At 38.3% G+C, this 72,089-nt stretch overlaps 3 protein-coding genes across 4 annotated transcripts; all 3 read right to left on the bottom strand.

The window, feature by feature from the left end:
* Positions 1 to 28,027: 28,027 nt before the first annotated feature.
* Positions 28,028 to 32,594, bottom strand: LOC115626843. 2 transcript variants are annotated; one of them, XM_030522331.1, is made up of 11 exons: positions 32,329 to 32,594; positions 32,193 to 32,246; positions 32,055 to 32,114; positions 31,915 to 31,980; positions 31,780 to 31,833; positions 31,640 to 31,705; positions 31,505 to 31,558; positions 31,401 to 31,436; positions 28,744 to 28,794; positions 28,405 to 28,509; positions 28,028 to 28,298 (listed from the first exon to the last, which is right to left on the bottom strand). In XM_030522331.1, the coding sequence occupies exons 1-11, from the start codon at positions 32,456 to 32,458 to the stop codon at positions 28,075 to 28,077; spliced, it is 900 nt and encodes a 299-aa protein (XP_030378191.1). In that variant the 5' UTR covers positions 32,459 to 32,594; the 3' UTR covers positions 28,028 to 28,074. The 2 variants fall into 2 exon arrangements, with proteins under 2 accessions (XP_030378191.1, XP_030378190.1); XM_030522330.1 differs by lacking the exons at positions 31,401 to 31,436; positions 31,505 to 31,558; positions 31,640 to 31,705; ... (3 more) ...; positions 32,193 to 32,246; positions 32,329 to 32,594 and adding an exon at positions 28,916 to 29,634.
* A 21,570-nt stretch (positions 32,595 to 54,164) lies between these two features.
* Positions 54,165 to 55,920, bottom strand: LOC115626895. Its single transcript, XM_030522405.1, has 4 exons — positions 55,293 to 55,920; positions 54,955 to 55,227; positions 54,706 to 54,891; positions 54,165 to 54,639 (listed from the first exon to the last, which is right to left on the bottom strand). The coding sequence occupies exons 1-4, from the start codon at positions 55,800 to 55,802 to the stop codon at positions 54,283 to 54,285; spliced, it is 1,326 nt and encodes a 441-aa protein (XP_030378265.1). The 5' UTR covers positions 55,803 to 55,920; the 3' UTR covers positions 54,165 to 54,282.
* A 733-nt stretch (positions 55,921 to 56,653) lies between these two features.
* LOC115626937 lies at positions 56,654 to 57,248 on the bottom strand. The gene is made up of 2 exons (XM_030522452.1): positions 57,001 to 57,248; positions 56,654 to 56,944 (listed from the first exon to the last, which is right to left on the bottom strand). Exons 1-2 carry the CDS (start codon positions 57,202 to 57,204, stop codon positions 56,759 to 56,761), a joined length of 390 nt encoding a protein of 129 aa, XP_030378312.1. The 5' UTR covers positions 57,205 to 57,248; the 3' UTR covers positions 56,654 to 56,758.
* Between the last annotated feature and the right edge of the window lie 14,841 nt (positions 57,249 to 72,089).

Here is a 72,089-nt window from a genome sequence, read left to right as displayed (position 1 = left end):
ATCTAACTATCTATCTATCTATCTATCTATCTATCTATCTATCTATCTATCTATCTATCTATCTATCTATCTATCTATCTATCTATCTATCTATCTATCTATCTATCTATCTATCTATCTATCTATCTATCTATCAATCTATCTATCAATCTATCTATCTATCTATCTATCTATCTATCTATCTATCTATCTATCTATCTATCTATCTATCTATCTATCTATCTATCTATCTATCTATCTATCTATCTATCTATCTATCTATCTATCTATCTATCTATCTATCTATCTATCTATCTATCTATCTATCTATCTATCTCTATCTAGTCTATTGCTATCTATCTATCTATCTATCTATCTATCTATCTATCTATCTATCTATCTATCTATCTATCTATCTATCTATCTATCTATCTATCTATCTATCTATCTATCTATCTATCTATCTATCATCTATCTATCTATCTATCTATCTATCTATCTATCTATCTATCTATCTATCTATCTATCTATCTATCTATCTATCTATCTATCTATCTATCTATCTACTATCTATCTATATCTATCTATCTATCTTCTATCTATCTATCTATCTATCTATCTATCTATCTATCTATCTATCTATCTATCTATCTATCTATCTATCTATCTATCTATCTATCTATCTATCTATCTATCTATCTATCTATCTAACTATCTATCTATCTATCTAAATGTAAATATTTTAATGTACAGCATTTCATATGCTTGAAGGAGGATCCTTGGTACTATGCTCAATCATTGGATTGAAAGCTCAACAATGAGCTCACTTAAAAACAAATGTGTATGCGTGAAATTCATTTATGCGTAAATAAATTGCACTTCCTTATTTCGCAGAAGGTTTGTGCAATTTTACGTCTGCTTGACCATTTGAGGGATGTTGTTAGTTTTATTATTATTAAGTTTGTCTGTGCGTCTGTGTGTCTGTCTGTTTGTGTGTATATGTGCACGTTTACAAATTGCGCAGATTTCCCTTTCATAACTCAAACAGTTTTTCACACAAAATTCAATTTCGTATCCATCAACACCGCAGTGATAAATTACTTTTCCAATTGCAATGTATACGCATGGAAAAAATACCCGAAAAGCGGCACAACAACACAACAACAACAACATCAACAATAATGCCAAAAACAAAAACAAAAAAGCGTGCTTCACAAAAACATGATGAAGATGGTGGCGGAGTGAGGCAAAATGAAAATGAAACGAACGCAACATTTGCAACATTTTTCAATTAATATTTTGGTTTGCAAACTGTCCTTCTTCTTTTGGCGTTCGGCAGCATGCCAATGAAATCAAAAACGAAATCTGTCAATGATGCTAACAGTGAAAACAAGGAAAGCCACCCAGACAACGGGCTTGTCAGCAATGGTGGCCAAACAGATATAAGCACACGGTTGATTCTGGGGGCCAAGGCCAACGTCACCGAGAATGAAGGATAGGATAATAGGCGAATGGGTAGAAAAACATTGCAGACGGATTTGTGTAAGCCGAGGCTACAGTAAGCGCAAGAGGCGAATTCTGGGGTAAAAATATATGGAATTTGTCAACTATGTGCGTGCATATGCTCCAGTTGATCAAGCTTGTATCCTTATTAAGGTATAACCCAGTACCACTTGTTACAAAAAAAGACAAATAGCAGAGTTTTTGAAATCTTACTTGATTCAATACTTTTTATATTTTAGTTTTAATAGCACTAGCAATAATAAAATAAGATTTGGTATATCTTTTATCGACATCCTTTTCAACATTTTATGACAACTGAAAGCAACACACAAATATGAACTTTTTTTTTAAAAAATTCCGCAATCGAATGACATCACAAAGGAGTCAAACAGGGACCACTACTTTGTGTTCAAACGTCCAACCAAGCGTCGAAGTGCAGAATGAAAGCACCCAGCTGAGCCAAAAACCAAAAAAGGGATCTTTCATTCTATGATTCGACGGGAAATATTTATTTATTTTTTTTATTCCATTATTTTTATTATTCATTACCGTGACCGTATTATTTTTTATCATGGAAAAAAGCGCTATCAGGACGCTTGAACTATAAAGTTTATTATGATAAGTTGGGTACGTAGTCTATACCTGTGCAATCATGTATTGTGCGTATATTTGTTGTAACTGGACATATAAATTCAATCTTTTTTTTTAAATCTATATCCGCCCATTGTGCGTGAGTTCAAAAATAGCTGGCTTCAGCTGCTGCAACTAATTGACACACTAGCCAATGCGAATTCGAGCCCAACTCACGCACGCACACACATGTCCACAACGTAAAAAATAGAGAGAAAGAGAGACAGAGAGTCAAAGTCAGCGAAAGCTACAGAGAGTGAGTGGTGGAAGCGAGAGTGGAATCAAATGAACTCGCATTCATGACCAAATTACCATGGTAGCGAAATTTAAAACTCGCCCGCACAGGCGCCCAGAAAGTTGTTGATGGTCGACGGCCCAGGGGGGCTCATTGGCGGACGGACTGATGGATCTGGCTGCTGTAAATGAATGTTGTGTGTTGCATGCCGGCTGACGCTAATTTGAAATACCAGTGTGCAAAGTGCACTTGGCTGCAGGAGCATTGGGCAAGGGAAGTTTGCAATAAACGCCGGACAATGGGCGGCAGGCGCCCGTGTCACATAACAGACACACCAACACATTGTAGCCATGTGCGTGCCTGTGGCAGGACCTGGCTGACAGTGCATTAGCGCTGCACGTTCCACGTTGCATTTCATAGCTGGTATGTGGCCATTGGTTTTGGTTTAAAGCTCTTAGCAAACACAAGCGATAAAAAATAAAAGAGTGCGGCAGAGCGGAGGAGGGGAAGGCAACGAGTAAAGCTTCAACCGGACCATCGATAACGTTGTCACTGTGTTGGTATCACCCTCTGTTTGCGTATTGCTTATAAATTGCACGTGCTTCGCAACGTTATGGCCGCCAGCCTTTTCATTGCCTACTTTTCAGCGCATTACATAGCGTCTGCTGTTTGTGGGCCTGTTCCATACATATGCTGCTCTTTATACCCTTCACTTTAAGCAGATGGGTATTATTGACATGGCTGTTTGAAAACCAAAGAAGTAAGAATCGTAATCCTCATCAATATGCTATCCATCGAAATTCACAAAATTTCTTCGTTCTGTGTATAATTTGCTATAATCCTGCATTTTTATTTCTCAATTGAAGCATATAATTTCGACCTACCTAACCTAATCCATTTTTGATGAGAATTAACGCTCAGATCAGCTTTATAATGAAAATAAAAACCAAGCTGAAAAATATTCGTTAATTAATTTCTGAGAAGAAAATTGTAGGGTAATCGAATACGAGTATATGTTAACGTCGACATAGCTTGTTTTTTTTTTACGAATTTTAACGTGGTGTATATTTGCCTTGTCTATGACGAGCACTTGCCATCAATATTGTTTGCATTTTAAAGATCTCCATGGATTTTATTGTGGGACACAGGCTGCTCTGCTTATTTTGGGCTTTGTTGGGACAACAACAATGGCAACAGCATCGGAATCGGCATTGGCATCAGCTATATCTGTAGCAGCCGCAGCGTATTGTGTTTATTTCTGTTTATATTCGCATTAAGTGTACGTGTTTCAATGTGCCAATTGACAACTTTAACTTGACGACAAGAGCGACAGCAGTAACGACAACAACAACTAAAACAACAACAACGACCACAGATAGCAATGAATTGGTATTTGTTGTTAATACCAAGATATGAATGAGTATAAATGGAATTGAGTGATTGATTGCAAGATGAAACGAAAATATGCATTGCATGAAATAATTTATGAATTTCTGATATGCGTATTCCATTAAACAGGGCAAAAAAATAACTGAACCATCGAATGAATGTAAAATTATATTTTTTTTCGCACAGTAATTCATTTATAACTCGAACATGGCGTAAATTTGGCAATAAAATTGCACTGAACTGGCAATTGGAGGACTTTCATCCTGCAAATTGATTTCATTTCTCACTAACGTTCAGTTTATTAACGATGCACAAAAGAAGATAATTTTTGCCAGTGGCTGCTATGGAAGACTTTTAAATATTACATATTTGATTTAATTTATATATTAATCAACAATGTCGATTATTACTCAAAATACAATAATACATTTAAATAATTTAAAACAATAACTTGAACATCACCTAAAAAGCATTTCCTGAAAATAATAACTGTTTTGGAAAAAACATTGTTTTTTGGACTGATGTCAAGAAAAAACTAATAACAATAGCAAATCTATTTTGGTTGAAGTACGTTGCAAAAAGGTATAAAAAAAAGTTGGGGATGGCTAAAATCTGTCGATAAAATGTTTTAATATTTTTTTGTTAATGTAAATGTCATTCAGAATTATTTTTTATCAGGTTTTGTTGATGGTCTATGGTTACTATAAAAAAAAACTTTAGGCTTTTAAACTGTAGCTTACCCTCAAGTTCTGGTTGCAAGCTCCTTCTTAGATCGACTCGTCTCGTCTTGCTTGTCAACAATATAGACAGTTCATGGATACAAAAACTAAAAGATTTCATAATATCTTCCGGAATAGAGCGTAAGAAATCATCAGTGAATTGCTCGACTAATATATTTTATTACTGTATTCGGGTCAATAGTAATATTATGTTTTAGAACAGTAGGGAGAACTATTTGACTAGTCATGGCTCTGGAGCATAAGGCTCCGAAAAAAGAAAAAAACCTATCTGAACACCTTCAGTGAAACGGATAACCTAACCCAACCTAACAGAATAGAGAAATTAATGCCGGCCTTACCTGTATATGTTCAACTTCTCGAGGCTCGAATTTAGTAAAAGTGTGCAATGTGTATGGGAGATGGGAAACCCTGTGGGGTTGGCCATCGCATTCGCTTCCATTCGCATTAGTCGTCAGCACTTGGAGAGCCCGAAAACTTTTTTCACGTTCTGTTTTCGCGCTGGTAATGAATCAAAACAATTTTCATATTTTTCTTAATTAATCTTCTTTCTTTTTACACTTAGCTGCCCTGCTGAAGCAGTCAAACTTGTGTTTGGGGCCTGTTGAGGTCCGCGGCATTTCCCGCTCACCCGTTTTTTTTTTTGTTTTTTGTTTTTTTTTTCTTGTTTGCCGTTTACTTTCCGTGCTTGTTTTTGTGCAAACGTTGCGCAAAAAGTTGAGCGAAAGTGCCGAAGCGCTAAAAAGGGGCTAATGTAATGGGCTGGCTGCTTAACTCAGGGCGTGGCAGTAAAGTATATTAGCTAAAAAGAAATGTTACTTAGACGCTACCACACAGCCAACGTGCCTGCAGAGCCGGATGGCAGATGAAGATGAAGATGAATGTATGGCTTGGCCAAAGTTGAGATGCCGGCAGGTGGTATGGGAGCAGAATTAGGGTGGGGGGAGGGTGGAGCGAGAGCTGAAAATGGCGGCAGCGCTAAAATTGAAGCATTGCTTGGACAGCGAATATCGTCGCCAAGGGGTTGCTGACGGCACCTGTCCCAGTTACAGTTCCAGTCCCGGACCTCATCTCTCACAGCCCTTTGCCAGCTTAGCGCGCGTCATCAGGTGAAGTGCAAGAGTGTGTCTCGATTGTGAGTGGGTGAGGGGACAGGGAAGAAGGGGCAGGGGGAAATGAGGCTGTAGTAATGAAGATAACATTTCCTGTTGTCAGCAATTGTAAAGTTGAACAATGCCAAGCAAGCAGCCCAGCAGCAGCCCCTTAGGTTTGAGGCCACTGCCGGCGTGGTGTAGAAAATCTATTTAATACACACTGCTATATATACGAGTATATAAATGTATATATGTATGGACGGTTTTTTTTTTGCGTTTGCCAAGACTTACGCAACTTAAGAATTGGCGTTAGACAGAACTAAGAAAAAGAGAGGAAGTTTTGCTGCTGTCTGGCCGCCTTTATAGGACTTGATATTTATATATAGACGAGAATATCCGGCAGTCTTTCAGGTTCATTATCAAAGTATAAATGAGCGCATAATAAAAATGATGTAAAAGCAAAGTTTGTAAAAACAGTTTGCCTGACTTTTGCGTTGGCCAGACAAATGGGAAGCGTCCCGAGCCTGGGGCGTAGGGAAAGAAATCTTAAATACTGTTCATAGTGAGCATTAAATGCCAAAATAAACTAATTTGTCCAGAAGGCAGGACATTTTATGGAATGCATTTATTATGACTGACAGCTTTGCAAATTGTTGTTAACTAATATTTTAAGAATCTGAGGTGGAGATGAGCACCTGAGAGATCGTTTATTCCTGCGATTTTTAAATATTAGGCCGGCTAAGTCCTTATTCACATAAAAAAACAACATAAATTGAGAATTAAATAAAAATTAAGAAATAAAGTAAAAACAATTATATATTTATCAACTGATGATTACTTTATAAAAATGCATAGATTGTCTGACTTTATGGGGGAAAGTTTATATGCCAATTCGACAAGCTGTAAAAAAAGCTGGGCAGCTTTGAATTTGAGCATTGTATGTGGAAAAGATTGAAATGCATTATCAGTTGTACATCAACAAAAAAAGGGAACTAATTTCTTGTTATTCTCCTAGCAAAAGGGCTGAAGAGTCTACATACATCTGCGAAAATATATGATGAAAGCTTAGATCACGCAGATCAAAAAGGTAGAATTACTTTAAACGGACTCAGTCCTAGATCTTTTAACAAGATGTCCCAGCAGGTCTGCTTAAGTCTCATATGGCAACGAAACATTTAGGGAAGTTTCATCGCAGATGTGCTGGCCACCCTCATCCCTCCTGAAAAAGAAGTAACGTGTTTGGGCGGGGCTGACCAGTCCTTCTCTGAACATCAACATGATACAGAAGATCGTCACAGGATAGAATAAGGTTCACATAATCGGCATACATGAACATGCAGAATTAGGGAAAGATAGAAGGGAGGTCATATGGTAACAGAGTTAATAATATTATTCTGGGATACGCCAGATGTTACATAAAAAAGTTTAAAAATATAGGTTTAAAAATAGGAAATATATAGTTCTCTACACCCTACTCTGTTTCATTTTTGATACAAAAGCTGATTGTAGATGACATATGATATAATAAACTAACATTATTGGTCGGTGGGTTTTTGAAAAAGAAGCTTCGGTGCATGGTTTCAACGCCTTGGGAGGATTAGTGGTTAAAACAGATCGCTGACAAACAGATATCATTATTGGGATTCTTCTAATCGTGCTGATCAGCTTAACATTATTTTTCATGAGTGTTACAATTTTTGGTTTCTTGAATATGTGCTCAGACTGATAACGACGAATGTACTTGTATAGCCATCTCCTAATTAACTCCTCATTTCCTTTTTCGTTTACGAGTAATGTAAGCAGACGTCACTTAAATTACTGTTGAAAAAGGCTTTTCACATACCTTAATATGTGTTTAATTAATTAAAGTGATTATAATTTGCTCGAAATTATATTCAACAGCAATTAGTAATGCGGCAACCGATATGTTGGGCACTAAGCCGCTATGCTGCTAAAATGCATTAGCGATTGTCGCGCGTGGATATTAATTGTATTTGTATGGAATGATTTATTTTGTTTGTATCATGCAAACAACTGTACAGCATTTTTGTGAGCTTGAATGATACGAATGTCAATAAGATGATTAAAAATATTGGCTGATGGTAATAAATATATATTTATTTGCAATTAAATGAGCAATGTGCTTGTTAAGTGTTTGAATAATTAAGTATATGTAAGTGTGTCCTGTCTGTTTAAGGGTGTGATAGAAAGTCTGAATGTATGTAACAGGCGGAAGGTGATGTGATGGAGGTATATACTTGTATATTATATAGGTATATACTTGTATATACAAGTACTTATATGCTCAGCATTATAAGATGAATAAACTTAGAAATGACCGCCTGTCCCTCCGTCTATATGAACATTGAAAACTTAAAGCCACAATAGCTAGAAAACTCAAGCTTGGCATATAGACTTGTCTTATCCAAACGTGTATTTCAGGGTTTGCAAGAGTAGGGCTGGGCTACTCTTTTTTCTGTTTTATGGCGTTGCATGTCCAATGAGACAGTCAATGCGTTACTGAGACAATTACTGGTATAATAATTCCATTTCAATATGCAAAGCTTGTTGTTTCTGAAGCCCTGCGGCAGGTTGACTTAGTTAAGCTTAGTTAATGATCTCCTATGCTTTTGCCCAAGGCCACAGGTCTATTCTGGACCTTGTTTTAACTCAACTTGTCGAGTGCTCTGCCAACTATTTGTACTCGTAAATTGTTTACATCAACTTCATGTTGGCGCGGATCTGCGCGACAAGTGGACTTCAAGTGAATTATTTAGCGCATTGTGTGCAATGCTATGTGGGGAATGGAGGTCGGTGTAGCGGGCACCGCAATTTCTTTGTCTTTGACTTTGTGCCGTTTGTCGGGCGCATTTTTGTTGTTGTTTTCCTTTTTTTCATGTTGTATTTTTAATTTGCGCACCAACACATCTGATACCCCACGAACCTCTGCCCAGCCCACAAACCGGCAAATGACAAAGTGGCGCTGCCCGTGCTGGTCGAAAAGTGGAAGAAAAGAGTGGGACTGGCCCTGGGAGGCAGGACGTGGTACGCACACACAATGCCGGCGTTGTGGTCGTCGTCGTCGTCTTCTTCGTCGCAGTGCACAGCAAAGTCATTTATACTGCAATTAATCATGATTACGAGCGTGTATAACAAACGCCCAGCCATGGGCCGGCTACCACCCTCCCTTCCCCCACCCCGAGCCATTGGGCGAGTATCCGCCATTTACCCGTTTGTCCGCCACTTTTTTCGGTGCTTACTTTCTTTACTGCTTATTTACTTGGCTGCCATTTGGCGCGCGCTTCCATTCACTTAGCCACTCTTTATTTTCACTTAGTTCCCCCCTTTTTTTACCCGAAGTCGCTTCGTGCACCAGTTGCATGCTACGCTTGCGTCTGTGTGCTATATATCTGTATGAGTGTGTGTACGCGTCTGATTGAGTGTTGAAAAGTGGTCGTAGCTGGGCAGCAATACTCGTATAAGCAACTTATTTTTAATGTTATGCCATTTTGTTGCTGTCGTGTTGCTTAAATTAGTTACTTTGTCCGCTAACTTGTGCTTTAACTCGACACCACATTTACCTACAGATATCCACCTCCATGTCCATCTACCTCGCATATTTCGTTCTGGCACTTTCTGGTTGGCAGCACGGCGAATGAGTAATATGAAAATATCATAGCATACTTATGTGGGCAAGCATTGAGATGCCTGCACGTACATAAATAGTAAAACATGAGACTCAAACAGGCGACAGAATGTCCTTTTTGTAGCCAAATGAGGCAATGAAGGCAAAGGCAAAAACAGCAAAAACAAAAAACAATAACAACAAAAACAAAGGGCAACAATTAATCACAACGCAGCCTGCATATTTAATTACAGGAACGTGACACACACACATTCGCTAACGGCAAAGGGCGAGCGAAAAGGAGAGACCGGGCGGGAAAGAGAGCACGAAAGAGAGAGCCATGACTTGACTGAGATAAGATGGTGTGAAGTAAAAGTCAATACACACGCACACACACACACACACACACACACAAATACAAACACAACTCTATGCATAAATTCATGAGTAGAAGCAACACCGAAAACAGATTCCGCAAAAATGAATGAATGAATGAATGAATGAATGAGTGAATGAATAATATAGAAATAAATAAATAAATCAGGTTCATTGTACTTCGAATTGCCAGCAACGACAGCAGCAACAACATCAATAATAACGACTACGACAACATCTTGTGGTTGCTGTTGTTGTGGCTGCTGTTTTTGTTGCTCGTTGTGTGCTCTTCCCTGCTCTGCTCTGCGTACGGCGTGCGTGTCGCATATGAAAAAGTGTTCCAGGCTCTAGGTTGGCTTTCGAGCTTGGGCGATTGCGAGTGCGAGTGCGCACGTGTGTGTGCGCTCTAATTAGATTACATGCAAATTAAATGCAACAAAAAGCAGCGAACATATGGCGCACACAGCCCAGACATATAGTCGTATATATGTTCCCGCTAGTAGGCATCTGTGGCCCACAACTGTTTGCATTGGTACTGAATAATGTTTATAACTTACATGGCTATGCATATTTACCTGATTCTCCGTTTTTTTTGTTATTTGTTTCTTATGGGTTTTGCTGTTCTTGGTGGACAACGCCACAGCGCACACTCACAATATTATTGGTCAATTGTGTTCACATCACAGGCAAAAAAAAAAACAAACAAACAAACAAAGTATTTTGAAACATGCTTCAAAAAAATATTGGTTGTACTTTAGTGTTGTTAGTTGCAGGCAGCCTGTTGCTCCGGACTTTGCTTGATCTAATGTTCTATATATTATGGTTGCATTGCGTTTCTAGTTTATTGGCGAGCACACTAAACTGCCTTGGGACGCGGCAGCTAAACGACTGAACCTTGCATGTTGCAACATTAGAGACGCAGACTCGCCAGCGAGTCGTCTGGTGTTTGGTGCTTGCCGCTTGCCACTTGTTACTTGCCGTTGCCTACGTTCAATTTTTATATTCGTACATGTACATACATCCGTACTTGTGTTTGCGGCCAGAAGGCGCAACAGGCGGTGGCATGGTCGCAGTCGCAGTCGCGTCATTCTCAGCGCCAGCAGTAGCAGCAGCAGCAACGCATCACTATACGGGTATGTGTGTGTGTGTGTGTGTGTGCATGAAGCAGTAGCAATAAAAACAAAAACTCTTAAAGAAAAATATATATAGATATTGCGAAAAAGCACGAAGACAGTGCGGAAAAGAGCGCGAACACAGACACACCCAAGGGGCTCCACACAGCCCTACACATGAATGGGTAGGGATTGTTTGGGAAACAGAAGGACGGGACAAGCTTTTGCGAAAAAAAGCTAAGGCTACATTTCCATATTGATATAGATATGGGCATATGTATTGTAAATATCGTAACACTGCACTAATGCCATACTATTGGGGCTGCATAACACCGACGCCGACGCCAGCAGCGCTAGCAACGGAATGCTCGTCCGCCACTCAGCCTAACCGCCTGCCTGCCCGTTGCCACCAATCATGTATGCAACAGGCAACAGGCAGCAGGCTGCAGAAGACAGGAGACAGGAGACAGGAGAGGCAAGTGTTGGCACCTAAAAACACCTAAGCTCACACTCACACTTACACACACAGACACCGCATGACACATCCGTTTCCGCAACAGGCGCGTTTCCTGCGTCTGTATATATCGGTGTGCGGGTGTGCCACTGACGACATGTCGTACCAACAGTCTCCACTGCGTAGGGGCAACACCCACACACCCATACTTACACACACACACACACACACACACACACACACACACACACACACACACACACACACACACACACAAACATGCATACTGCCGCTGTAGGCAGACTTGCGTGCCTGCGTTTGTTGTGCCACTGTTGTGGCCATAGTCGTCTTTGCCGCCGTCGTCGTCGTCGTCGTCCTCATCAGGCACATTCTCCAGCGCCAGTTCCGCACCAGGCTCCAGTACTGTTCTCTGTGTTGTTGTTGCTAATGTGGGTGTCCTCACACTGCCTCACACTTGCTTTGCGGCTCTGGCGCGCCCTTGGTATTGCGCCTACACAAGGGGAATGTGTCCAGCAGAGACTCAACGTCGACGCATCTACAGTAACACAAAAGCCAATTTATTTTTGAGATTGGAAATAAAATAGCCATATACTCGTACAGGTTAAAAGATATACAAAGAACTAGCATAATTAAATTAATTTTAATGAAAATTGTCAATTTGTCTGTTTATTTGTGCTTTGATAAGAGAAATGAGTTGTCCCTTTAACCCATGGAACTAAATTATTTCGGATTTCAACAAAGCTCTAGAATCGGTTGATTTTTCAATGCTTCGATATATTTATATTTTTTCATATCTATCAGTTTATTACTTTTGTTGTTGATTAAATCGACTTGGCTAATTTTTATATTTTATAAAGAAACTTTTCTTGTAAATAAATTTTGTATAAATAAGAGAACTTAGCATAGTTTTTAAAAAAAGATCTGATCAACCCTGGTAGCTGTCAAAGTGACTAGTCGACTTTTTATTGTGCGCTCCGTGAAAAATTGTAATAAATTCCTCTTTTTCAATTATTTCGCGTATAGTGCGTTAAAAAAAAAACCACCCGGAAACCTAGTTTCACCTTGGCTTTTTGGCAATCGTTTAGTATCCTTATTTTCTTGGATTCCAATCAACAATTAATCTGCTGTATGGGGCTGCTCTGCTGACGTATACACGTCATCGGAGCAGAGACAGCCCAGAATTTTTCTTCTTTGCTTGTTTTGCAAGTCATCTTATCTCACGTAAATGAATGCTGATGAAGACTCGGCCGCTCTCGGAGCAGCTGAGGAAGTAGTCAATAAGCTGCCGAAGTACGTGGAGATGAGAAAAATTTCTGGTAAATCACCTTCGGAGCTGAGAGCAAAAATAACCAAGGACTTGCATATGTCAATGGGAAAACCATACTTAAAGCCGTCAATCTCAACCAGTAACTGGATTGCCTCAACCACTTGTACATCGACTACAAGTACCCTAACATTTTCTGTGGTGAACTCTCAATCAACGTATACTACAGTAGCGACATCAAATGGCAGTTTGTGCTCCACACCCGCCGTTGTGAGTACACCGGCTTCAATCACAAACTTAGTTGCAAATCCAACTCTGGACAAATTTTGCTCGTTTCAAATGCCAGTACCCGGTATTAATAGGAAGCGGAAAGGAGCCGTCGAGTCACTAAAATCGGCTCAAAAAAATAAGCCAACTCCTGTCAATACAACCCAGGGACAACGAACTGCGTCCTCCTCTCCGCCAGCGCTTCAAAATAATAGATTTGCAGCCCTTTCGGAAGAAGCTGATTCCATTATGGAAATGGAAGAGCCAGATTCCGAAGATCCATCGAGCCAGCAAAATGAAGCCAGCCGTTTCCAGCAGGGAAGTAGTATTCCTAAGCCTCCTGCTATATGTGTGCCACAAGTCAACAAATTGGATAAGCTGGAGGTGGCGCTCAATTCTGCTGTCTCCCCTAACGATTACGACATACGCACATCGAAATCTGGGATCTCGCGTATTTATACGAAGAATTCGAATGCGTTTCGTGCAATAATCAAATTATTGTCCAATCAAAATTGTCAATTCTGGCACCACCAGTTGAAGGAGAACAAACCCTGCAGATTGGTGCTCAGAGATATTCATCCCAATGTACCCAGGCAATTAATAGAGCGCACCTTTACCGACAAGGGCTTTACAGTTTTGAATATATATTGCCCCAGAAAACCGGACTGGCGTAACATTCAAATTAATGAGGAGGATGGTGAGGACATAAATAATGTTAAAACAAGACAAAATATGTTTTACGTTAACCTCCAGAACGCACCCAACGTTGCTGAGGCACTAAAAATAACTCAAATTGGTAGACACAGGGTTACAATATCAAAGGCCAAACAGAGTAAAGTGCTGGTACAATGCTTCAGATGCCAAGATTTCGGGCACACGAGGAACTATTGCCTTAAAAAGCCGGTTTGCGGTAAATGCTCGGGGGACCATGATACTGGCTCAAAATCATGTAACCTGAATGATAATGGGGAATTTATATGCGCTAATTGCGGCGAAGACCACATGTCGAGCTTCAGAGGCTGCAAGGTAAGAATTGATCTAGCCAAAAAACTTAAGCCAGCTGTGAGGTTGCCGAAAGATGGACTAGTTATCGGTAGCAATAGGAGTTACCCAAATAACCAAGGCACTAAAGTACAGTTTATCTCAAACTCTACTGTTAAGAGTGGCTTCTCTTATGCTGATGCAGCTAGGCCAATTGGAGAAAAACGTACCAGCGCGCCAACAAACCAAAACTCGCCCCGATCACACAGTTCCGCCGAAGATTGGCATCTAAACAACAAATTTAGTATGCTGGAAAAGGCGATTTTAGATCTAAACGCAAGAATGGATCAAATGTATAAGCTCATACAGGAAAATATGGATTCCAATAGAGCCTTCCGTGACTTGGTACAAAAACTAATATCCAAATGTTAAATCCGCTGTTAAAAATCGGATTATGGAACGCACGGGGCCTGGTCAAAAACAATGATGAACTCAGGCTTTTCCTAAGTTCAAACTCGATCGATATCATGTTAATAACCGAAACGCATATGCGTCCTGGCTTGAACGCATATTTGCCAGGATACGACCAGTACTACGCTAATCATCCTAGTGGCACCGCTAAAAGTGGTTCTGCAGTCATCATTAGATCAAGTATCGCTCATTCACAGAATGAGCCAATTCTAAAAACAAGCATCCAAGCGGCCAGCGTAACTATACCGACGAATGGTGGAAGCATCAAAGTCTCCTCCCTATATCTTCCTCCCAATGAAGCTTGGTGCAGGGCCGACTTTGATCTATTGCTTGCAACCTTAGGAGATAAGTTTATTGTAGGCGGTGATTTTAATGCAAAACACCAATGGTGGGGTAATTCCAGATCTTGCAGGCGAGGAAGGTGTTTGCAAGAGGCCATAGCTAGTACTACTTGCCAAGTTCTTGCTACTGGAGAGCCAACTTTCTACTCTTACAACACACGACTTAACCCCTCTGCACTAGACTTCTTTATTGTCAACAGGATTGCCCTAAACAGACTCACCGTTGAAACAAAATATGAGCTCGCATCGGATCACCTTCCAGTAGTAGCGACGCTACATCATGCACCGCAATATAATCCCAAGAGGGAATATATTCTACCACCTGGCTCCCGTATTGATGTTTTTAAAGCCGATCTCGAAAGAAGAATTAACCTGAACGTCGAAATTAACAGCCCAGAGGATATCGAAGACGCGATATCAATCCTCATGAAGAACATTTCACTGGCTGCGTCTTCTGCTGCACCGAAAACTTTACGCTTGCCAACCCAACATAGTCAAGCTAGTCTACCACCAACGGCTGCTGCGCTCTTAAGCCTGAAAAGAAGAGTCAGGAAAGAATATGCAAGAACTGGAGATACTCGCATTCATCAAATCTACAAAAGACTGTCCAATCGACTGCAAAAAGAGCTTGCTAAAATCAGACAAGGCAGAATTGATGACATATTGGAAAGTGCTGGTCCAGATGCATCATTTAATTACTCGCTCTGGAAGCTTACGAGGCGATTTAAGAGGCTGGTCATCCCTAAGACTCCAATTAAGGATCCTACAGGTGGATGGAGCTACTCCAGTCAGCAGAAAGCTGAAATCTTTGCAAACAGCCTAGAGGAAAGATTTAAGCCTTTTGACTTTACAACAGCAGATAGGCGAAGGGTAGTCGAGCTTAGGCTGGAGATGCCATTCCAAATGGCCTTGCCTGCAAGCCCAGTTACACTTCAAGAAGTGGTACAGCAGATAAAAAATCTAAAGGTAAAAAAAGCGCCTGGAGAAGACCTTTTAGACAACAGGACGCTGAAACTGCTCCCCACAAGGGCTCTGCTGTATATTGTCTTGCTCATGAATAACATACTCAGGCTGAGGCACTTTCCAAACTGCTGGAAAATGGCGCTAATTACGATGATTCCAAAGCCAGAGAAACAGCATACTGAAGTAGATGGATATAGGCCGATTAGTCTGCTACCTGCCCTCGGGAAGATGATGGAACGCGTGATTCTGGACCGGATTCTCCAGCTCGAAGCCGTGACGCGCAGAATTCCAAAATGGCAATTTGGTTTTCGAAGAAGTCACGGAACACCGGAACAGCTCCACCGTGTGGTCAACTTCGCCCTGGAAGCCATGGAGCAAAAGATGTACTCAGTGGCTGTGTTTATGGATATTAAACAAGCTTTTGATAGAGTGTGGCATGATGGTCTCCTCTGCAAATTGAAAGGCATGCTAACTCCTCAATTGTTTCAACTCATCGAAAGCTTTCTAAGGGACAGAAGCTTCAGAGTTGCTGTTGATGGAGTGAAATCCACGAGGCGCTCAATTTGTGCAGGGGTGCCCCAAGGCAGTGTTCTCGGTCCTACCCTGTATACATTATTTACTGCTGATATGCCTGCACCGCAAGAGATCATTGGAGTAGACGAGGATGACGCACTAATAGCTACTTACGCAGACGACACTGCGGTGCTTACCAGAAGCAGAGATATCGATGTAGCTTCGGAAGCCTTACAGCAGTATGTAAGTAGTTTCGAGAAGTGGGCTCTGAATTGGAACATTGGTATCAACGCCAGCAAGTGTGCGAATGTCACATTTACAACAAGGCCGTCGTCATGCGGAGATATCACAATGTTGGGGTCCACGCTCAGTCATACAAATTCGCACAAATATCTTGGTGTAATTCTGGACAGAAGACTCAACTTCAGCAAGCATACAACAATGGTGAAGCGATCGGTCATGGCGAAAGCCGGAAAGATGGCATGGCTGCTTGCACCATGCAACAAGCTGTCCCTGCACAGTAAGGTGACAGTATACAAGTCCATATTAAGTCCAATATGGAAGTATGCGCTACCAATTTATGGCATTGCCGCTGCTTCAAACCTAAACAAAATAAGAGTTGCGCAAGCTAAAATACTTAGAAAAATATGCAACGCTCCCTGGTATATGCGCACTAGGGACATCGAAAGAGACTTATGTGTCCCCAAGGTTGGCGATGTCATTCAAATGCACGCAAGCAATTACGAGAAGCGACTCGGCAGTCACCCCAACGCACTAGCGAGGCGGCTCCTGTCCAAACCTAAGAAGAGAAGACTGAAGAAGTGCCATCCAAAGGATCTCCCCACAAGAGCCCTTGTATAAAATACATAGTATATATCATAAAATATAATCATTTTTCATGTAAAACATTGTAAATATTGTATATATGTACATAGATATAAGAGCGTCCTATAGATGCTTACTATAGACAACTTTTGTATTCCCTAACTTTCAACTAGCTTAAGCTGCCATATTGGTAGTAGAAAACTAGTTTAATAAATTGTATATATGTAAAAACTTCAAAAAAAAAAAAAAAAAAAAAAAAAAAAAAAAAAAAAAAAAAAAGATCTGTGCAAACACTTTCTAGGCAGTCTTAAATATTATAGCTTTCATGTGTTTAAAAAAAAACCCTCTTTTCTGTACATATTTGTAGGTATATTTAAAAGCTCTTATTCAGTGGTTATTTTTTCTTAAATGACAGAATTTTTGCATTCAAATAGACAGCGACCCACGGTGCTTGCCCCTGCTGCGCTTTGCAGTGTTGAAAAGCGGATTATTAATTGCAATTGGAATTGAATCTTAAAATAATTTGCAATGGTACAAGCATAAGTGATTTATCCCATTCAAATGCTACATAATTCGTATGACATGGGAAATATATTTGCGTATCTATTCCCGGTTACAGTTGACTTGAAGAGCATTCTTCGAAATTTATAAGCTTTTGCACACTGGCACAGCATGAGGAACAACCCCAACTGTTGCATGTTCGCCTGTTGCCTGCTCAGCCTGTTGCTGTGGCGTCGACTGCGGCGCCTACAAAGCGTTGGGCGAAGTCGCCTCCATCGGCACATACACATACAAATGTAAGGGCAACCACAACCACACCCATGGCCACCCACTGGATGACTTCTCAACTGTTGCTCACACCTTAGCAACAGGTTCCGTGGAAGTAGAAACAGAGTTGTAGGCGCCAGAGTCAACGCAGTCGTCGGCGTCGGCTGCGCTGCCAAAATTCAAGCTCGCGGGGCGCTGTCATGCGCACAGGAGCCAAGCCACAGAACTCCGTGGTCCGCTGACTATGCAGAGAGGTGCTGAAGACGGGCGCCCCTATGAACAGTTCCCCAGTTGCACGACGCCCCCGACATCGGCTCCGACAGCCGAATGTACTTCGGTGCACCTATCAGAGCCCACGGCCTTTGGAGGGGAAATGCGTCTATTGGTGTGTCGCGCGGGGCCTCGACCACTGCCTGGCACTGCCTCTCGCGCTGCCCCCCTTTCGCCCCAATTTGCTGGCCCTGTTGGCATCAGCACCTCGCCCATGTGCATGTGCATGTCCCTATCACCGTTGCTGTTGCTGTTGCTGTCGCCGTCCCTGGCAGTGGCAGTGGCAGTGGCAATGGGGCTCGGGGGGCAAATGTAATTACCGTCGTGTCGTGGCGTGCGGTCGTGCGAGCGAGCGCCCGCCTCGGATGGTGATGGTCCATGTTGTACTTGTTGCACGCTGGGGCAGCACCAACATCCTCTGGGCTTGGCTAACTGCCATTTCTCCTGCTGCAATTGCCACCGCCCGCCGGCGGTGTAGCTCGTCACAGTTGGCCAACTTTTGCCAGCAATCTAGAAGTGTTTAGCAGGTTTTTAAACTGTTACACATTTTAATTATCTCGCTTAGTTTTCGAATTAGTAATTAAACGGAGTCTACTTACAATCCAGAAATGAGGCCACTTACAACACCATTTTGCTATATGTGCCTCAAAATAGGCGCAATTCCCATTTCAAAATGTCATGATCCTGGCTCATAATAACAACGACTGTAACGGGCTAGTAAAAATGTCCTTCTTTGCTTATTGACGATCAGATACAACTATTTTTCTGTCATTTATTATTATTTATTTTATTGAAATAACATCGGTGTATTGCAAGTTCTAGTTTATTTTCTTTTATTCTTTTCAAAAGAATCGCTTTCTTTTTCTATTTTTCTTTTATTTGCTTTCATCATCTTTAATCAAAAGCACTCTTGATGGAATATGTATAAAAATATTGATTTTGTGAAAATATGTGCTTTTGACTACAGCTGTATAATATTATATTATATTATATTATAATATAAATCATAGTTTTTGTATATGTATCGGCAGAAATATTTGTTGAATTACCAAAAATAAATAAATATACTTTAATGGATTACATGTAAAAAAATAACTAACTTTGGTACGAAAAATAAATTAAAATACATTTACTTTTGTTTTGCCCAAGGATATTCAAAACAAATGGAAAGCAGAACTATTGGGCATACGGGTAATTTTAAAAAAAAGAAGAATACTGATATATTTTATGATCTCGACGTTAACTATTAAAATTGTGTTTTAATCATAATATTAGAAGTCCCATGTAAAGAATAATTGTTGGTATATTTCCTTTTATGACTTACATGAACTCCATAAAAAGCATCCTGCTGGGATCCCAAAGTTCGGCTACCATCATAATCTTCCATACTTAGCTATTATTTTCTATTAATCTTCTCTAAATGCACAACAATCGTATCGCACCATTCTTCTCAGGCTATGTGTTCACTCTATCTATCTATCTATCTATCTATCTATAAAAACTTTTCAGATCTTTTACGGCTGCTAATTTTCCCCCACCCGGATTAAGATATTGCTTTCTCTCTTTTTGCCTCAGATCACAAGAATCGAAAGAGGGAATGTTACAGGTACGCATTAAATAAATATCCAGCTCTTTTCTAAATATGATATGTTACAGATACTCGTAAAGGGTTAAGTAATCTATTTAGTTATAAAGATTAAGTCGTCTCTACTTACCATTATTTTAGTTTCTTTGGTCTAATAACATCGCTAACCGCATTTGGCTGTGAATCGGAGCATGGCTGGCCAAATGGAAAATGAAATTCAATGTGTTGGAGGCTTTCTTATCTTTTACGTCGCATTGATTTTAATACATACATATGTCGACAGATATTTGTTGATTAAATGAAATAAAAACTGTATTTGTTGTATTATTTATTGAAATGTTGCTTCGTTTCAATTCAGTAATTATGTTGTTAAAGAATATTTTGCTGTGTTTGTACGACATGTATATTACATGCATTATGATTAGTGTAATGGTCACCTGCATTAAAATTTAATCTGTCTTACTTACTTAAAACTAGCACTTGCGATAAAAAGGCCTAATATTTGTCCCAAAGCTTCAGGCTCCTATCAGCTGTATTACTCTGAAAGCTGTAATTAGTACAACTCTGGGTTTTGGTTGGAATGTAAAGCGCATCCAACTTTACGCACTTCAGTAGTTCCCTGGAATTAGAAAACCGATCTCTTTTGTTCTTTAACATTTGGGTGGCCAAGCTCTACAAATTCGCCACGTCAGTCAGCTACGTCTAACAGGTATTTTGGGTGTCATTCACTGGCCCAAAAGCAAGCGGAGTCGCAATTTCAAATCTAAATATTTTGTCCACGTTAACCTGGACCTTCATCGAGACCTTCATAAGATTAAGACGTTTGGCAGATCCCCAATCTTTAGAGTCTGTATAATTTTTTTATTGTATCTTTTGTGCCCAAGATCAGTGCCAAAAAGCTTAAACCGAAATGAAACCCTCAAAAAGGCATGTGTATACTTGTATGTAATAATAGAAAAGGAAAACAAAACCAACAAAAAAACAATTAAAAAAGCTAAAGTCGGGTGTCCCGACTTTGAAATACTCTGTACATATGTTTAGAATAATTATAGAAATTAAAAAAGGAAGAGAATTAAAAAAAAAAATGTTTGATCGATTACACACATAACGCATCTTTGTGCAAAGTTTGGTGTCTCTACCTCTTATAGTCTCTGAGATCCAGGTGTTCATACGGAAGGACTGACAGACGGACAGACAGACAGGGCTAGATCGACTCGTCTCGTCATGCTGATCAAGAATATTTATACTTTGTGGGGTCTGCCACGCCTCCTTCTGCCTGTTACATTTTCAGCTCCCGCAAACACAATACAAGTATACTCTTGTACATTTTATGTACAGAAAATAAAAAATGTATATATATATATGTAAGTAAATGTATGTGCATTGAATTAAACTACACCTACAACAACGACAACACCTTTGCTGGAGGGCCCTTCATCGCTGGAGTCTGTACGTAAGTCTGTATTTCTCATTGCTATCGCTTGTGTTTCTTATCTCGTTTGTAAGCCGAAATTAAATTAAGATAATGTGATACATACATACATTCCAATTTTAGTGCAGAGCTTCTGCCCGGCAATTGTCTCATGTCAATTCAATTTCTTCTTATACTGACTTTTTCTCTTATACTAATGTGCCTTTGAGAGAACATATGACAATAACTTAAAATGCGGAGGTCAATGAACCCGCATAGAAGGCGCTGATCTGCAGCGCTGGCCTGCGTCAATATCGCTCATGCGAGCTTTCAGTTAAGTTTTGTTTTTTTTTTTCATTTAATTGCTGCTGCCGATTCGGGTAGCTACTTTTGAATCAACGTTACTTTAATGCATACTACATAATGAATACGATGAAAATAAATAATATTAAGCGTATATGATGCGCACACACTTTCTAATCTCAACATAAATTTTTTTATTTTTTATTATTTGTTTTGAACTAAACTTATTTCTTTTTAATTATATTCTAGTGAATAATATAATTACCTACTCGTTTTAAATATTTTCTATACTTATACTGAACAAGTTTTCTTCAATGAATTTATAAAAGACTATCATGTTTGCACTTTCATTTGAATTATCATGCTACTAGAAATATAATTTCTCGCAAATGTTTATCTTTATAATAACTCATGCCTATTATTCAATTTTGTTTAAAATGAATTGGTAGAGTTTTATTTTTCTGGTGACATGGGGACATACAAGTAGCTAGAACATTTACTATAGGGGAACTCCATAAACAATATTCTCATTGGAGCTCCATGGTTGGCTGGGTATAGATCGCGAGTATCGAATACCATCATCAGATCTCGCAAACACACTAGATATATACAACTATTCTGATGCAAGAAGCCATCTCCTATATCGTCAGTTTTCCTCTCCCGTTATTTGGGCTTTGATTTGGTTTAGTTGTTTTGTTGGATTTAGTTTCAGCAGGGACTCTATTATAATTTAATTTATGTACATAGAGTCTTCAGGACACAGCAAACCCACCCCACCCCGAAAGAGCTAGGGAATCAAAGGGTCCCGACCTCCGCTGTGACACTGTCGGCTCAAGCTATCTGGTATTCTAGACATCTAGCCAGTATACCGGAATGCATTTTGGTTTCCATAAATTTTTGGCACCCTCTCTGGCACCGAGACGACCAGATAGCTCTTTACATCAATGTATAGTTTATTACATAAGATAATAGTTAAATGCTCGTAGAATACATTTTATAAAGTTGTAAGTATCTACCTATTTCAAATTTAATGTTCTGTGCAGGCATATTTAAAATTCAAAATACTTTGGGTAGCCTTTGACTGCTGTTTGAAAATAACAGAGAAACTCGTGCATTCATTGCTGAATACATGTTAAAATTCACTTTAATATATATCCGACTATTTTCGATTTTTCCCATGTTCCAAAGACAAATGCGCTCATTATAATTAGTTGGGTAGGCTCAAAAATAATTTATTTTATTTCAAACTAGCAGGTCTTGCCCGTCTTTGCTGGGCTAAGTAAAATGTGCTTATAATTATAAGTTTATTTACTATATATGATATTCTTCTTCGACGCTCTCTAAAGTTTTTTAAAGAGTTCATTTTCCAAATAGCAAATATAGTACAATAAGTACTATGTATGGTTATACGTACATACATACATATGTACATACATACATATGTACATACATACATATGTACATACATACATATGTACATACATACATATGTACATACATACATATGTACATACATACATATGTACATACATATATTCGTTACGCACCGGACGGACTGCCAGTCCTGACTTAACTGTGTGCTTCCTCAGCACGTTGTACGCACGGTCGAGTTATCCCCGAAAAGCCCGACGCGGGACATTTAATTTTGATTTATAAATCGGGACGTCCCGCCAAAATAGGCGGCAACGCTGATATGTACATACATTTAAATTTTTCATGCAGGCGTTATCCGCCTATATACATACCTACATATATAAGTATGTATTACATTTTTTAATTCAACACTAATTTGTGTCTTCAATTCCAAATATGATTGTTGTGAATGTAAAAGGTTTGTTTCTGCTTTTGTAAATCGCATGAATACAGTCACAAAATAGGCTTAACGGCAAATGACTCTTAGATTTGTTCAGAATACATTTGTAGCGTTGTTAGCTAACACTAAAACGGCAAGTCGCTGTAAAGATGCGATCAGCTGAGATGCTAGAGATGGGCATGTGTCGGATGCTCTATGTGCTAGAGCATCAAAACTATCGATAGTTGAATCCGTCGATACAATCAATAACTCAATCGAAGTTTGAATGCAATTAACAGAAAATTAAAATAATAATAATAATTATAATTTATTGAGAACAAATCATATACAAACATACATATGTACATCTGCCCGCAACGCGGTTTCTGCTTTACTATCGCTTACGCAGTCGTTGCCTAGCGACGGTAACTGTAAACTTTTGACATATTGCCTTTGAAATTAACAGGCGTAAATGGTCAATCAATGACTTGAAGTTGTTGTTGTTTTTCGTTTTAAAAATTTGATTTAAAACCATAGAACATTATTTATTACAATCAAACAACAGTGCTCGATTGTCCAGTGTATGCATACATACGAATGTACATACATGCTATATATGTACGTACACAGGCATACATATGTACATATGCATGCATGTTTCACTTCACTTTTTCATACATAGACACGAACTGTTGCTTGTTCTGTGTGTGAGTGATGATGTCCCCAACTATTTGATATTTGCGTTCTTTGTAATTTGTTGTTGCTGCATAAAGTTACTAATGAAAACCCTAATGCCAAATGTACTAAGCAAAGAAAAAATTACTTTTAAAAATGTTAAATTATTATTAATTAACATTTCTTGCTCTGTCAGTGCAAGACGAATGAACATACATACATACATAGATGTGTACATATTTATGTGTGTACATTCATACATTAGTGTCTCACATTTTGCTTTGGCTATTGCAATCGTTTGCACGCAACTACACGAACAGCTGTTTGTATGTGTGTGTGTGTGTGTGTGTGTGTGTGTGTGTGTGTGTGTGTGTGTTGTGTATACTTAGTTGTCCCCAACTGTTTGATATTTTGTATTGTTTGTTCTGCCTGCATTTGTAGAATGCATATTTTGAAAATCCTTGAACGTAAAGTTGTAGATTTAGTTACGTAGATTACAGTCCCCAAATTTGGAAAAAATTTATAACACAAACATTTCATTTGAAAAGGTGAATAAATATTAAAACCCCAATAATTCAAGCTCCACCACAAATTTCGAAAATCCGAGTATGCACTTTCGTTTGTATTCTTTTATACTTGTATCATCAAATTTAAAGTTGATTGGTGGAAAACTGAAGATTTTTCAAACAAACTTTGGAGCTCGTTTTCTCCCCTTTGGAGCTCAAATTTTCCAAAATTCCTTCTTAGTGCGCACCTACACTATGATAGGATACTTGACCCCAAATTACAGCTTTCTAGCTCTTGCCGTTTGGGCTGTGCGTTGATCGCCAATCAGTCAGTCAGTCAGTCAGGACAAACTGTTTTATATATATAGATAATTTAAGTACGTTATTAAGATTGTCATTAATACTTATAGTTATATTCTAATAATAATGATGATTCACACACATTTTTTGTAAGAAGTTTTAAGTCCACATATTATATGCTTACCTAAATAATACACGAACAATATACGCATAACTATTCGCATTCGTATTTCGTCCTCTTTAAGCCAGGGATTAAAATCATTACAAGTGTTTTTACAAAAATTACAAAATAATGATTAATTTTGAGGTTTACTTTTTAACTTCTGCGATAATCATTATTTTTGAGCAAACAAAAAAATAAAACTCTTAAATGTTTACCCACATTTGAATCTTCTGAAGAAAATTCAATCAGATTCTTTTTTTCTTTGCTGCTAGCGTAATATACGAGTAAGCCAATCATACAATATTAGCGCCTCTTGCAAGTGAATTCTAAGTATGCCAATCAGTTGTTTCGCCACAAGCAGTTAACTATATTTTTAATATAATTTTGATACAACTTTGGCTTACCGTGCAATTTAGATGCTGTCCACGACTGAAACTCCACTTGAGCTACTTTGTTGCAAACTTTAACTCTCATTTAAGATTACATGCTCGTAAAAACGCTGTTAAAAACACCTGAAAGGAAAATTCGTTGACAAATGGCCCAAGTAAGCCGGGCGACTCCAAAAAATCTAAAAAGAATTTCTCCAAATACTTGATTCAAGTCTTCTGAAAGGAACAATATCTGTTATTCAAATTCCCTGGCTCTTACTATATTTGTCTTCGTTGCTAACGATTCAATAGGCACGATAAGAAATGGCTCTGGACAGACCGCACTAGACCTGTTTTAAGACAATGATGTATTGAAAGAGTAAAGCGCCTGAAGGAAATATTCGAGTCGATCATGGACGAGTCACCAGCATTACACATCCTTCTGAAATAAACAATAATCCAATATAACACCAATCGACTCTTCAGCATCATCAATAATAAACACCAAATACCTGATTTTCAGGCACCTAAAAAGTATTAACAAATCACCTTTAAACTGTTGTTAACAGACTGAACCAGATATTAAATTTGTTTTATAAGACATATATGGTGTTTTAACTGAGCAGCATCACGAGTACAACATTTTGTTATTCCTATAGTGTTCATTGATCCTTGCAAATCATTTTAGCGGGGCACATTCCACTTCCTTACGTCTTCCAATTCGGAGTCAATGCTGACCAAACACTGTCTGTCGTAAGTGAACTAATTGAGCTGATGAAGCTCATTACATGTCCCTTTTTGTCCTTTGAGAAAATGAAAAGGTCTAGAATGCAATGCAAGTTAGCAAAGATATTGCTGTGATGGAAGCCGCACTCCATATTAGATTATGAACGCACTTAATGCACGGCCCTATTGATGATGTCCGTGCAAAAGCAAAACAATATCTGCAACAATATTAGTTATAGTTGAATGCTGTGAAGGTGAATGAGAAAGAAGCCAAGCACCACCGCACTGTAGTTCATATTCCCAAAAACAATGGTGCTGTAAAGCTAAGTAGATGGATGAATAAAATGGTACCAGAAATATATGCTGTAGCTGAAGAGACGGCTATTCGATTATATTATCATCATCAAATTCAAAAGCCTCACACTTTATATATATATATATATATATATATATATATATATGTGCGGATGTATATTTTGAGGACCCTAAAATTTTGGGGTTTTGACCACAGCGTCACATCATGCACGCCCCAAAAATTGCGTGCTCCAACGCTTGAAGGTTTTGGAGCTTTCAGACATTATCTATGGCCATCTATATACTATAAGTTTATTTTGAGGACACATTACCAAACACATGTTTTCAGGACACCGTCCTCGAAATATTAGAATTATAAAGTACGAAATATATGTATATAAAATATTTTTTATATAAAGTATATATCGGGGACAGTGGTGTAGAGTTGCAACCTCATAAACAGTTCTTATATCCAACGTATAATTTTGGGGACAGCCGAATATTGGAAATGAAAGGTCCCTTACATTGAGTCTGGATATATATATATTGAAATATAATAAAGTTTGAATTTCAACGGTTATATATATTTCTTTATTCTCACCGTATATTTTGAGGACTGTTGAATATTGGAATTGTAAGGTCCCTTAAAGAGAGTCTGGATAATTATATATACTGATATTAAGTTAAGTTTGAATATCAACGGTTTTATATATTAACTATGCCCAGCGTATATTTTGAGGACACAGGAATATTGGAACTGAAATGTCCCCCAAATTATGCCTGGGTATATACATATATTCATTAATATAAAATCAAGTTTGAATTTTAACGGTTACATACATTTCATTATACTCAATATATACAAGTATATTGGAAATGAAATATGTCCCCTAAATGTATACATATATATGTATGTATATGTATATTGAAATAAAACCAGGTTTGAATTTTAATGATTATATATTCATTATGCTTAACGTATATTTTTCGGAGCCTAGAATAATAATATGAAACGAACCTTAAATGATATACTTATACTCTCGAGTTTAATATATACCTTTAGGACATAGAAAATAATTAAATAAAATTTTCTTGATATATGTATGTATTTAGCTAATTCAATGGGATTGATGGATTTGAATTTTAACGTTTGATTTCAACATGCTCGGTGTACTTTATAAGGACATCACTCAATAAAAAAAAGGTCCTTAAAATTTAAATGGAACTTAAGCAATTATTTTTATGGTTTTATATGTTTATTAGTCCTTCAAATTTATAAATATTTTGAAGCTACCCTTATGACAACAATATGTTTCTGAAATCATGTATGGATATATTTGAAAATAATTAAGTGATTATCCCCAACATAAGCCAAATTTTTAAACAATTTTTTCAAATTGTTTTGTTGTGCATTTGTGAAAATGTAATATATTTGAACACAAAACTTGGAATACATGACAAAGTAATTGATTAATTAATGAGGATCCAGCAGGAGTCTTAGTTCTTTGTTTGTACTCTAAAAATGTAATTTCTTAATAAGCTTATAAAATAAAGAAAAACTTTTCATTCATTTTGGTTTGCTTAACATCTAAAAGTATCAATCAAAATTTGGTAGCATTTTCGTAATGCAATTCATTTTTATAAAATTATATAAAATTCTCATTCATTTTTGTTTGTTAAGCATCTATAAGTATCAAACTTTAAAGTGTACAAAAATTTTGTAGTAGCATTTCCGTAATGCAATTATTTTCATAAAATTTTTATTTAAACATCTAAAAGTATCAAGTTTTATAGTGCAAACAAATTTGTATAGTACCATTACCGTAATGCAATTCTTTTTTATAAAATTATTAATATTGTTTTTTTTTATCGGAGACTTCCGTTGACAATTAACGGTTGATTGTTTACTGAAGGCTCCAGTAAGAAAAAAATATTAATAATTTTATAAAAAAGAATTACATTACGGTAATGCTACTAGTTTAAACTCTAAAAAAATGATTTTCTTTCATAAACTTTTAAAATAAAGAATACATTTTCATTCATTTTTGTTTGTTAAACATATAAAAGTATCAAGTTATAAAGTGTAAACTAATTTTTGTTTTAGCATTTCCGTAATGCAATTCTTTTTATAAAATTATTTTGATTTTTTTCTTGACTCAGCCTTTCGCTGATTGTCAATCCATGACTTAAGCTGTGCTGGAGTACGACGCTTTAAATATTGAGATGCAGCAATAACCCTATTGCACTCTGCCAAACTAGGTAATCTTTTCAACGATTTGAAATTGCCGAAAGCCTCTTCCATCTCTTTTCGCTCAGGTGGCGACCAACGAATGCGTTGTGTCTTTCCAAAAGGAGATGCTATATACAAAATTAAATCAGATTAGTAAAATTAATAATAAAAATACAATTCATGCATTCAAAATTTGGTTTATATTTGTATAATGTTATAGTTTTTTGTTCTTACTACTGCGGCGTTTTCGATTTGGCTGCGACTCAACTATTTCCTCTTTTGACTTTTCAGACTCATTTTCGTCGATGTATTCGGATCCAGAATCCTCAAAAGGTTCAGCTGTAAAATTGAATTCAATTTTTTTTTTTTTAAGTATGGTTCATATATGACTTATAGTATATCTTTCAGGGCCCGGAGATGAAACTGTAAAGGAGTCTCAGGTCTTTTCGACGAATAATGAAAATCAATGGCCAAGAGCTTGATCGGGTCCCTAAGTGATATACTATATATAACATACATGTACCCAGTCACACACATACACAATTCAATTATCTAAAAATTTCAATATTGTACCTTCATTTTCGATGTCTTGTGCACAATTATCTTTCTCATAAAGTTCACCTGCTAAAAAAAAAAAAATTTTTAATTCAATTAGGATTTTATTTTATTCGCCTAATGAGAATATGTAAGTTAGAGTAATATATGTGACGTATTGTGCCTAATTTTGCTAGACATAGAAACTTACCGGGCTTTGGGTTCTTATTATTCCGTTCGGGGCTATTCCCAATGGCTGCCATTAACATTTGGGACACTTCTGTAATTTCCGCAATTGTAGCGGGGACACGGTAAATATTTTTATGTATTTCTTTATGATGGCCCATAAAATTCGCGAGTCGGTCTATCTGAATATCTTCAACATTTAGCATAGAAGTGTATGTTGCTAAATGTTTGCGAAGCATTGTGCCCCTCAAGGCTTCTGGGCAGCTGGCACCACATTCATAAGCAAATTGTTTTAAAATTGGGCAAGCACGAATGTACTCTTTCCCAAGTGATTTCGGGCTTGCAACGCTGAATATGTAACAATTTTTTTCATCGACACCAGCTTCGCTGCGGTGTTTGAGGATCATATCGATACAAAAACAATCAAAGGGAGTAAGAAGTACTGACACTGTTCTATTTAATTTTCCTCGAAGAGTCAACCTTTTGTATTGCATTGCAATTTGTTTCGTTTTAGCTGTCAGTTTATTTAGAACATCTTTGTCTATATTTTCTTCCATTGCATGAGCGGTGTTATAATTTTCAATGCTCAATCGTTCTATTTCTCCAGCCCGACGACGGTTAAATATTTGGAGACTTATTAATGTGCTTCGTATCAAACTATTCCACGCTTCAAAATCGAATTTCTTATTCAAAACATTCAGCGCATCGGCGGATTTTTTGTTAACAAAATCAAAGAGTTTTTTAATATCCTCTTTCAAAGGTAAAATTGTTTTTACAGCTCGACGTTTTTTGGCTTGGTCCTCGATTGCTTTTTTGTTTATGTTTACAGGTATTTCGGTTTCCCATAAGACAATAAAATCATTTACTAATTTTTTATTTATCTCATCTTGATTTATTATACATTGTGTCAATAATATTTTTGCACATTTTTTTATCAATGAGCTTAGACTTGTAGCAACCGATGGGGTTTTAAAAAGCAAAAGTTCGTTATCCCACTGGGAAACAGTTCGAATGCTAGACATCATAAGTTCATGATGTTTGGGATGAATGGCATCCTTTAACTCCTTTATTTGGCCTTGCGACTGTTGTTTTAATTCTATTACCAATCTACTTAATACTCTTAAATGAGACCGAATCATATCATGTTGTAATGCATTATACTTCATGCATTCTGCATTTCCCAATAATACGATCAAATGGTCATATAATAAATTTCTCGTTATATCATCGTCATTTAAAACTGGAACAACTTTTCGACGCAATATGTCATTTGCAGCTTTATGCATATAGCCAGTTTTGCTGCGTCCATCCCTTAACATGTTTTTCGAACCATTAGGATGAAAAACACGGCAGTTGCGAATATGGCAACGAATTGTCGATTTCCGAAAGAAGCCAAGACAACCTTTACAACTTATTAAATCATGTGGACCATTACGAGAATTAATTCGGTTTTGGCGAGGTGCTATTATAATACCTTCGTTATAGATTTGATCTGTGTTGTGGATAAAATCTCCCTTTTTCCGAATAGAATCAATTAGAATTTTTCGATTGGGATCGTTAGCTGAAAGAACCATAAATTTCTTAACATCTGGTTCATTCATATGAACGTTTTGTAAGTGTCGAGCAAATTTTGTTTGCAATTTTTTGCAGAACATACAAAAGTGTCTTTTGCTCTTTGTTTGTGTTTTTGCTGTAGGTATTTCAACATCTCTAAGATCAAAAAGAGGTACTTGAGCTTCATATGAAAATGACTCGTTTATTGTTAATGATGAGTTGATGCCATCGTATGTTGCAGATTCTGGCCAATTAAGTCCGAGTGATTCCAAAGTGTCGGTATAGCCACTAACTGCTTTTGAACTAATTTCTGAATGTTCTGTAGAATCTATTAAAAATGATTATTAAGCTTTCTAAATTAACATTTTAAAATTAACGTATCTTATAAAACTATAAAAAAAACAGGCTATAAACACTCTGTTCACTTATTACGAAAGAAATATTTCGTAGACGCACGGGGTATTTTATGGATTAGTGACATTTTTATACTCTATACATAAAATGAAAAAAGCGAATACTTATTAGGTTTGTGCAAAGTGAAAATGTAACATGCAGAAGATGACAGACCCTACAAATATATATTATTGATGATCAGCGTGACGAGATTAGTCCATTGAGTCATGTCTGCCCGTCCAAATGAACAACTGGATCTCACCTACTCCCCCCCCCCCCCCCCCTCCACCATTACGCTACTATTAAGGATTTTCCGTGATGCCGTTTATATACAAATCTAGAACTGAAATAGTACAAGAGCTACATAACACCAAATTTTAAACATAGATGCCCTATGTGAGTACGCTGCAGTATGGATTTCGAACTTAAATTTAATAATTAAAGGCGGTAAACTCAACTTTAACTTTTTCACTTATTATATTTAGTTTTTCACAGATTTTCTTGCAATTTTTAACAGTTTTAACTATTTGTAACTTATATTTATGATTTATCTATTAACTTACTCAGAATGGGGTCGAAGCCATCTGCTCCAATCGCCTCTAAAAGTGGAAAAATTTAATTAAAAATTAGTAACACAGTCGACTTTATAATAATCGAAATATCTTACCAAAATCTTTTTGAATGTTTTCTTTGTTAACGCCACCATCAGAGGTTTGGCCCACTGAAATTTAAATTCCCTTTAGTACTGCCAATTTTCTTGAAATATTTTCTTACAGCAATATTACTCAAGTAATTTACTTACCTAATTCTTTATAAAGTTCCACTTCATTATTATTTACTTCACTGCTGTAAGACAATTTTTGTTTAACTAAAATAGGAGATATATAAATTAAAATATTAGTATTACATCTAACTTTATTTAAAATAATCAAGATACCTTACCAGAATCTTTTTGAATGTTTTCTTTGTTAACGCCACCATCAGAGGTTTGGCCCTCTGAAATTTAAATTCCCTTTAGTACTGCCAATTTTCTTGAAATATTTGCTTACAGCAATATTACTCAAGTAATTTACTTACCTAATTCTTTATAAAGTTCCACTTCATTATTATTTACTTCACTGCTGTAAGACAATTTTTGTTTAACTAAAATAGGAGATATATAAATTAAAATATTAGTATTACATCTAACTTTATTTATAATAATCAAGATACCTTACCAGAATCTTTTTGAATGTTTTCTTTGTTAACGCCACCATCAGAGGTTTTGCTCTTGGCCTCTAAAATGGAAAAATTTAATTAAAAATTAGTTTTTGTTTGCCACTCTTTTATATCGGTGAAAAAAATTTTATACTTACTGTATAACGCCTCATTCATCTTTTTGCATAGGCCTTCGAGAAGTTCTTTTGATTCTACATAAACGTAAATATGTACATACGAATGTATATAAGTATGTGTGCATGTTAGTATGATCAAATTTACGATGCAACTTACCACTGGAATTAATAATTTCTGCTTCAAAAGTAGCTCCATTTATTTTTGTTAAACAAATGTTTTTTGATATTATTTTACATTTCTTTTTCTCAAAAACGTACAACTTTCCGCACTTTATTAAGTAAAACATTTTTAGTTCCGAAGAAGGTAACACAACCGATTTTTATGACGTTCACTTGCTTACTGATCATCAAACAATGCAGAGAAGGCAGAGCTGACAATTCTAACGGTTCTTTTATTCTTTACTATTCATTCAAGGCCATTCCAGTGCAGTGCACACTGGTACGAATGTACAGTATGTCAACAAATTGTTTGCAATAGATATATTGTATAATATAAAGGAGACTTGCATCTTTTTTAATTTGCTAATTACATTTTAAGATAATATAATTTAAGATTGATTCAAATAAAAAACTTACTTATTTGTTCAATGCCATTAGCATTTTTGGCAACAATTATTGTCATCAATGATAAGAATAATCATTTGCACGAATAATTATAATTGTAAAAGTTTATTCACGAGTAATTTATACGCATATTAATATTAAAACAAGGAAGAACGCTACAGTCGAGCAAGGCCGACAGTAAAATACCCTGTTCCCAGACTAAGTTCCGGCACCAAGTTATACATACACATGTATGTATGTGTCCAGATGTGGGCGAAGTACTGTAGTGAATTTGTTTCTCTAACAACTTTTCTTTCGTATAATAATTATAGAATTTTAACGAAATTGTAATATTATAAAAGAAAAATTTTGATGGATTATAACTGAGCATTTACATAGTAATTGTGTTTTTGTGATTCTATGCGTGTATGTATGTACATATGTGTCAGCATCAAAAAAATTATAAAATACATATGTACATATGTCTGTATGAACTCAAAGATCTCAGAAAGTATAAGTCTTAGAATAACCGAAGAGAAAGTACGAGTTTGAGTTTTTTTTCCGACAATATATTGTTATCGAAAATTCTTCAAAACACTTAAAAATTTGTTTACTTTTTAATAAATATCCTCTGAGAAATATCCACTGTGTCGCCAAAGAAAGAGAAGGCAACCAAAGCATGTGTCGCGCGCAGTTGGGTATTCATATATGTATTTCAGCTCTACTTTTAACGTTCTTTCTCTAACGTTAGGCTTCTAGCACTGATTTAGCGTGGCCTTGGCATTTTTTATTTGGCGGAAGAAATAAAACAAGTGGAATAGGGGCTGTCCCTACATTAAAATACTCTGTACATGTGTGTAGAATATTTATAGAAATTAAAAAAAAAAAAAACAAGAAAGGAATGCTAAAGTCGAGCAGGCTCAACACTTAAATACCCTGTACCACCCCACAAAAAATTTACTAAAAAAAAATTAATTAATTAAATTAAATATAAAATATTCCATACATAAATTTACATTTACATTACATCATATGTGTGCATTAAATAATTATGTCAAATCAGCAACAAATACAGCTGCGGACAGAGCTTAGGCTTGGTTATATGGCTATAACTTTCTTTGTAATCAACCTATTGTAATGAAACTTGATATACAGATATATAATCACTAATTGGATGTGACTACCAAATCTATCAAAGTATAAGAGCTAGAATAACCAAACTTGGTATCTAGATTCTCCTGAGCCCGAGAAAGGACGAGTTTGTTCATTTTTTCTGATCCCCCCCCCACACCCACCTTATTCACGATTTCCTATAACTCCCGTAATTCTTGGAATTTTGAACTAAAATTTGGTCACATTAAGTCTGCGATATATATATCCGTATACCAACTTTCATTATGATAGGTTGATCAGAAAAAAAGTTATAGCCATATAACCAGGCCCAATGCACACATACACACATATGTATGTACAAGTACACAAACACGCATACACACGATTCATGATGTAAATGTATGTATAGAATATTTTATATTTAATTTAATTAATTAATTTAATTAAATTAATTAATTAATTTAATTTCTTTTTTGTGGGGTGGTACAGGGTAATTAAGAGTTGAGCCTGCTCGATTTTAGCATTCCTTTCTTGTTTTCCAATAAAAAGTTTGTGTTATAAATTTTGTCCGATCGATTTCAAATTTTGGGCTACAAATTCAAAATTGCTAGATATACTACTTGGTATTCAACGATTTCAAAATATAGAAATAAGGCTTTCAACTCGCATATAAAACAAATAAAACAAATATTAAATAGTTGGGGACATCACGTAAACAGACTCACAAGCACACAGTCCCAAGGATTAAATATATATATATTTTTTTTTTTTTTTATTAATTAGATACATTTATTTATAAATTATGTTTAGAAGATATTTTAAAATATTTTTTTCTTTTTTGCTGGAGTACAGGGTATTTTACTGTCGGGCTCGTTCGGCTGTAGCGTCTCTCTCTCTCTCTCTCTGTTCATTGGGGATAGGAGTGGGCGTGGTCGGATCGGTCCAAAATTTAGCACAGTTCTTATGCATGTCATTACAAGTACAAGTACTAAATTTCAAGTTTCGAATTTATGCTCAAAAATCGGCTTTCTGGCCCAATGTGCAATGTGCATACATCTGCCGGAATGCGAAGCAAAATATGCGTAGTCCGTTTTCAGTTTCCGCTTTACTGTCGCTTACCGAGTCGTTGCCTAGCGACGGTAACTGTAAATTTTTGGCATTTTGTCTAGCAATAACAAGAGAGAACGCTGCATTCCAGCAAGCCCGCAGTGTAATACCCTGTACCCAGGTAAACTTCCGTCACTGAGTTATATGCGGGGTGGGTGTTTACTGACCAAATTGAATAAAATTGAACAACAGTAGATAATTATATATAAATTATGTATGCAAAGTTTGGCTTAGGTAGCATTTGAAATGTGGACGCTATTGACGAAATTCTGTAGCGTAGAAAGGGATGGAAAATTAAAAATAACAAAATTTTTCCTTTCTCGGACCTAGGAGATTCTCCTACATACCAACTTTGGTTGTTCCAGCTTTCTGAAATAAATGATGAAATAAAGTGAATGAAAGAAGAACAATAAGACCAATCCAATGACTTGCAGTTGTTTTTAAAATTTGATTTATCATTTAAAACCATAGCGCACTATTACAAATTACACAACAGTGTTCGATTGTCCACAATACACATACAGTGGCTCACAGCTTATTGTATGCAGTACATATTCTTGCCTTTGAAGAAATAAGTTGTGACATAAAAATATGGAGTATTTTTTGTTTTTATAGGTTTGCGGGAGCTGAAAAATGTAAGAGGCAAAAGGAGGCGTGGCACACACCACAAAGCATATATATTCTTGATCAGCATGACAATACGAGTCGATCTATATCTGTCTGTCTGTCCGTCTGTCCCTCCGTATGAACACCAGGATCTCAGAGACTATAAGAGCTAGAGACACAAAATTTTGGACAAAGATGGATGACAGAATGATAAGCCGGGTCGATATAGCCATGTCCGTCCGTCCGTCCGTCTGTCCGTGCTTCTGTATGAACGCAAAGATCTCAAAAAGTATAAGAGCTCGAACAACCAACAACAGACTCGTCTTCTCATCCTGATCAAGAATATATATACTTTTTGGAGTCTGTCACGCCTTCTTCTGTATGTTATATTTCTCACCTCCCTAAATCCTAATATACTAATATATTGAATTAATTCATAAACATACATGCACAAGTTCATAATTTCGAATAATTACATTGGTTCCTCCACATTAAATTGGATATTTAAAACAAATTTGTAATTTGTGCTGACGACGTAAAATATCACCAATAGAAATATAGTGGGCCATAAGTCAAATAATAAAATTATATACAGCAAAAGTAATACAACTGAATTGCATTTACATAACTTGTTGGCAGGTATAAATAATACTAGCAAGTTTTTATATATATTATGCTGTTCATTATAGTGTTTCACATCCCTGGTAAAAATGTGTCCCGAAGCCCTGAAATAATAGCTCTATATATATGTTCCATTCCTGTGTTCCCCCGTTCAGGGTAGTCACCTTATACAAATATGATAACTTTGACCATTAAAAAAATGCATTTATTGCAACTAAACCGCATTAATTTGTAGCCAATATACAACATACAATTCATTCCATTAAAACTGGCCAAAAAAGACGAAAGATACTATAACTTTTCAGGTATAAAATGGAGTCAATGTATATGCCCCCAAAATATATCCTACATATAAAAAATGAAATTTTAACATGCATAAAAACGTTATTTAGAGCGTATATATAGTGACCTTCTTGGTGGCATATGTATCTGGATGATATCCATTATGGAGCTGTTACATTCGTTATCTTCTATTTTCGATCTGTATGCTGATATTTAAATTTGTCCCCAAAATATGCGGTATATCACAAATTATTTCTGGGACAGTCCCTGTATCATGCAAAAGTCTCCAAAATGCGTGTTTTATTATAAAAGTGTCCCGAAAACATACCCCGTGCATACATATATATATATATATATATATATATATATATATTTAGTATTTGTATTTAGTTTGTTACACCCAAAAGGACGAATTGCAGACCATGATTAAAATCACAAGACAAATTCTAATCGCAGTGTCCATCAGCAATTTTTCTCTATTCGGAGTTTTGAAGCTTCTTTTTGATGGACACAGAGAATATGTGGAGACGGACCATATCAAGAAAGATATATAAGTACTTTTTAATGTATTATCGAAGGTAAGAAAACAGCACAATTATATGGTTTTTTAAACCTTATGTTAAAATATTAATTTCACCTTGTCCCTAACGAAATAGCTCTCTAGGAATTAATTACCTCTTCAAGTAAATTAAATATATATTAAATAATATAGTTCACATTTGTTGCCATTTTGGAAGCAATACAGCAATAGATCAGTACAGAATGATGGTCCCACTGTGCGACAGTGAGGACCGTTCTGATTGCTTAGGAATGTCGGCTTGCATAAATATATTGTACATATGTATGTTTGAATGTATAGACGTATATAGCATGTATGTGTGTCCATAGCTGCATGACAAAGTGGGTGAGAGATGTGGGTGAGAGTTGTGGCAGTTGCTGCCCAAGCTTTGATGAGAGCGCTTCATTGAATTGCTGGCATTGTTGTTGTTGCTGTTGTCGTGTGACAACGGAAGTGCATCCGATATCAAGCAAACAAAACCCACTCAAACACACACAAGCACAATCCTGCATGTATAGTACATGCAGGTGCACGCAGCTACGCCTACGCACAGACATAACTGAGACAGTTGTATACACCAATGGACAAGGTAATGCCTCAGTTGCCTCACAGAAGGTACAGCCAATCAGTTTCTGTAAAAGGCCCCCACAACAAACAACTGGCAAGAGGACAGTGTCGACAACCAACCTACCGCCAACTAACAATTGTGTGCTTACCCACCAGTTCCTCGAGCAAGTACGAGACTTTAACACTTACAACTTGCTTATAAGTATTTATGTATGTTACCACCAATCGTTTTTAGCGAACTATGCCATACCAGCTAACATTTTTAAATATTTTTGAAATTTTTTGATTAAATTTTAATCTAAAATGTAAAATGGAACCGCAAATTGAATAAAGTTCTCAAATAAGTGATCGGTTGCTGTGAAGTATCCTTAGATGAAATCGTACTGGAAATGGTTTATTACTCGTATTAATGTTTTGAAGACACTTATTTTTGAACTTACCCAACTATTTAAAAGTTTTGTAGTTGGTGTTAGAACAAAAATTATTGCTTAAAGAAATTCAAAGCCAATTCAAAGCCATGCTTTTGTGTCAAAAGTGCATGTTGTAAGTCCACCAAGTTTTGTAACGGGCTAACTAGTCCAGAAATTATTGAGAACAATGAATAAATTGGATCGCAAAAAATTAAAAAGCTCAATGAAAAGCCGTTCATAAAAAAATACATTAGCATGAAGACATATATAGGAGGTTGACAATATAACATTTATATTATACGCGTATAATCTGCTCGTACACATACTCGTTAATATATAGGAGCTACATGCATTCAAGGTAATATTAGGATAATGATAAAATAGAAAATTACAATCAAGGAAACAAGCCATTTAATAGTACTTCCTACATAAGTAAAACCTTAATTTTTATGTACAATTATAGTCGGTCCGACTAGTTGTCAAAATATTTGCGCAATTTCGATTCGAAGAATGCGGATTGCAGATTTGATTCGGAATTTGTTCAAAGAGTTTAACCGAAGCAATAAATAATTTACACCATTATATTCATTTCGCATAGATTTTAAGATACAACAGTATGTATGTACACACTAGACGGGAAAAACAGGAACATAGTGAGCTACCAGTGCGAACAGTAAGCGAATAAACACCATTTTGGAACTGGAGGGTATTGGTTGGTGGCTGGCGCTTAGTGGCTGGTGGCTGGTGGCGCAGAAACAACCACACGCATACAAACAAACTGAAAACGTTTGACAAAAGTTGCATAAATTAACGTTAAAAGCAAATGTTGTTGTTGTTGTTGCTGCTTCTGCCGCTGCTGCTGCTGCTGCTGTTACTTTGTTGGCAACAGCAACATGCAATAAAGTCATCAAATGATGCCACTGTGGACGCCTTTGTTACTGTTGTTGATACTGTTGTTGCCTCCTGTGCTGATGCATTCGCACGCATTGTTTTACACGTTGACCTTTTTTATGGCCCATTTGATTATGTAGCAAAATTAAATTTCGTTGCTTTGTGCGGCAAAATTGATTTTGTACCCTATCGATTGGCCGCATCCTGCATTCCCCCACATACGAGTACTCGTACATTGGTACTCCCCATTGGGTTGTTTTTTAGACAGCTTTTTAGTCGTTCGGCAACGTTCTATGGCGTTCTGCATGTGCAGGTAGAAGTTGCGCTAACTCTATTACTGCACTTTAAATTTGCAACGTAATTGAATTCCACTCATGGAGCTGCAGGAATTAGGCCCTTCCCCTGTCTCTGATGGGGCTTCCAAGGCAGCTATTTTCGTACTACGGTCATAAAAGTGTGAGACTTGTCAGTTATGGAGTCACTTTCTTCTGGCTTTATAACAACAAATACTCGGAACTCAATAATAAATACGTAATTATCTTTTCTTCGCAGCCTCTCTACTATATATTGGCACAGGAATAGCTTATGTTTTTCTCTTTAAAGCAAAATAAATATAAAATTTCTCTTAATGTACAAATAAGAAAAACAACCCGCTCTAGTTTGATGAGAGTTTCTTCCGAAAAACAAGTGATATTTTGCAATAATGTTATGATTTTTATCTGGTAATTGGGCAAATATTTCGTGAAATCAACAAGTATTATCTTCTGAAGAGATATTTATTTACTAATACATGCAAACTTTCTACAGACCAACATCTGTTTGGGACGTTCTTTTATTAAATGTTGCACTGATCATAGGCGTAGCCAGGATCTCATTTGGGGGAAGGCATAGTTATTTAATAAATCTTGTTGATGGAATAAATTTACCGTGTTGGCAACTATTCTTGTATATACTCGTATGTATGACGGACAAGTTTCTTAAACACGATTATCGAATTATAAAAAATAAATATTTAAATTAAATAGATAACTTTTATTTGCGCAATTTATGCATGAAAAAAAAAAATAAAAGGATATATTTAACAGGAACATCAAAAACATTTTGAAGCACATTTCAAAATAAATTTTTAATTAAATCATTTGTAACTGCATTTGTATCTATAACATTTTTATCTTGGATTGCAGTCTCATATCTTGGGGCTGTTTAATGTGCCTTCGCCTGTTCGAAATGGTTATATCTAAATCAAAACCGAATTAGATTTGAAGTTAACACAGAATGGCATTTTACCAGCTGGTAACATCGATGTTTGTAATGATAGTTCTAAACAGTCCCTCAATATTACGAGTATAACTAGAAACTTTCTAGAAGAACGTATAGAAAATATGGTTTTAAGAATTCCAAAAATAGCTATTAATTGACAGTGCACTGGTCCCAATTCAAATAGTTTTCAGAATCGTTATTCAATTATTACTTATTCAGGATTAGAAATATACTACTTGTATGTATGCTGATATCAAGGTGCGAACTGGAAAGTTTTGTTTATATAATGCAAATTAGTTGGCACTAACGAGGCCCTAGAAAAATGCATCCTAGCAATCATTACGGCAGCCCCTAATCCGGCTATCCACGAAATAAAACGAGTAAAATCGCTCGATTCTTGAAAACCCTACACCCACAATTTTTTCCGCTTCAGCTATGCAACTAAAATAAACCTTGTTATATCAATAATTCTCTTGATAAGTATATTGTATAGTTAGCCGATTTTAATACATTTAATTTGAAATCGGTGCTAGAAGAAGGCTACAAATGGCTTGTTATAAACTTGCTTGGTGTACCGATAATACGCATCTACTGACCAAGTTTGGTGTTCCCTGCTATTATGACATAGATATTATCGATTCTCATACAGACGGCCGGACAGCATACCTTCTTCTTCCTGTTATCTGCCTGTTTTGCATAGTTTTTGCTGTAAACTATATTAGAATATATAAGCTTATTATTATGCTTGGTTTTAGTCCTCCAAAACTATCTGAACGACTAACAATAATGAACGAACGGTGCTCGTGCTCGTTGTGGTCTCTAAAGATATTTGGACCGCTGCAAATGTATCTTTAGTTTAATTAACTGATTTATTTGATTACCATTCCGCCCATCGAGAAGTGTTAAACAAATATCGTCAGCCTTGTAATTGCACACATCAATCAATAAGAATAAAAAAGCGGCATCCGTTTCTATATTGCATAACCCCAGATCATAGAAATGTTCTTCCTCTGTGCGTTCCAGGTCTAGGAACCAATAAATATATCTGTTATATTTTAGTATTTAAGAATTGCACATCCTGTGCAATAGGTCCTTTGATTATTTTATGTGGCCAACTCGTACTTTTAAAGAGCATGCTTTTCCTATGAGTTCAATGATGTATAGGTAGTTAATTTTCCAGCTACATAATACCTATATACAAGTAGGTATAAAAGAAATCGGTTCAATAGTCTTATTGTTTAATTTTAAATTTGTTTGTTGCAAAATTCTTAAGAAACACTCACATTATGGGTCTTAATTTGTGTTCCAATTATTGTTATAGGCCTTTGTAAATATTTGTATTTTTTTTCTAAATAATAAATAATCAAATTTATATTTTTTTTGTTGGTTGCTGCATGTAGACCATAAGCGCCGAAAATTCACAAATGTTTCCTATTTAGTTCCTAAAAAGAATTGATGTGTACATTTCGAACCCTTCTTTACGATCTAAAAGAAAGGAACCGTGGAAGTTTCAGAATTTGAGAAAGGCTTTTTTAAAGTTTACACAATATTAAGCCTTGTGTCACTAAACTTAAGGCAAGCTTGGAATTTCAGAAGAGTACAAGACTAATTGACAAGACTTATTGTTCATTTAAGTCTTGTATAATGGTATTTTCTGCGAGGCCTCCTAACGGTTATCACATTTTCTCTCTAAAACATAAGACATACTTGTAACTAGTCAACTTATTAGTGAAGTGCCACAATTATGAAAATGCATGGATTGGTTGTAATGAGAAATTACTTTCGGACAGAATTAAATTCATTTTCCATTTTAAAGATAACAGTTTAAAATGAAAACCAGAAACACCTTTTTAAATATTTAAAGACAACGTAATATTCTTGTATAGTATATGCGGAAAGTGTATTTAAACATTTCTTTTACTATTACAAATATACTATAATTCGAAAGATACATTTAATAGACCAAAAGGGCCTCCAGGCTATGTTCTTTTAAAAAGTATTTTGATTTTTTGCTGTTGAACTGTTTCAAGTTTCTAACCATTTCGGTATAACCAGTGATCTATGTTGGGATCTGAACTTTATATATTGAGTATCAAAAAACGGGACACAGGCCTGCCTATGACGTACGACTATTATATTCCATTTTATAAACTATTTAAATTGTAGTAGGTAAGGACCACATCTAAAGCACCTTCCTGTGATGAATACTGCTAAAGGACACATCAGGCACTGGTGTGAGCTTTTGCAAAACCAGTTGGGCACACAAATCTAAATATAGAAATTAATGAATTATGAGTAAACGGATTTGTTTCGCCTTCGTGCATTCGGGCGGCAGTGGCACCTTTTTGTTGGGCGGTGGCGTCCGTATCCGCATCAGTACCCGTGTCCGTATTCGTGTCTACTTGACTGTAAGACAGCAGGAACAACAACCAACACATACACACATCAGTGTATGTGTGTGTGTGTGTGTGTGTGTGTGTGTGTGTGTGTGTGTGTGTCTGTGTGTTTTTGTGTGTGCATTTTTAATCGCTTTGATCTTCATCTTCCCATTTGGTAATTAATTAAGCGAAAGGTTTCCGGTATTTGTTCATTAGTATGCATGTAAATTTGTAGCTCGTAGCTAGTCACACACATACTTACACACTCACACACACACACACACACACACACGGTCAGGCCAGAAAGGGTTGAACGGAAATCTGTGGCACTGGCCGTGGACATAGCCGTGGCACACTTTCGCTCGCATGCGGAGCGAATCTTCGAATTAATTAGTTCAGAAATGAGAATCTGGTCCACATCCATGCCCATCTGCCCATCGGCCCATCGGCCCATGGCGCCATGGGGAGCGCGCCAGCTTAGGTAGCTTACCAAACCGGTTTGACTTCGCTTGACAGCGATTTGTGCCTCTAATGAGCCGGTCGCATGCTGAGCACGAGTTGGCACGCAACATACGCACACGCTCTCACACCGATGCTCGCGCCTCTGGCCAGGATCTGCGATTTAAAGTTCGCATGCCATCCAACAAGCGTTTGGCACACTTTAAGTGTTCCTCGCCCATCCCTACTGCCTCATTCCGCCTCGGACACCTTTATTGGCCCCATCGTGGCTCACCAGCGTGGCGCACCGCCGACATAGACATCGTCATCGACATCGGCATCGGTACCGGCATCGACATTGCCATCGTGTGTGTTGTTTAATTAAATTTCTGAAATTAAAATGTTTTGTTTATATAAATTGAAAAATGCACACACACAAAAACTACAACGACGCATTCAGTATCGACAGCCAGCGCGCACAATGCGCTTTGAGCCGAAGACTGATGGCTGATGGCTGAGGGGGCAAAGGGTCGACAAAGGGACAAAGTTTTGGAGGGGAAGGGGCGCAAATGCATCGAGCGAAAGCGGCAGCAACTACGTATGTATGTTGTTCTGCCTACTCCGCTCCCGACTGCCAGTTGATGCCATTGTTGGCATCTGAAATCGCTGCCATATTCAAATAACAGGCGCCACCCCCCCCCCCCCCCCCCCCCAACCCCCCTTTGTGACAGCCGCAAACAGTCTTGTCGAATTGGCAGGCGGCAAGTCAGTCATTCAACATTCGAGCGGCAGCATTTTTTCACACGTCTCTCGATCCGTGTGTGTTCGTATATACATACATATGTATATATATATATATGTGTGTGTGATGTGTGCACAACAACTGTCGCTGGCTTTTCAATTTGATTCATTTCATTTCAATTCTGTTGTCTTTACATTGTGGCCAGGTGGACAGTGGCGTATCTGTCGGCATTATTGTCGGGGGAACCTAAAAGTCGACAGAGCAGGCCATCAGCATACGAGCATATGACAGGTATTTCTATATTAGTTTGCAGATCTTCTATGTTTTCCAGGTGTCGGCAAATGAAACCAGGACAGGAAACCATAAGCTCTCATTCTTCATACTTCTCATAGTTAGCTGCATTACTTGAAATCTCTATTAAATGCACTTCACTTCCTTAGGACGAACGCTTTAAAAGTAATCCGCAGCTGCCCACAAGTTCTAAATATAAGCATAGTATGGCTTCCAACTAATTATTACTAAGTGTAAAATGAAAGTTCCATGAAACGAATGACCAACGGACGTAGATTAATTATTATAATGGCCTTTATGTATGTACAAGTATGTATCTCGCACTAATAGAAAAGATACCGTGTTTAATGTTGTTTTTAATTTACTTGCAGCCTTAGTAACCAACCCAGTCAAGAAAGAAGTGTCCATCACTGTGTCTCCTATGAGGACACATTTTAGCAAGGTCGCTGGTCAAGACTCTACTGATTTAGGAGAAGAATATGAGGAAGAAAATGTGTTGGTTTCCCAGCCATACTTTCGTGCTCTGCAACACATGTCACACACATGTGATGTGGCGAAGAACTCTTGACTAGAACAAACAAGGTGGCTGGCTATTACAAATGTTTTCATTCCCCCTTGGGCTCGTATGTGGATGTGGAGCCGTAGGTAGTGCGCTCCAATTAAGTTCAACTAAATGGGCACAATTAAGGGCAGTCGACAGTCTTTCAACCTTCTGCTGCCATCTGTCCCCGCAGGACACTAACCAGCCAACCTCTGGTCGAATCTAACTAAAACCAGCTTTACAAACCCATGCTGGTACGAGTATAATTGTCGCTATTGCTGGCGGTGCTGACGAATTTCGCTCTTTTGTTTTAAAATTGCCAATTGAAATTCATGACGACACGGGAGATTTCATTTTCGACTGCTGTTGGCGTTGGCGTTGGCGTTGATGTGGACTGTTGACTGTTGGATGATGCCGGAGCCGAGCTGAGCTGAGCTGAGCTGAGCAGAGCAGACTGCAGTCTGCAGTTTTATTTATTATTCATGCAGAGCTTCACACCCAACAACGACAACAACAACAACAACAGCAGCAGCAGCAGCAGCGAGGTGGCAACAAAGTCAACTCAAGCGCGAATCATGTGGAGATATCAGTTTAAAAAGCAATTATTGTTTAACCTGTCAATTGTTTTGGCTCCAGGTAGTACCCAGTACTCGTACGTGCATGAATGTGTAAGATTAAGCTTCTATCTACGAGTACTATGTAAATACCCGTATGTGTATGTGTATGTGTAGCCAATTATGACCGCCAACCAATTGAATGTCAAATGTAGAAATGAATTTGCTGTAATTGTCAACTAATCGAAATTTGTGTGCCTTCCCCAGCGATGATTATGAGAGTCCTGTAAGTGGCATGTTGGGCAAATGTTGGAGCTCATTGCTGCAAGGAGCCACGAAGCCGGCGCTGTCATTAATGTTGGCAGCACTTTGTCAGCAGGTGATAATCATTATCAGATTACTTGGCACTCGCCTGCCCGTTGCTGGACGGGCACGGGCACGGGCACAGGTACAGGCCAAGGCACATGCACATTCACAGGACAACAACAGGCACGACTGCCTGGCATTTCACAGTTGCCTGCGCTTCCAATTGCCACAAAATTGCTTGTAATCGCTGAGCGATAGTTTCATGTGTGTCGCCCTAATGTGCCTCCTGCTGAGCAGGCTCCGCTCCGTTCCAGACGCACACACACACACGCACGCACATGCATGCATAAGACTGCTCACATGATGCGTGGACAGCATCCTCGCACTCACATCTATACACACACACACACACACACACACAGACGAGAGCCATCGAAACAAATTTGTTAAGGTCGAATTGCCAGCGACTTCAAACTGTCAGCGCTGGTTGGCAATGGATGCAGTGCGCGGGTGCTTGCAAGAAGATTTAGCACTTTCGACTGGAATTGCCTGCTAAAAGTATTTATAATCCAATATAGCCCACCAGAGCCTCCAAGAAGGCCAAGAACAAGCGGAAACAAATGGCAGTCGCAGTCGCAGTCGCAGTCCCACTCGCACTCTTAGCCGCAACAGCAGCCGCAGTCGCATGTAGTAGAGCGTATAACAAGCCAGTCCGGGCGAAATGTGAGCGAAAAACAAAAATGAATTTATGGCATCATAAATCAAAAGCAATATTGTCATATTCTGCAACTTCCTGGTCACCTTTCGGGTGCAGTTGCGACAGGGCTGCCACTTCTTTTGTGCCAGCCTTTGTCGTTGTCGTAGTCGCTGGGGCTGGGACAGCCAGTTCTCGTTCCCATCCCCTTTCCTTTCGGATTGGCCAGCACAATTGGAGTCTGGGCTTGGGGCATGTGTGTGGCCACGTGCAAGCTCCTTTGTTGCCATTGAATATTGTTTTTCACGCAATCAAACTCCCACGACATCACAGCTAGACTACGTGTGACCAGCGATACCACTACAGAGAAATTCGTCGCTTTCTCTTATCAGCTCTTCAGATATTGCTCGATCTAATCATTACCCTGAAGACACTGACTTAGCCTAATTTATTTCCATTTGCTTACTTGTCTAGGCCACAGTCGCCATAGCTGGTATTAAATTCTAAAAACTTTTGCAAACTATTTTGAAAACAATATAAAGATAACTTTTATTTAAATAACTGTTATAGGGAAGACGGGTTTATTAATAAAAGCAGAGTAATCTACAGCCTGGAGAAAGCTTCAACGTTCAGTCGAACCAAATCGATTTTCCTTAAAAATGTGCTCCATTCAAAATACAAATTAATTGTGTTTCAACAAATTCCAAATGTTCAGATTATACATACATTTATTTATACAAATATGATTCATATGTACTCTAGTTTTCGAAGCTTTATTGCATAGACATTGCAAAAGCAAAAGTGCCGACATAATGTTTAAATTAAACAAAATGGTATCCACTGTACCAAATAAGATACAAAGGTTTTTTTATCCCTTCTTTTTGATGGGCTGCAAACTTTTCAAGCTCACTGCTACCTTACTATTCTATCTTCTATGAATCTTCCTGGCCACCATTTGGGATCCACGAACGATGCAAAGCCATCCTTGGATAATAATGAAAAGATTAGGGAACTAAGTTTCTTCTGATACTATGTACTTAGTTTTGCTTCAATTCGAATTCAGATGTCTAGTTATATTTTGAAACATAATTTTCAAAATAAAATTATAGGTTGCACTAATGTGTTGGACAAGAAATCAATTATTAGCTAATAATTATATATTTAAAACCATTAACTTGTGCACCTAATTATCATTTATTTGAATACTACAATTTTCAAAGTAATATCTGACACTAGAAATTTAATCTTACTTTCATTATTCTTATTTGTAGGCAAGGTTCCCTCCTGATAAAATGTTTCAAGAGTTTTGTTATTATTACAAAAATTAAAAGTAGGTTTATCATTAAACATAAACATTTCACATGTAATTTTTGTAATTTTTCGCATTTATTTCTGACCAGATTTATATCTCAATACAGGTTCCCGTAAATTCTTTTCGAAATACTTCCGTGCATCCCTAAATAAAATAGCACATATCGACACGTGCTCTTGACAAGGTCCTCCATGGTCAGTGGCATCGTGTTGCACATTCTGAGCGCTGTGGCTGCAATTGGTATTTATCCTTTTTGGCTGTGGACTGCAGATGCACCGCTTGTGGTGCTACTCAAGTTTCTAGTTCGCCACCTGCCTTATCTTTGGTTACATGTTCGTCGCACCAAGGTACCCAGGATTGCACGTTCAATGCCAGGCGAGAAGACAAAGTACTGTCGATTTTGTCTTAATCAGCCAGGCATTCGATGACAGTTTCTACTTTTATGGGGACCAGCAGATGGAGGTAGAATCTGTGAGTACAAGCATTGACGAGCTTTCGTTTTTAGAAAGCAGTTGAGTATTAATTGAAGAGTGCACTAAAATAAAATGTAATGACAACATTTAATATACTGGATGTGTGTATTTCTAAAGATAATTAATTGTTTATAACTAAAGCAGCTCTGACAGTGAAGGCTGTATTTAGTTGAGCTGGCGATTTGCAAAAAACTAACCATCATAGCACAGAAACCAACTCTCTGGTACCTCTAATGCGTTTTTCAGTGCAAATTGGCGCTTTCTTTAAGTCCACATCAACGCAGGACAATACAATTTGAGATTAAAATAAACTACCTACCTATGATAAAGTGCAGTAAAGACAACATAATTTTGAGGTCTAATAAGGAGCTGAGGAGCTTTAGACTGAGGCAACAGTGGTGTATGCATGCGTTGCCCCTCATTTTCTATGTATGTATAATTATATGACTTTAAAATTGTATTGGACTTTGTTTAAATATAACTATCTTTTATTTTCAAAAAAGAAAACTTGCTTAGATTAGCTTTCATGTCATATTCATCAGCAAAACAGTTAAACTGTTACTTGAATTTGTTTAAGAATTCGTCAAATACATAATCGTACCTTTATAATAACTTGTATGCCTGACTCTTGCTATGATCGAGCTTTGAGAATAAACAAATACGAGTATATAACATTCAGAGGCCACAAAGTATATATATATTTTCTACGTTCGGAGTTAAGCCCGAAACTACAAGTTGTGGTTGATGTAATAGTAATAGGTGATAGGTGAGCAGCTAAAACGTTGAATTAAATCATTAGTTTAATAGAAAAAGCAAACAAACAAAAAACACTAATTGTGCAGAATTGTTTTTAAAGATTGCATATCTGCAATTCTATAATGCAAAATAAATATCTATGTATATGAGTTCATTTTTGAAAGAAATTTTGTTTCTTTTGGATTTTCTGTATTTTTGTGCGCTTCCATAACTTAGTTATCGCTGATCTGGGCATATCCAGCTGTGACCAAAGGAAATGTCACTCCCTTTCTAGCTACGAGTATGTATGTTTCCAACCACCAACACAACACATTTGATGCTTGGATGCCTCGATATGTTGACGAACAAGCAGATAAGCGGGACTTCATGCATAAATCTTGCAACCAAGAACGACAACATCCATAACAACAACAACAACAACAACAACAACAACAACATCAACAACAATAACAACAACAATAGCAAGAGCAATGATGACAGCAACACGAACAAATGAATTTTATACACTTGATTAACCACAACTCATTTGGTCGTTTGATCGCTGGGCCGTTCGTTTGGTGCACAGCGCCCTCATTTCGCCCTTTATGGCCCACGTCGGCATCAACATCCACATCGACGTCAACGTCCATATCCATATCTAGGTCCTGGTCTGGGTCTAAGTGCCGGTCTCGGTCCCGGTCCCGGTCCCGGTCCCTCTCCCGGTCTCTCATTGCCGCAGCCTCTGCACACAAATTGAGCTACAAAGTGGTTTTGGCTACCCCAAAAATGGAACGTTTATTAACTAGTTATGCCAAAATGTGACAGTTGCCAAACAACCCAAGTGGCAAGCGGCCGACAAACCGTCCGACCAACCATTCAGCCAAACAAACAAGCCCAGTCCAAAAGCAACAATAACATCAGTAGCAGCAACAACAGGAACAGGAACAGGAACGAACAAACAGGGAACGTGTGTTCGCTAATCAACCCTTGTCAGTCAATCAGCCATGGACATGGACACGGACATGGACATGGAGATACACATTTATATCCTTTGCCGGCGAAGCGCTTTCAATGAACTGCAAAATATCTAATTCGCTTCTATTTTATTCAGTTTTGTCAGCAAAGCAAACATAAAGCAGCATCCGCACTGACATATGTAAACCTTGAGCTTCAGTCTCTGCTTCTGCCTCACCCAATAGGGGAGGGGTCCCCCTCACCACCCTCCGCCCCACCATCACTCACAACATATGCACACAAAGCCCAAACTGTTTAATACCGCTGATCGCTGTCATGATGAAACTCATTTGGTTGTATGCACAAGTTCTTCCAAGCATTACAGAGGAGCATGAAACTGGTCCAGAGGACTGAGCACTATGGACTGAGGATTCTGGAGGTTGATGAAGATGATGATGATGATGATGATGAAAGTGTGTTCAATTGCCGGGAAACTCTTTGGTTTCCGTCTCATTGCTGTCCAAACACACGGGCGTTAGGGCTGACAGCAGATGTGGGAATGGGGCTGGAATGGGGCTGGAATGGGGCTCGAGAGCTACTTTTCAACCTCGATTGAGTGTATTGAAAAGGACTTTGGCGTGTCAATCTGTTGGCAGGCGCCACACGCTCACTGACTGAGAGGCTGACTGAAGTGTTCCGATTTAGGCCCAGCCCCAACCCACACAACTGCCCAGCTATGGTAACCGCAAAAGCCTGTTAGGCGACTACAACATGTCCTTCATGTCTTCAATATGTGCCACTCGATGTAACTGTGGTCGTAAATGTGTGTGGCTGTGTGTTCATTTCCGCTTTTGTGAGCATTCATTATGCGCACATTATGGATTGGTTCATCTTGTTGATCGGCGGCACAAAAAGACCTTCAGAGTAGCCAGGAGCTGCAACACTACTTGTATAAGCTATAACTAGGCCACCCTCTATGGATACACAAATCGAATTATCAACAGCAATGCAGCATGCAAATTGACTCTGCCACACACACACACACCCACACACACCCACACACACGCGCACACACACAGAAGCATTCACACCCACATATGCCACTCACAGGGCCCTCAAGGCCCACACAGATGCAGACATATGAGCGCTAATTCCGTTAGGCAAGCGTCACTTAGGAGCCGTCAAGTTGGCGCGCGCCCAATACGCATCAGAAGCGCGCATGTCAATCAAAGCGACCAACAACAATGCAACTCAAGGCCCAGTTCCCCGAGTGCCTGCTCGGACAACTGGCAGCAGTTGGCGGCAGACGACTTAATTGAATTGTTTAACACCAGAATGGCCAGATCAGATTTGCATGAGCAATTGAATGACATACAACAGAATTGAAAATGCAAATGCAAGAAGGACTTACATATACTAAGTGCTTAACACCACAGTTTCCATTCGACTCTAATAAAGACAGGCGAACTTCAGATCTCTATTATTTACTTTACGTGCCAGCAAGCAAATACACCTAATCCTATTTTTACAAGGTAGATTGGTTCCAGAAACAACCGTATAAAACAAGACATTGATCATATGCAAAAATAGTTGATTGGTTCCTTATCTCTAAAGAAATACAAGTATTTATGCAATTTTTGATTTTCAAACCGTGTTACATCAAAATCGTGTAAAAAGAGAATTAGGTGTAGTCCTAAATCACAGATTTTGTAAAAAGAAGAGCCACAACAACGACCTCTTCGAATAACAATTGTTATACATCTAATAACATATTAAATGAATCATATTGGACATTTAGTCCCCTTGGTGAGATCTGAAGTGCGTTTATCAGCTCCTCTATTTTATGGGTCAGAGAGCGCGTCTTAAATCGTAACGAAGGATTTTTGGTTAAGGCACCACAAAAATTACGCAACTAGGACCCAAAGCCATTGCATAGTATTGAAATTCCTCGTGACATTGTGCTAAAGAGATCTGGACCCTACCTTTTTGTCCGCAATAATCTCGAATTAGGTACCTTTAGATTTGCATTAGTTATTTGACGACAAAAAGAACGGACTAGTCCTCAAAATAATTTATAATCATTCGATTATTAATCGGGTCTTTATTTTTAGTTCTGTAATAAAGATACTAGACATTCAAATATGTGTACGCATTTTCCTACTATTTGACGTCTTCATTTCTTCAGAAACATTCCAATAGCCCAATTTTTCATATATTTAGCAGAACAAACTATATATAATACGTGCTTCCAGTCTTCTAATTCTGCACTATTTAGTTATGTTGCTTAATACTCTGGGGAGGTTTTTTCTAGAAGTGTCAAAATAAGAGCGGACTTAAAACTATGTTTTCATACTTGTACATTATTCAAATCATTGATCAATTACGTGTGCACCTAATTCTGTTTTTACACGGTAGATTGGTTCCAGGAAGAGTGTTGTAAAAAAACCCGTGTAAAAAATTCATTGATCATATGTTATTTTGAATCGTGCTTAATGGATAAAAGTCGGGCAACCATATATAAAATTTTTAATTTTCAAACCATGTTAAATGAAAACCGTGTAAAAAAAGACCGCGTAAAAACAGAATTAGGTGTATATACTTGTTGTACAAAATTATTATAACATTTCAACAAAACACAAAGAAGAAGTCTTTTAGAGGATTTTTTTTTTGAAGTGGAAGACAGGAGCTCTTGGAACGTACCTGGCCGAGAGACTTGAGTGGTTCTACAGGCATTTATTTTTTAACGCACTAAGCTCTCGGGCGAGATACGCATATAAGTTTGGTCGAAATATGCCCGAAATCATTTCAGACCTAATTTCTGGCATGGCTGCACGTGTTTGGGGGGATTAAAGAGAAATCGGTTGCTAGGTCGGCATTAGCTTTATTCCGGAATAGAAAACAAGAGAGAACGCTACAGTCGAGCAAGCCCGACAGTGTAATACCCTGTACCCAGGTAAACTTCCGTCACTGAGTTATATGCGCCCATAGCAGCAGCAAAAAGAGGAAGAAGAAGAGCGAACTTGTTGCTGCAGTTTGGGGGGGTTGTACTGGCGAGGATTTGTTTTGCTAATAACTTTTCTTAAAATTGACCGAATTGAATAAAATTTTATACAACAGTAGACAATTGTATATTAATTATGTGTGCAAAGTTTGGTTTAGGTAGCATTTGAAATGTGGACGCTATTGACGAAATTCTGTAGCGGGGGAAGGGGGGGAAAATTAAAAAAAAAAACATAAACTCGTCCTTACTCGGACCTAGGAGAATCTGGATGCCAACTTTGGTTATTCTAGCTTTTATAGTTTCTGAGATCCTCGCGTTCATCCAGACGGACGGACAGACGGACAGACGGACAGACGGACAGACGGACGGACATGTCTAGATCGATTTCTCTCGTCATGCTGATTCAGAATATATATACTTTATGGGGTCGGAGATGCTTCCTTCTGTATGTTACATACTTTGCACAAACCTAATATACCCTTTTTACCCTACGGGTACAGGGTATAAAAACGAAGTAAATATAAAAGAATAAGATAGAACGCTACAGTCGAGCAAGCCCTACATTAAAATAGCCTGTACTCTCCACAAAAAGGACAAATTTAAAAAAAAAAAATTAAAAAAAAATTAAATTATTAAAAAAATGAATGAATTAATTAATTAAAATAATTAATTAAATTAAATTAGAATACATGTTTATGTTCAGTTTAAACAGCATACATTTACAGCACGTACCTATGCGTGTTTATATGCGTGTATGTATGCAGCACAAAGTTAAACCAAAGCAGCAACAACAACAACAGCTGCGGGCAGCGCTGCCGACAGAGCTGCAGGCAGCGCATGAGCAGCGATTTTACTTATGGCTATAACTTTCTTCAGAATTGACCTATCATGATGAAATTTGGCACACGGACACATTAGTACTAACTGGATGTACCTACCAAAATTGATTTTGAAATTCCGAGAATTACGGAAGTTATATGAAAAAATACGAATTGCGGGGGAGTGGGGGGGTGTATCAGAAAAAATAAACAAACTCGTTCTGCCTAGGGCTTATAGGAACCTTGATACCAATTTTGGTTATCCTAGCTCTTGTACTTACTGAGATCCTTGCGCTCATATAGACAGACGGACAGACGGTCAGACGGACAGACGGACATGGCTATATCGACTCGTCTTCTCATCCTGATCAAGAATATATATACTTTGTGGGGTCTGCCACGCCTCCTTCTGTGTGTTACATACATGCGCACAAAACTAGTATAGCCTTTCACCCTTTGGGTACAGGCTATAAAAAGTCAGTCATAAATATCTTATAAGCATCGTTTTATTTTTATGCAAGAACGTGAATTATAAAACCGTTTTTATTGAAATGCCTTCGATAAATATTTGTTTTAATTCGGGGGCCTTTAAGAGAAATCGTTTGCTAGGTCGGCATTAGCTTTATTAAGGCATAACTTCTGTAATATAAATAAAATGTAAGTAATATCTAATAAGCTTAGTTTTATTTTCATAGATTTAAATGCCTCTTTCATTTAGTCTTTCTATAAATATTTCATATAGTTCAATAGGTATTCCCATCCAACAAGAGATAATACAAGTATAACCAGCACATGGGTATACTTCCACATATTAAACTGTAAATTTATTTTAGTTTGCTTTTAACTTTAGCTTCAGAAAGGAAGGAAAACAAAATGAAGTGAATGATATAGAGTATCTAAGGGACACGTACGCAATTAGTAGCGCACTCCTAGAAACTCGTACAGCGGCAGCTCTGTATTAGAGTCCTCAAGGGAGACTAACTCAAGGTCACTACAATCCTTCAAGTAAACAGGGAACGGCAGCTTGGGATAGTTCTGGTAGAATTCTAGAAGTATAGAAGTGCTGCGCAGATGCGTAATGCCTTTGAAGAGCTTCTGGCGCGTCAGCAACTCCTCGGGGAAGACGGTCTCAATGAAGGTGTCAGTGCTGCGCTTCATCCAGGGTCGCTCCTTCATTGGCACGGTGCGTCCGAAGGCGCTGAGCATTGGCTTCTCACACACCCGTGTGGCATGATCGTTGATATGCTTCTCGTATTTAAGCTCAATGGCCATCTGTGAAGTTTGGTTAGATTTGGTCAATATTACAATGCTAGGAGTCTATGGACTGGAATGTCTCACTTCTGGCTTGTTCCATTTCTGGGCCACGGTGGCCGCTATGGCATTCACCTCCTTTGGATCGGTCTTGATCGAAGCTAGAAGCGTGCGGTCGCCCTTGATGTCGAACAAGCTCTTTATCTTTTTCGGCGTCATTCCAGTGTCCAGAGTTCCGATGCTGTTGAGCCACTCCACAAAGCGTTCCGCGGACTTAGATGTGTCACGGAGAAATATGACCTCGAAATTTAGGGCTATACGAATAGAGAAACTTACCGCATCCATCAGCTTCTCCGCCTCCTCATCGAGCTTGACTGACGCCTTAGTCTTGGCAGTTTGCACGCGCGACTTCCACTTAACGCGCTTGTGACGCGGTGCGCATAAAAACTTGGCCATCCAGCTTCTCGAGTCCACGACGCGGTGTGTGTGGCCTACCGGGTCGTCTAACTTCAGCTCGAACTTTTCAAACTCGTGATCCAAGCGGACGATCTCGGAGTGCTCGCTCTCACTGAAATGTTCCTCCACTTTCTTGCGGCCTGCTTCCAGTATCTGCGGGCATACAATTCATCTGAGCTCAATGACTACAAGTATTCCGGAGATTTTGTTACACCTACCAGTGTTGCCTCGTCCATTATTTCAGGCTCCTCAGTCTCGGACTCGCTGAAGGTCATGTAGTCCAGCGGACGCTCCTCGCGCATTTCTTCGCGAATGTAAATGTCGTCGTCAGACCTGTCGTAGCGATATTTCTGTATTTTCTTGACCCGATCGCGCAACTCAGCTGGCAGCACCACCGAGTAGTCTTTTATCGGTATGGGCGGCAGAGTTTTGCAGTGCACCACAAACTCAACCTCCTCGATCACATCCTGCCAGAACTTTTTGCCCGTAAGGCCCTCACGCGAGTGCATGAACGAGAACTGGCTGATGCTCTGCTGCTTTTTTGGGAGCAGCTTCGGCTTCACTTCATGGGGTGGTGGCTGTGGTGCACGTCTGGTCGGTTCGTAGCGGCTTTGGCGGCTCGCACGACTCGTGCGGCTTGTGCGACTTTTGCGGCTGTTCCGGGCGTCCTCGCTCTCGCGGACCAGTGCCGCCGTCTTCAACATGGGCTCGTACCTAAGCTGCTTCATGGCGATATATGCAATTCGTGTGAAATGCACTTTCCAAAATATAAATAAAAATTCTTCTACTCTCGACTGTTTGGGAATGGAAATTTGAAATGGGTGTTTGTTCAATAGCCGACACCGTTGCCAGGCGGCTGATTTGTGTCGCACAGCCTGCTAGCTTTCAACAGGATGGGTTGTGCCCGCACTTCTTTCGGGGTTGTGTTCTCGGCTGAAGTCCCTAAAGCTTTTCACATGAGCTTCGTTCCATTGTTCTAGCCTTGGACGAACAGCTTTTACAAGTCCCCATTAGAATAGATATGCAGCTGTAGTGCGAAGCTTTCGGAAATAATAACAATTCACAAGCACTACAATACCTGTTAAGCAATAAAGCTTTTTCAAGCTCAAAGTTTTAAGTGCGACAGCTTAAAGCTTTAAACAAACACAAGCAGCGAACATGAAAATATTATATTTCGCAATAGGGAATAGTTTGGAATATCGGTAGAGCATATTTTACTCTTACTTTTACTCAATAACAATAGTAGAATATTCCACTCGCACAAAACTAATATATCCTTGTAGCCTTTGGCGAGGCCCTTAGCTTCTGATTGTTCTATTATATTATTATTCTATTCATAGTAGATTTTGGCAAGCAACAGCTTAAAGCTCTCAACGGGTGTGGATATATTCTGTAAATGAATTCAAGTCGAAGTAGCTTTGCGTGCTTTTAGTGGATGTAAGAACCGTGCAGCTTTGAAGCTTCTGTAAGTCCTTCCAAAGTTGCTACAAATGACTTGCGAATCAGTTGTAAGTCGAATTGGGGTTTAACATTTTATTAAACAGCTGCTCAACTTATGTAGGAATATAATTGTACGGTGAATTGTGGGGCGAATGAATTATACTATATATGTATATATATGAATTATACTATATATATATACTATATATACATATATATAAAGTTTCAGTTATGTTTCCTATTTCTACTTGGGTTCGCGACGCTCCTGGCGTCGCTGGATCAAAAAGCGATGGTAGTTGTTGTAGTATCTGTGCTTTAGCTTGGCCAGATTAAAGCGCACCAGACTCTCGTGTATCTTCTTCTTGAACAGGACGAAGCTACTCCAGAACCAAAAGTAGATGGTGATCCAAATGGTCGCAATGCGGCGAGACTGCAAATATTGAGATACATATATCCAGTTCGCTAGCCAATTGGATCCGCACTCACCAGTTGGAGCTTGTTTTTAACCGCCCTCTGCCTCTTATTCTTCTTCGGCTTTTGTTTCTTTGGAGCTACGGAGGTTGATGGCGGCTCCTTGGAAGACATAGTGTTGTCGACGCTATCGCTCGAAGACTTTGGATTCTTCTTTTTCTTTTTGTTCTTCGACTGCTTCGGCTTGTTACGATTTTCGACGGAATCAGACTTAGCCATTGCTCGATTTGATATGGAAACAGTTAAGATGTTAGTGCAAATGAATTTTAAAACACAAAAAGCAAGGCACACTGCACACAGATGCCATCTACTTGTATTTGAAGACTCGCCTGCTAGTGTTGCAAAAGAATATGAAGCCATTTGTTCATCAATTTAATCGGCTTATGAGCCTTGACTAACATTGGGTGGGAATTGAATTATCAAACGTTAGAACTGTCCAACCCTTAGCCGGGCTTAGGCAATCAGTACACAACAACAGCTGCCAAATAATTGTTCGTATTTCCACAAAGCCGTACTTTCCAAGCCAATATTGTTTACTTATTTATGCCACTATTTATATTTAAAATATACATTTATTCGTTTATTTAAATGTGCACGTTTTTAAGCATTTGAGTAAAGCCGGAATCAAAAACAGACAAAGTCTGAGCTAGACTTGGGACGGAGCACAGTATTTCCGCAAAAGATGTGGCCATCATTTCCCTCACAGCTTCGTCATCTCAATATTGTATATGTCCAAATTTTTTTAAACCTTTTTTCCAGTTCTTGAACACACAAATTCCTGGATCAACAGCAGTACGTATGTAGTTATATATTTCAAAATCATTCAAAATTTTTTGCATTATTAGTGTCCAATAATTAACAAAAGTCGTGTTGACTATTTTTTTTATTCATTAGTTGTTAATTTTTGTTCGTGTTATATTCGTGTTTTTTCGTGTTTGCTCGTGCGTGTTTTGTCGTGCCTTTTTAGCTCAACACGAACACGCACGAAATCGGAATTTGCAACACGAACACGCGGACACACGCGTGGCACGAAGTGCCACGACCGATAACACGGCCCATACCCAACTCTAGTTTAAGGGAGTCTCCAGTGCGATGAAACGCTAATCTGAATTTAGTTCCAGCAATCTTGCAAAAATGATGTAGAAAAACGATGCGCGTTCCGTAATTTCAATCGGAACGTCTCTTAATTATTTTGTTCCCACTCCAAATAAAAAAAGTCTATAAAAATATTTTAATCATATATATAATTGTGAATTGTGTCTATGTGTGCACAGTACAGAGTTAAACCAATGATGAATTTAGTTCAGGGGGGGCCAAGATTTTGTTGGCCGATTTTTTACTATCAAATTATTTCCACTATACAAAAAACACATGAAAAATATGGAAAAAATACTGAAAAAAGAAATTCTAAATAATGAAAATTTGAAATTTCAAATGCAATAAAATGTAAAAAAACTTGCTAAAAAATAAGAAGATTTGTGATCGTGGAACTAATATAAATTTGGTCCCATGCGACATGGAGGGTGTAAAATTTAACAATTTGAAATTATGTTTTCTTACATAAATGATAAATTTGTATTTACTCGTATATACACGTGAACATACTTTAAAATGATTGAAATCTAAATGAATAACACCGGCTGCGGAAAAAATAAAGTGGCCTTCAAACGGGGAGAAAAATATGTAATTTTTCTAATGGGTGCTGCTCTCAGTTTGAAAATCACTTTATAGTATCAACTCTAGTTAATTTTCTAAGAAGAATTCGTATGCTTCTCAGTTGAATAGAATTTTTTTACAAGCTTAAATGGAATGGGAGCCGTATCTGGGGTCGGGGCAGTTATCAAAAGAACGTTATGGCAGATAAAGAAATCTAAAATCATTTTGTTTCGACAGTTCAGAACTGAAACTGCATTTTCTGAACTGTTATACCAAAACAACCAAACTGCCCGCCTTGCACCCCCCTCGCTACGGCCATGGGCAGAACATGGACAGAGATTGCATCTAACTTCCTTTACAATTTAAGTGACACTTCCCATCAGCACTAGACAATATGTAATTGTCAAATTTGCATAAACGATTCCTAGATTTGCGTAAACGGTTCCAAGAACTACGGGGGCTATGGAACTTTCATAAATTGCGATTAAATAAGAAGGGCTTAGAGGAATGTTAAGCAATGAGAAGAAAAACTAGACTTAAATAGTTTCGCTAATAAATTTTCTTAGGCATAATCGATTTTCATTTCATGTGCTTATACATTCGTAAATTCTACTCTCGCTCTACTTTACATTTGAAATTCTATCATACAAATACATACAAACTGTGTGGTAAAATATTAAATGAGCGCAATCATATAACTATAATACTTTAATTGATCATTATTAAATCGTATATCAGTCATATCGCATTGTCGCTTATATATTCCTTAAGCTGATTGCCAATATAAGATTTTAAATGATGGAAGGAAGATTCAGACACGAACGTTGTGAATTCCCAAATATTTATTTTAAAATACAATTATTAAAAATATTCAGACCTTTTTAAATTGGTTCTGCATGGAAAAAAACCTGTGTGTGAATGATAATTTTGTTCAGATAACTTTTTGTCATAAACTTTCGTCTTGTAAAATATATGTGAGGTACATTTTATCCAGTTTGGTTGGATGGACTCGCCATTATTGCATAGATAAGTACAAAATGCGGAATTCAAGTTCGATTTTATAGTTAGAAGAACAAGAAAAACAGTTGAAAGCAATCGCAATATTTGCGTAAAATAAAGCCACACGAACAATGAAAACAACTGCTGTATCTCCTTTTGTTGTTCTTGTTGACCTCGCCACTCAACCGCCCCCAACAGTGAAATAATGTGTGGGAATCAAAATGTAAAATTGAATCACAAGTGAAAGAAATGTAGCAAAAGAGGTGAGTAAACAAACAGCTGAAGGTGGAGTCGAGGAGCTGCAGGTAGAGAAGTGACAAAAGCAACAGCAAACTACAGACAAATAAACAAACAACAGACAAGTTCCCACACGCAAACAAGCCCAGAAACACACACATTCACAGGAGTACTATAAGGAAGGAGCTGCCACACTTCAGACTTCGAGGTGAGAGTGACACTCAAATAAGGCAACTGCTTAAAGGCTCTTCTCCTCTTGTGTAAGAATGCAGCAGGAAGCGATGAAAACAGATTGTCTGTTAACTAGAATACGGACATGGCTATATCGACTCCAGGCTAGTACCCATTGGGCAACAGAATAATTTTTCTCAATTAATACGATCACATAATTGTCGACTATTATATTCTGCTGTATTAGTGTTGAGCCGGAAAATTATATTCCTTTCATGAATACGAACAAAATAGAAATAAATAAATAAGAGTTTTGGTGCCTTTATTTATTTTTCGCATTAATGGCTCATCCAATAATTAATGCTTGTAAACAGCAGGGGAAAGCGGCCTTAGAAGATCAGTTAAGTTTACTTTTTTAAGATATACTCGTAAATAGCTTTAATTCTGGATGCATCGCCGTGGTGGTATACAAAAATGAAGAATTAGAATTACGCTAAATGCCAAACAGCAGAGGAAAGCGGCCTTGGAAAATCAGTTAAGTTAACTTTTTTAAGATATACTCGTAAATAGCTTTAAAGGTGTTATAAAAAATGGAAATTTTGAAACAAATTGTTCGATTCATAGTCCAAATCTTCGTACGTAGAGTAGAAAGCAGTTCCATTTTGGAATAGACCTATGTATTTATATTGAACTAAATGGCGCGAAATGCTGCTACGTATTTCATCAAATCGTATGCCTTTTCACTTGCGATTTTTGGTATTTTCAAGGAATTTTCACCTTACAATATCGAACAATGGAGCCGACATCGATTTCAAAGATTGCATACAATATGTATTTATATTTGTTGGGCTGTGTGTGTGTGTTTAGGACATGTTGTTGTCGCAAGGAATTCGGCAAGTTGGCTCTTACAAGGGCAATGGGGTGGCTAGAGCATAACCATTGGCATGGGCATGGAGGCGTGGGTTAGGGCGTAGGTTAGGGTGTGGGCGTGGGCGTGGGCGTGTACCGCATGCACAAAGTACTTAAGTGAAAGAGGCAAGTTTTCAAAAATTGTGCGCATATTAAAATTCTTGGCAAAAGCTTTTGACATAAATTAAAACTTTTGTGAACGTACGCACAGCACAGCACAGCACAGACACAATCATACGAATTCACACACACACACACACACACACACACACACACACACGCACATACATGCACACTCAAGCAGATATGCGAAAATATGCTGTAAAGGTGCTGCAGCATATGTGAGTGAAAGCACGGTGGGTGGGGGAGGGGGAGGGGCTTATGTGCCTGAACAGGTTGAGTGCAGGCGCTGGGAATAAAGGAATGAAAGGGGGAGTGGCAGGGGAGGTATACGCGTAGCAGCAACTGCAGGCTGCACTTCACAGTGCCATTGAAAAGCCTCGCCGTTGTGATGCCGCTGAAAGGTGGCACGATCAATGCTAATGCATTGTTGGCCAGACCATGCTTCTATTCCTTAAACGCCGGGCCACGTGCAGCAACTCCAGGCATTTATATTGAACAAACTTATGATGTGGCCCAATCGCCATGCTCGCAGCCTGCTGGCAGTTCTTTGACAGTTTCGGCAGGCATTACATTACGGTCTATCTATGCGCTAATTGATTGAAGTTTTCCCAACCAGTTGGCCAATATGTATGGACTTTTGTTTTACACGCTGCTGACACATTCGAAGGCTGATTAAAAAGTTTTTTAATTAATTCCCATGCCAAAAAATGGCGAACAGAACGAGCCAGTCAAGTCTATAGGTGGTGCATGCAGAGGGACGCCATCAACGTCACCATTACCATTACCATTACCATCAGCATCAGCGTGGAATCTAGTACACTTAACAAAATTTCTTAACCCTAACCACTTTCTGCTTAATTTTAATTAATTAGGGAAAAGTTCACACATCTGACAGAGGCTTGATTCACGCAACAACCTTCTCAAACCCATCCGACTGTAACATCATGTAATTTGATTCAATCCGATAATATTTTTATTTTTTTTAAGCCTTAGGCCTTACCCATGCCTTAAGATGCTTTATCTATGTATGTATATTACATTTTATAAAACAAAATATTTTATGGTCTATGTAAATACCTGTTATATGTACATATATCTGTTCTTTTTTACTTTATCCCATACATTTCAGATATGGTTATTATTATAGACGTAATATATTACATTGCGCATCCACTTCAAAGGCTCCCAATTCGCAGACAACCACAAAGGGACCTCTTTGGAATCGTTAAATATTTAAACGATCTTTTATATTTTTTTCCCCACTGAAGTTGTCCAAGTGCTTAGCTAACCATTGCAAAAGATTTAGTTATAACGCTTTTTTGAGTGTATCGAAGGCAAAAGTTTGCCATTCATTGAATAAAGATTGGAGGAGAAGCGCACAAGTTTTGTTAGCGGTTAGAGATGTGCATGATGCGCTTAAGAAAAATACTGTCATCATCACGAAAATTCACGAATTACGATGTTCATCGACTTGTTAGTCTTTCACAATCACGTGCAATCATTTAATCACAAAATGTATTCATAATTGTTGACCATTGTTGATGAAACTCTTTGTAATATTTCGTCATGAATTATTATTTGTTGCAGTTAAGCCAAGACGATCCATTACTTGTACACAAATTACTGGTATACTAGTTTTCAATGGTGTTCATCAAAAGAAAAGGGATTCAAATGTTTAATACGAGCGCAAATGGAAACTTAAAGGTCGTATATCAATAATGAGTCTTATATATCGGTCTAGGCGATGTAGGATTTACATTAGTTTTCATTTATATTTGGAAACATTTATCTTAGTTGCTGAGGTCATGTGTATAATTAGAAAACCCCGAGAAAGAAAAAACTAAAATATATTGGATGTGTAGCCTATCTAAAAAAAAAATTAAAAAAAAGTCTTTGGAAAGAGAGATGAAGAAAGATTAATACACGGGGCAATGGTCCATCGAGGACTGTAAAACTGAGAAGAACTTCAAGTGATCCTCATTTTCATTATAATTTTTGCATGCAATAAAAAATATATTATGAAATATAATATATGAAAAAGATAACGAGCAGCTAAACCATAAACCAGTACAATGTTTCAGTTCTGATATGGTTTTTAGATGACTTAAAATATGAATTTATAATATCGGTTTTGCTTTCGGAGCAGGTACTAAGTTGGAAGTGCTTCAAACAATGGTTCCCATCATTGAACAAAGTTTTCAATATTCGCCCTCCCCCAACAGGATATCGTCTGAACCAATCCAAATACATGTGTATAATATCGATATTTCCCTAATTAGAGGTCGATCAATATTTCTTTGCAATGCAATTTGGATTTGTGAATTTTAGCTTGTAGTCTGTCACGATCACGCACTGTCACGCACGCATTGGCGCACAACTCTGGTCTTTTGTAGGAGCGCAGCGTCAAGCATAAGCATTGATATCGCTTGCAACGCCCACGACGACTGCGGTGGTGGTGGTGGTGGTGGTGCTGATGGTGCTGATGGTGCTGGTGGCGGTGGCGATGTCTTTGGCGGCTCTAAGTCAAATTTTTGGAAGCGCTCTCAAATTATTTATGAGCTGACTGGCAGTGTCTGAGTCGACAGTGAAGGAGAACGTGATTGTGATTATGATTTTTGTTGTTGTTGCTGTTGCTTTTGCTGCTGCTGGCGCGTGATTTTTCTGTTTGCGACAAAACTTTTTCAATAATAAATAAATCAAAATGTCATAAAGTCACACATTGCCCGATTGGCGGCGGCCGCTCTACCCCTCCCTCTATCCACGCCCCATCACCACTTAGTCCAATCCAGAGTAAATTGTCTTGCTTGCTTTTACTATATTTTTTGGAGCGCAGAAGTAACAAAAATCCATTTCAGGTGACATTTTCTAAGACAATTTAAGCGCCCGACATCGTGATGCTGATGTCTATTTAATGTGTGTGCGTGTCTCACAGTCCGTCTGTATGTATATACGTATGTACATATGTATGTATGTGTGTGTGCGTGTGAAGACAGAGAAACAGTAAAGACACGCCCACGAATGCCCAGGCACGCCCAGCTGTTACCTGTCTGCCGCTCAACTTCAACTTTTGTTGCCACACATTCATGGAAATATGTCACAAAATTTATTGCAAAATAATTTCGTTGCGGCTGCTCATCCAAAGAAGCTCCTCTAATGTCCATACTGCTGGCAGCCGATGTCGACGACGCTCACGCGTCATTTAAGCAGTTTAAGAGAATTTCTTTGTGAAAAGTTTCCACAACTCAGCTCAGCTCTGCTCAGTTCAGTTCGTTCTCGATTTCCATTAAAATATTAAAAATTCCTTTAGAACCCTCCCTAAAGAATGCCTTTTCTGCTGTTCGCTGTTGCTGAGCATGTTGACAAACTTTGAAGCAACGCAAAAATGCGTATCCGTACTCATATTTTTATCTACTCGACCGACCGCAAAGATTTGCGTTTAAGTGTGCGTAAACGAAAAAGTTGTCTTTGATGCCGGCACTGGAACTCCTTACCCTCCTACCCCGCCACAAAATTCGCCATTAAACGCATACTGTCAGTATTAGCAGTAAATATATTAATATTGAATGACGAGAGCGAGAGCAATTAGATGGCGGCGTGTGGTCTTGAGAGCCACTTCAACAATATATCATCGTTGTAGCATCAATCTAGGCGGGGCTTTATTTTATCAAATCTTGTCCGGCGAATATGACACTATTTGTACAGCATGCGACGAAGTAGAATGGACGGTTCCCATGAAACTTCTGTGATCATTGTGAAGAAATAACCATAAACTTTGATCGCATTGGGTTGGGTTAAACTATCGACAAACACATTAAAAAGTAAGTTGGCGCTAGGGAAGATAGGGTTTGCCAATTTCACATACCTCCGGAAGTATGGCTTCAGCTCCGAACTGGGCTCGAATAAGAACTTCAGCAGCATGGATCAAACGTCTTCGCTTCTCCAGCCAGTCCTTTAAGCTCAATGCACAAAATCCACATGAAAGCTCATGAAATCTGGCATCTTATTGAAGGCAGCAGCAGCAGCAGTATGAGAGGAAAGACAGAGACAGCAGAATCAACGGCCATCATCCGTTCTTCCTGCGTGTGAGTGTGTCGGCAACAGAGCAGCAAAATCTATCGACCGGCTGAGTTGGCAGCAGAGCAAAAGAAGTAAAGACGAGAGCAGCAGAGCAAGAGAGTGAAGACGACGACAGCTGAGCAAGAGAGAAGAGAGGATAGCAGCAGAGTAAAAGAAGTAAAGACAACAGCAGCAAAGTAAGCGAGATACACAAGAAGCTACCTGCGATCCTTTTGTTTTCAGCGCAAAGCAAAGTGCGACACATCTAGCCATTGCACACTGGCCGAAAAAGCTAAAGTGGGGGCATAAAACCAAAAAGAAAAAATTTAAAATACCGAAAACATATCTTAGTATTTTGATAGAATATGGACAAAGGCAAAAATACTAATGTCAACATTTTTTTGTTCAACCCTGGTACGTTTGCGACGTCCTTAAAGTCAGATGATTTTCAGCTTCATTACTTTGAAATCATTCTGTTGCTACTGAAATTGTGTTTTCCATTCAAATTTAAACCTTTTGTCTTTGTTAATACACATTGCTTTAAAATGGAAAACAAAGATAAAGGTATGTTGATTTTTAAATGGAGATTAATGTTTGTGCTAGACTGTGTTTAGCTTTTTGCGTGATCCGAACAACCTAAAATTTTTCGAATTTTTATAAATATTATTACAATCAACTGAACCAAATTGAAAGTTCCTTTTAAGCCCCAACTTTTGCTAATCCGGCCAGTGTGCATTGTATGACAATATACATATCTATGTATATATTCTTTTAACGACAATAGATAGACCTTTCCTTTCCTATCTCTACACAAAGTACTTTGAGCAGCTCCGAAATTCTTGGATATTGTTTCTGCTAATGTGAGGTACAGAAATTGTCAGTTCAACTTCAAGCAAGGAATTGAAGAATCCCATTTAAGGTTCGGATTAAGGAGTCAAAGTAATATAAAGGAAGAAACACTACTCGATGATTGGTGGTTGGCCAACAGTCGTGGTGGGTGGATGTGGGATTGTGTGTCGTAGCAATGGACCGGGTGGTGTGTGGTGTGTGGTGTGTGGGATGGCAATGAAATGAAACGAATGCAATGGCAATGAATGCATGCAAATGTTTGCTGTTTGTTTTTGTGCGTTTCAATCCGTTTGAATGCGGAATATTTTTCACAAATATGTTCGAAAAGCGCTCAAAAGCGTGCCAATGTAAGCGGTGGCGGGCAGGGGGCGGGTGAGGAGCTGGGCATGATAGGGGCCGTGGGCACGTGCTACTGTTACTGTTACTGTTGGATCTGAATCTGAATCTGGATCTGAATCTGTGTGTGTGCGTGTTTAAAAAACAATTTCGCAATGTTAATCGGCAAATACTGGCGCACATCATGCCTGCGCTAGTAGGACACGCAGTGGGCAAGGCAGGACGCGAGTGGACGGGAATGTACTTGACTTGATGGCGTAAAGTGTGGCGCTCATTTACAAAGTGTTGTTGGGCAGCGTTGGCGGCTGTGGCACGACCAACATAACCAAACAGACGTGTAAATGCGACTGTGTGAGTGCAGCTGTGTCTGTGTCTGTGACTGTGACTGGCTGTGTTGATTTCTGCCTCTTCTTTGGCTCGCTTTTTATTTGTAATTTATTTTTAATTGAAATCGATTGCAATAAGCACATAATTAAAATTATGATTACCTTGAATTGAACGCCCGATGCTTAATTGCCCGACGTAGTCAGCCACAAATTGGCTCGGTCAGGCACAAGTGTGCCACGAGTGTAAACACAAATCTACAAACATACATACACACATACTTGTACATATGTAAGCCATCGTCAATTAGCAATTTTCATAAATGGACTTGATCACAGTTAATAAGTATATGAAAGTTAAGTTAGTTACGAGTGTACTATGCATGTTATAAAACCCATAAATCTAATTAATTTCAGTCCAGATATGGCCTCATAGTACGATTTGTTTTATGTTTATAAAGAAATCTTGGCCAATTCGATATTTCCATATACATATGTACATATGTATGTATGTTTGTAGAGTGCTACATCCTTTAGTATTGCAACTAAGTTTGATAATTATAAGTGGAGTGGGTTTATCCAACATCCTCAGCAAATGAAGTTCAACATATTGAAGCCTTTTATCGCTTTGCTGAAAGCCAAAGATGCGACCACCATTATGGTGGTGCTAACCGGTCTTTGCAATATGTTTAAGCTTGGTGAGGAGATTGGTTGCGTAGAGAATTGGCGCCAGGTGGTCGAGTCGACGGGTGGCCTCCCCAGGATTAAGTTATTGCAATGGCTCGGCGACGAAGAAATTCGCATTAGGGGGCTATGGCCGTCATTAATTCCTACTTCCACTCTGATAACGTAGATGCTGACGACCAAGATTTAGTGAACTGAAGCTCATGCCGTTTCCAACACTAAGACCTTAAGCCTGGCCTCTCTTATATTGTCAGAAACAAAAACTTTATGGATTTCTCTGTGGCAAAAATTTTTGTTATTGTTTTTAGTTTAGAAGCTAAATTTAAAAAGTCAACTGATATTGTTGTGCATTATACAGAAAAAACGAAAGGAATTAACAACTAAAAGACTACACATTTTTGTTTGCTCCTAAAAAAATATATAATGAATGTGTTATACGCTCCATTGATTCCAACTTCAAAGCCTGATCGAAGAAAGTTGTCTTTTCCCCTTTTCCCCTTTTTTCTTTTATTAAATTAGCTATATTTTTATGTAAACATTTTTACAATCTGGGAAACCATCGTTGACCCTTACCCGCATAAAGTTCATTATTTTTTACTTCTCGTTCAAAAGAGTGACGAAAATAAATAATTTTGTCGTCAAATCATTTGCATTCGTTGCCGAAAGTCGGCTGATTCTATAAATAAACAGTGCTCCGAACAAACTTAAATACTTGTATGTAAGCGGAAGTAAATAGTGATCGAAAATATTAAAAGTGAAAGACATATAAAAGAGCATTTCAAATGAAACGAAACTGCTGGAGTCCAACTCGTAGTTAACTCTCCCAGATGTAAACTATACTATAAGTGTTATGTAGTTCCCTATCTCTAGTCTAACTAACTAAATTGTATTCCAATATTATGCCCAGAAGCTGTAGCAACTGGTTCGCTGATCTTCTTCTTCTATTATGTCCTCATAAAACAACGCATATAATACAAGGGAGGTGGCCGGTAGAGTGTATTTCACTATCGACTTTAAATTTGTCTCTTACTTACTTGCTTACTAGTTCTGGTACTACTTTGTTGGCCAACTGCCATCTCTGAGTTCCACAGAAGAAGCTAATGTCAGCCATGTGTCCAGCCAATTACTTACAATTAGAATGTAATGTGCATGTGTTCGTTCAAACGCAAGTATCTTGCCATTTTGTTAAATACCCTCACAGCAGGCTTAAATAACTTTCGAAGCATAGCCCTTAAATGGACATATGTAACCAGGCGACGACGATGATGACGAGGACGCTGATATCCATGCATTTTATAGTTAGTCCTTTTGTGCTTTTTGCCTTCGTTGCGAGCTGCTAAGACCGACGCCGCCAAACATTTCCAATGATTTATTAACTAATTTAGACGCAATATTATTTATGCCAGGCGGAGGCAGGCCGCGCCTGGCCTGGCCTGGCCAGCACAAAAAACGTTTGGACAGAGGCGCCAGCAACAACAACATACCGAATAAAACATTGAACTTTTGCGGCAACAACAACAACGATGGGGGGGTGAGGTAATGCACAAGTTTGCAAACTTTAAGAAATTTACACCATCAGCAGATAAAAGTGTATGCACGCGACTGCGCTTGTCGCTGCCAGCGCTGACGACGACGTCGACAGCAGGGGGGAGTGGTGGTTAGGGGGGAGTGGGGCTGAGCGAGAACAACAATGGAGTCTAAGGCTTCGTTATTGCAACAGATCAAAAAGTGTTGCCTTGTTGCCATGTTGCCTTGCCTTCACTTGGCAGGAAGTTCAAACTGCTAAAGAAAATGTGCAGTGCTCGGCATTTTTGCCGGGCTTGTTGTTGCCGTTGCTCTTACCAATGTTGTTCTTGCTGTTCCTGCCACTGCCACTGCCACCGCCACCGCCGCACGGCTTTTTGTTGCTGTTGCTGTTGCCGCCTGCGAACAATCTGTTTGCCGGCATCAACTTTCGGAGAAAAATTGCAACAAGCTGAGGCAGTAGTGGCAGTCAAGCCGAACGAACAGCTGAATACTCGTATTAGTCGAGTCAGAGTTGAAAGGAAGGAAGGTTGAAGGTTGTTCTTGAGCAAGAATGGAAAGGAAGGGGGCTGGTAGGCTCCTACAAGTATTTGCTGTAGTTGCAACTTCAGCTTATGGCAGCGGCATGTATCATATTTAGACACAGGAAAGACAGAAATATAAACTTATAAAAGCCAGGCGCAAAAATGGCCAAAACTCTGGTCGTGTCTGTCCTGAAAAATGGCTGCAAGTACGCGGCCCAAATGGAGGAGCAAAATCATATTTGGCAACTGAGCGACGACAGCGACAGTTGAAGGGTCTTCGGGGTGCCCAGCTGATGAATTATGGCCAAAGTTATCGGCTTTTGTCGCTCTATACACATACATACATATATATATATATGTATATATATATACATATATCTGTATAAGTGTGTATGTGTGTGGGATTCGAAATGTTCAGTTGCAATGTTTTGTTGCAATTTGTGCGCTGAGGCGGCTCCGATGCCGACGCCGACGCCGACGCCGACCTCGAGTTCAACTTCTACTTGGACTGCGTGGCATCAACTGATAATACTTAGTCGTGTACACAATTCTCGTCTATACAATTGAACAGGCACAGCACGGCGAACTCCGTCCGGGTGCTCAACAGCTTGGCCAACAGTAGGATGCCAACAATCTACTAAATAACAAGCTCCGCAGCCGGCACTGGCCGCGTCGCAGGCGATGGGCAGTGGAAGCGCACAAAATAAAAGTCAACTTAAATAAGTTTAATTGTACGAAACGGAAATGAAACTTTGCTGTTGGGCGATGTTGGCGATGCATTGCAGGTCCGGGCAAAGGATGATGGCCATCTTTTTCGACAAATGTTACACCGTTTTACTGCGGGGTGTTCCGGAGAAAGCGTGTCCATTGGAACATAAATTATGTATAGTCCGAAATACCAGACTCACTGCCGATTTTCATTTTCTTAATTCCCGACAAAAACAGTCACTGAGCAGTTTTTATTAAAACTAGTAAAACCAGGGGGGAGATGTGGGATATTCGTATTTGTTTCATAGAACAACTTTTCGTAGCTGTTAAGTATAAATACGGGATAATAGGTTGTTAAAATACAATCATATCAGGGGCTTTAAATAATTCAAATAATTCGACAAAGTCAACTCCTCAGCAGAAGTAATTGTGCCTTCTATTTAAGTTTTTATTTAAATGAAAAGCTGGAATCTAAAACAGGAATCAGAAATACCCTAAATATTTCCTGCTAAACTGAAAATAATATTGTAGAAATTTTAGCCGTTGTTGACAAAAATTGTTTTGGCGATTCCGGCAAGTGAGACCGGAAACCGGAAACTTTTTTGACTAGAACTAAAAATGCCCCTAATTCTAATGATTTGCCAATAAATCGAATGTTGTGTCTTTTATTGTTCCAACATTAGGCAAATAGTTTGTATAGGTCGGGGCAAGACACAGAGCTCAGTATTTTGTGGAATGAGCCAACAACAAAGCCCATTGTTGCTGCCCCACTCGCCTTTTTCAGCTGAACAATTCGTTGCACATTGCGGCGGAGGCAAAAAGTAACGAAATGGACTGCAGAAAAAGTTGAAAGTTTGTTGATGCGCTTAAGACAATTAGCAGAAATGTTGGGCACAAAAGCAAAAAAAAGAAGAACTACAAAACTTTAATTAAAAAACAAGAGAGAATGTTACACTCGAGCAGGAACGGCAGTGAAGTACTCTTTATAATAAAGATGGAACCGTTTAGTTGAACACTGTCGACTTCGGGATATCCTTCGTCACTTCTGCATTCATACGAGTATTTATCCCTAAGACAAATTTTAATGTGAGTTTGCAGGATATCAAATAATAAAATCGGAAAATTCAACAACATAGGTGTAACTTCTAATATTATTGAGATAAAGAACGACTTTCTAATGGACACAAATTATTTTTACAATTAAAAGCCGATCAGAGGAATAAGTGGCAGGAATAATAACAAACAGTGTTTAATTAGGCAAAGATAAATATAAATGAATTTAAGTTTACTTCTAAATAATTAGTTAAAAGGGGAAATTAAAAAGTGCAGACATTTCGCCTTAAACTCAATTTTCACTAAGCGACCTTCTTCTATCAATTAACCCATTATTATCTATATTATCGGATACTATCGATTATTGTCACTGTTGATTATTAGTCACTACTTAGCTATTCGATCGCTATTTGGTCACAGCTTAATTGCTAGCTGTTAGTGATTGCTGGGTGTTCCTAATGTTACGCAGTTCCGGCATTCCGGACAGTAGATGACATTAATAGTTAAATAATATTTTACCAGCCACGATAGGATCTGTAGGATCATCGCATACTCCAGCAGTCCATCAATATACCCCTTCTCTGTTTGGATAGAGGGTATAGCACTGAGTGTATTAACTTGTGGCAAGAGCAGAACGAAGTGCCGCAGCAGACACATGGCGACAAGCTACTTAAAATGTTGCTCACAATCCGATTTAGTCATAAAGAGAGTGTCCGACACATTGCCATGCAAATCGGGCGATTGTGATTCCGACTGAGATCATGCCGGAGATGTTGATGGAGATGTTGAAGCAGATAGTGATGGCGATGGCGATGGGTGGAACAAATGAAAGGGCTGGAATGACAAGCACAGAGTACATCAATGCGCAATATGCCGAATCGATTTAAGACCAGGAGCAACGGCCAGGCGAAGATTGCTGCCAATTGAAAGCCAATTGTTTTTTGGTTGAACG

Source organism: Scaptodrosophila lebanonensis, unplaced genomic scaffold, assembly GCF_003285725.1.
Source record: "Scaptodrosophila lebanonensis strain 11010-0011.00,11010-0021.00 unplaced genomic scaffold, SlebRS2 tig00000089-arrow-pilon, whole genome shotgun sequence".
In the NCBI taxonomy this organism is placed as follows: domain Eukaryota; kingdom Metazoa; phylum Arthropoda; class Insecta; order Diptera; family Drosophilidae; genus Scaptodrosophila; species Scaptodrosophila lebanonensis.
The sequence above is the reverse complement of the archived record's forward strand: the minus strand, read 5'-3'. Positions and strand labels throughout refer to the sequence as shown.

Excerpts from the sequence above, each read along its gene's own strand:
- LOC115626937 (XM_030522452.1), bottom strand. The coding sequence starts at position 57,204 with ATGGCTAAGTCTGATTCCGTCGAAAATCGTAACAAGCCGAAGCAGTCG. Across the intron at positions 56,945-57,000 it reads TTAAAAACAAGCTCCAACTG|TCTCGCCGCATTGCGACCAT; the intron begins GTGAGTGCGGAT and ends CAATATTTGCAG.
- LOC115626895 (XM_030522405.1), bottom strand. The coding sequence starts at position 55,802 with ATGAAGCAGCTTAGGTACGAGCCCATGTTGAAGACGGCGGCACTGGTC. Across the intron at positions 54,892-54,954 it reads CGGAGAAGCTGATGGATGCG|TCCGCGGAACGCTTTGTGGA; the intron begins GTAAGTTTCTCT and ends GACACATCTAAG. Across the intron at positions 54,640-54,705 it reads AGAAATGGAACAAGCCAGAA|ATGGCCATTGAGCTTAAATA; the intron begins GTGAGACATTCC and ends CAAACTTCACAG.
- LOC115626843 (XM_030522330.1), bottom strand. The coding sequence starts at position 29,447 with ATGGAAGAAAATATAGACAAAGATGTTCTAAATAAACTGACAGCTAAA. Across the intron at positions 28,795-28,915 it reads TAATAAGAACCCAAAGCCCG|CAGGTGAACTTTATGAGAAA; the intron begins GTAAGTTTCTAT and ends TTTTTTTTTTAG. Across the intron at positions 28,299-28,404 it reads AAATCGAAAACGCCGCAGTA|CATCTCCTTTTGGAAAGACA; the intron begins GTAAGAACAAAA and ends TTTTGTATATAG.